Here is a 72,089-nt window from a genome sequence, read left to right on the forward strand (position 1 = left end):
AGACTCAACCGCCAAAGGTGCAAGTGGAACAGTCAACTAGCACAGCTTCCCCTTCATAAGGGCCTCAGACTTCATCTGATCGCCCTACACTCCCGAGATTAACAAAGAATGTTCAAGCAGAAATACTGCAAGACTTCAAGCGCTTGGCAGACGTTCTGGGTTAACAGCCTCAATGGGCTCATTTATTAAAAATCCCATTTAACAAGGTTAATCAATTTTTCTCATTCAAAAATATCGCCCCCATATTATTATATTACAAGAGTCATGGTTAAAACCTGACTCCACATTTTCAGTCCAGGGTTATAATGTTGAACGATTCGATGATTGTGGATAAGGTGGGGTACTCACTTTAATTGCGTCGCAAATACCATATACTAACGTCTTGCTAACTTACACGATTCCTAACACATACTCCTTGGCTGTAAGAGTACAATATTTCCTTATCGTGAACCCTTACTGCCCACCTTCCATACAAGGCAACGCCTCTCAATGGCAACACTATTTTTCACAGTTTTCAGCCCAAGACAGTTTAATAATAGCAGGTGATCTCAACGGACATCACACTGACTGGGGATGTGTCGACACCACAACAAAAGGACGCCATATTCTTAATGCAGTCTTAAATAACCATTTGTTTACTTTAAATGACGGCGCTCCTACGCGGCTATCTCCACCCGGGCACCCTAATCGTGCAGTAGATCTATCAATTTGTTCCGAAAATATCGTCCATAAATCAATGTGGTACACGCACAAAGACACTCATCTAAGTGGGAAGGAGAAGGTGGTAGTGTTTCACGTTGGTACCAACCACGTATGGCAAGCTGATATAAGTACCAACATGGTTATAGATGTGTGGGATCTGGTAAATGCAGCACGGGTGAAGTTTAAGAAAGCGGAGATTGTTATTAGCGGAATACTGTGTAGGAGGGATACTGACTGGAGGGTGATTGGGGATTTAAATGAGACTATGGAGTGGGTATGAGGGAAACTAGGAGTGAAATTTCTAGATCCTAATGGGTGGGTAGGAGATAGCGATCTGCGCTCAGATGGCCTTCATTTAAACCGCAGTGGTACGTATAAGTTAGGAAATTTGTTTGGAAGGGTAATAGGAAGGTACATTCAGGGAAACAGGATGTCCTAGGGAGCGGTGATAAGGGAACAGGGAACTGGAAATCAAGTAGGGATGACATAAAATTGTTAGTGTTGAACTGTAAAAGTATTGTAAAGAAAGGAGTAGAATTGAGTAATTTAATAGATATATATTTACCAGATGTTGTAATAGGAGTTGAATCATGGCTGAGAAATGATATAATGGATGCAGAAATTTTCTCATGGCACTGGAGTGTGTATCGTAGAGGTAGGATAGGAATGGTGGGAGGGGGAGTGTTCATTCTTGTGAAAGAAGAATTTGTAAGCTACGAAAAAGTTAAAGATGAGACACAAGAAATTCTAGGTGTAAGGCTCGTTTGTAAGGCAACTTGGTATATTTGGAGTGTAGAGACCGGGAAAGGGTAGCACTGACGCGGATTCGGAATTATTGGATAGGATAGTCAGCTATGTGGGAAACGACATGGAGAGAAATGTGATTGTAGCGGGAGATCTGATTTTGCCAGATGTCAATTGGGAAGGAAATGCGAACGACAGGAAGCATGACCCACAAATGGCAAATAAGTTAATATGGGAAGGACAGCTGATTCAGAATGTGATGGAACCAACCAGAGGGAAAAATATCCTGGATGTGGTGCTGATAAAACCGATGAGCTCTATAGGGAAACTGAAGTAATAGATGGTATTAGTGATCATGAAGCTGTTTTTGTGGTAGTTAAAAATAAATGTTATAGAAAGGAAGGTCTTAAAAGTAGGACTGTTAGGCAGTACCATATGGCTGATAAAGCAGGCATGAGGCAGTTTCTAAAAAGTAGCTATGATCGGTGGAAAACGGTAAATAAAAATGTAAACAGACTCTGGGATGGGTTTAAAGGAATTGTTGAGGAATGCGAAAACAGGTTTGTACCTTTAAAGGTGGTAAGGAATGCTAAAGACCCACCTTATTATAATAGAGAAATAAAGAGACTAAGAAGGAGGTGCAGACAGGAAAGAAATAGAGTCAGAAATGGCTGTGGAAGTAAGGAGAAATTGAAGGAACGTACTAGAAAAATGAATCTAGCAATGAAGGCAACTAAGGATAACATGATGGCAAGGATAATTGGCAGTCATACAAAGTTTAGTGAAAAATGGAAGGGTATGCATAGGTATGTTAAGGCAGAAACAGGTTCCAAGAAGGACATTCCAGGAATAATTAATGAACAAGGGGAGTGTGTTTATGAGGATCTTCAAAAGGCAGAAGTATTCAGTCAGCAGTATGTAAAGATTGTTGGTTACAAGGATAATGTCGAGATAGAGGAGGAGACTAAGGCCAAAGAGGTAATATTATTTACATATGATAAAAATGACATTTACAATAAGATACAAAAGTTGAAAACTAGAAAAGCGGCTGGAACTGATCAGATTTCTGGAGATATACTAAAGACAATGGGTTGGGATATAGTACCATATCTGAAGTACTTATTTGATTATTGTTTGGTCGGAGAAGCTATACCAGATGAATGGAGAGTTGCTACTGTAGCCTCTGTGTATAAAGGAAAGGGTGATAGACATAAAGCTGAAAATTACAGGCCAGTAAGTTTGACATGCATTGTATGTAAGCTTTGGGAAGGCATTCTTTCTGATTATATTAGACATGTTTGTAAAATTAATAACTGGTTCGATAAAAAGCAATTCGGTTTTAGGAAAGGTTATTCCACTGAAGCTCAACTTGTAGGATTTCAGCAAGATATAGCAGATACCTTGGATTCTGGAGGTCAAATGGACTGTATCGCGATTGACCTGTCTAAAGCATTTGATAGGGTGAATCATGGGAGACTACTGGCAAAAATGAGTGCAATTGGACTAGACAAAAGAGTGACTGAATGGGTTGCTATATTTCTAGAAAATAGATCTCAAAGAATTAGAGTAGACGAAGCTTTATCTGACCCTGTAATAATTAAGAGGGGAATTCCTCAAGGCAGTATTATCGGACCTTTATATTTTCTTATATATATAAATGATATGAGTAAAGGAGTGGAATCGGAGGTAAGGCTTTTTGCGGATGATGTTATTCTGTATAGAGTTATAAATAAGTTACAAGATTGTGAGCAACTGCAACGTGACCTAAAAATGTTGTGAGATGGACAGCAGGCAATAGTATGTTGATAAACGGGGTTAAAAGTCAGGTTGTGAGTTTCACAAATAGGAAAAGTCCTCTCAGTTTTAATTACTGCGTTGATGGGGTGAAAGTTCCTTTTGGGTATCATTGTAAGTATCTAGGTGTTAATATAAGGAAAGATCTTCATTGGGGTAATCACATAAATGGGATTGTAAATAAAGGGTACAGATCGCTGCACTTGGTTATGAGGGTGTTTAAGGGTTGTAGTAAGGATGTAAAGGAGAGGGCATATAAGTCTGTGGTAAGACCCCAACTAGAGTATGGTTCCAGTGTATGGGACCCTCACCAGGATTTCCTGATTCAAGAACTGGAAAAAATCCAAAGAAAAGCAGCTCGATTTGTTCTGGGTGATTTCCGACAAAAGAGTAGTGTTTAAAAATGTTGCAAAGTTTGGGTTGGGAAGAATTGAGAGAAAGAAGAAAAGCTGCTCGGCTAAGTGGTATGTTTCGAGCTGTCAGCGGAGAGATGGCCTGGAATGTCATTAGTACACGAATAAGTTTGGGTGGCGTTTATAAAAGTAGGAAAGATCACAATATGAAGATAAAGTTGGAATACAAGAGGACAAACTGGGGCAAATATTCATTTATTGGAAGGGGAGTTAGGGATTGGGATAACTTACCAAGGGGGACGTTCAATAAATTTCCAATTTCTTTGAAATCATTTAGGAAAAGCCTAGGAAAACAACAGATAGGGAATCTGCCACCTGGGCGACTGCCCTAAATGCAGATCAATATTGATTGATTGAAGTGATCACTTTCCTATAATTATTGACATTATAACACAACTTCATCCGCAGAACATAGTTTAAAATCTTCAGCGTAGAACACGGAATCTGCAAGATTTTGATTTTGGCCTCTTGATGATTATATTTCAAATCGCATTAAATTTGCCTCACAAACATCTACTGCCTTTACTTCCTTATATCAGCATATTCAAAACTACCTAGATATATATCACCCTTTTCATTATCGCAAATATAGCAATACTACTAGATGACTTAACATTCACTGGTGGAATAAGCAATGCGCTGCTATGGTTAAACGAAAACGCAGCCTGCTCAGAAGTTTAAATCAAATATCACACCTGCTAATTATTTGCAATATAAAAAGTACACTGCCCACATGAAAAAAGTATTCAACGAAAGACGAATAGAATCTTGGAAATGTTTTATGAACTCCCTCAATAGAATCACCTGTATTAAGGATATTTGGGCTGCTATAAAGAAAACTAGCTCCTATGGGATGCAATAAACTCGACTAACCACACTTCGAAAGCATCTCCCAATTTTACGACATATCAACTCCGGATTTTGTTGTTCACGAATTTCAGCAGTATACTACAGTGCCTCTTCCAGATAAGTTTCTCACACTCTCCCAACATATATCATACCCAGAATTTTTTAACATACTCCAAAGGAAACCTACTTCTGCTCCTGGACCGGACTATATTACCTATAAAACGCTCTCCCATCTTCCTTACCATGCACATGCAATCATCATATCGTATTATAATCAAATACTAAACTCAGATGTTCCTCCTTCTGCATGGAATACATTTACGCTTGTGCCCATACCGAAACCAAAACTCTCGGCTTCCAATCTCATCGAATATAGAGGAATGTGTTTAGGGTCATGTTTACGGAAGGTCTTCCTCAGTATTCTATTGGAAAGATTTTATGGTGTCTCGCTTATCACAATTTGCTACCCGTCTATCCATATGCCTTTATAAAAGGGAGAAGCACAGTGGATCCCATTAATATATTATTAACGGATTTGCTGCTAGCAAAACAACGCAAACATGGAACAATTGCTGCTTTCCTTGATATCAAAGCTGCCTATGACAACGTGCCCATACAGATGTTACTGTCGAAACTTCATAACTTACACTTCCCTGCTAGTTTTATTAAAATGCTCCAACATCTTTTATATTTTCGGCGAATAGAACTCGCATGCCCAAACTTTCTCTTTATTTATCATGGCATGTATATTACTGTTTTATCCTTTGTTACTGTAAATATGATTATTGACGTGTCCCATATCACTGTATGATCAGTTGGACGAAATACAATACAATACAATACAATACAATACAATACAATACAATACAATACAATACAATACAATACAATACAATACAATACAATACAATACAATACAATACAATACAATACAATACAATACAATACAATACAATACAGTACAATACAATACAATACAATACCTCTACGTCTAATGTACGATACGCGTCTAATGGGTTGCCTCAGGGCGACATTTTAAGTGGCCTTTTATTTGCTCTATACTTAAAGAATTTAGAAGGTATCGTAATACGCGATGCAAGAATATTACTTTATGCGGATGATATAGTCATTTAATCCTCACATGAAAGTCTGGAAATCTGCAGAACTAATATCACTCCAGCATTAACTACTGCTAAAGCATGGTTAAACGAGCATGGTTTGGAACTTTCCTCTACTAAAAATGTGGCCATGATTTTCACGCATAAACGCAAGTATAATACAGACTCTTTCAGAATTGCAAATATTACAATTCCGATCGTCCGGTGCACAAGTATCTTTGTATATATTTAGATAATAAACTGTCCTGGAAACACCATTTCGAATACCTTTCAATGAAGACTCAAAAATTTACCAATATATTGAAATTAACAATTCGACGAAACTGGGGTGCTGATCCCGTAACGGCTTCATTACTTTATCGGCATACAATACGCTCGCATTTAGATTATGGATCCTTTTATTTTGATATTGCTTCCTCGACTCTTATTCACAAGCTCAACGTAATTCAACATCTAGCACTCCGATTATGTATAGGCGCTTTACTCTCTTCCCCAACGAACGCGTTCCTTGTTGAAACATGTGACAGGCCACTCCACTATCGCCGTTTGTATTTAGCTTCTAAATTTTTATTACCCCGAATGGCGCTAGCTAGACATCCTATCCTACCCAAACTACAATTACTGGAGAAATATCGGCAACGTTCTCAACAGCACTCACGAACTCCTGCTTTGTTAGACGCTTTCAACTTGACGCGACAATATCATACTAGCATTCAACAAAATATTTCGCTTCCATACAACACAAAGCCATACAATATTATGCACTACAAACCTAATATTGTAGTGTCTCAACACATTTCCTTTAATAACAGCACAATGCAATTTTCTGAAATACCTACACTAACACTTAAAATGGCAATAAATGATCTCAATCCTACTCTCATAATATATACAGATGGATCCAAACAAGATGTAGGCAAAGGGGCCGCATATTACATTCCGCAGTTACACGTTTGCGAGCAATACACACTTCCAAACTATGCCTCAATATTTACTGCTGAGGCTTTCGCTATACGACAAGCGTTGATGTACCTAAAAATAACTACGTCTCCAAAGCGATCATTTTTACAGATTCCTTAAGTGTGCTTCAAAGTTTAATGTCACATAAGTCCTATTCAAATTCGTACATCTGCAATATTCGACGCCTTTTATTTGAACTCGAAGAAAATGGTGCTGATATAACTTTAACATGGATAAAAGGTCATTCGAACAACCCAGGTAATGATAAGGCTGATAAAATGGCAAAACAAGCTGCATCCGGAACCGGAATCAATGCTTCCATAGCCCTTCCCTACACAGATTTCACGCCGAATATTAAACTTGCTATTCAACAAAAATGGCAGCACAATTGGACACAATCAGCGAAACTCAAAGGAAAATATTAGTATCAGCTGCAACCAAGTCTTTCTAGTCACCCATGGTTTTCAACACCAAAATATTCACGCAGACATATTACAACAATTATCAGATTACGCTTTAACCATGCTCTAACTCCGGCTTATAAATTCAAATTAATGTTAGCTGATGCACCCATGTGTTCGTGTAATAATAGTATGGCCAACATTACTCACATATTCTTTCAATGTTCCCATTTCGCCCTACATAGAAAACGTTTTTTTCACACTTTGCACTCGCAAAAAATACAAGTACCCACAACGGTCGCTCGCCTCGTTCAACAGCCTACACCTTCACTTGTTCTTGCTATTCAAGAATTTTTGGATAATTGTAATATTAAACTATAAATTGTTTTGACTAGTGAGTCTTTTGAGCTTCTTAACTCGCATCCTCCTCTACATAACTGTAACCCAATCACTTTGCTGTAACCTATGCTGACGTCACGTTCTCGACCGGTAATCCTAATGTTTCTACAAGTGTTGAACAACTCTATCCATCACAAGTAAAACTCAGTGTGTTTCTCGAAGATTTTTGACAATAAGTGTTGTGACTGGGTAATGGCTTTTCAGCAACGCCCAAGAAATTCCTAAGAAGAAGAAAAAGTGTAGCTATGTCCTGGCCTTGTATATTTCGTAGCCAACGTATTGAGCAAGTAAAGGTCAGTCTACGCTGTGCTTCGAATCAGTTCGGTTGTACAGTGTGCACGGTATTTACTTGGTGGTCGCGAGGAGTTTGTTCGTGCTTTGTGTTTTGTGAAGTTAACGTGTGATGGCTGCCGCCTGTGATGGGAGGTCTCTTCTGGATATCTCCAAGTTACCAGTTGAAAAGGAGATTGAGGTGGAAATGGACGATATTTCTCTAAATAGTCAATCTAATAATCAAAGTTCTCAAGATCCAATACCTAACAAACAAACCACTCAGAATACTCAAAAGTCAACATCTCCGATTAGTTCGGACGAATATACTCGAGAATATTCTGGTTCTTACATTGTTCTAGTAGAATCTGTAACGGACAAAAATGTTGGAGAGCTGCATCCTATGACCTTAGGTCGTTTATTTTATGATCGAAATTTACCAGTAAAATCCATCATACGTAAGTGAAGAAATCGTCTTCAGGTGCAATTTGAGCATGCTACCCAAGCAAATAAATTTTTGAGTCACCCGTTATTAGAATCTATTTGTGCACGGGCATATATTCCAAGCACAAGCATATTCCGTGTTGGTATCATAAGAGGGGTTGATAAAAATTTGACTGAGGAATCTATACTCCAACATCTCAAATCTGACTACATTGTTAAATCTGTCCAGCGATTAAAACGTAAAGCGGTTGTTAATGAGGCTATCGAATACCTTCCTACTGGATCAGTAAAAGTAGTTTTTCGATCCCAGCAGTTGCCACGATATGTATCTCTATATAGTGTCTTTCTGGAGGTGGAACCGTTTATCTTTAATCCCATAATTTGTAAAAAATGCCAGCGATACGGCCATACAGTCCGACAGTGCCGTTCGCAAACGTTCCGATGCGGCAAATGCACCTTGTCGCATGCTACGGATAAGTGTATGGAGCAGTATACCAAATATGCTCATTGTAATGGGGACCATCCCACAGGACATGACTCATGCCCTGAGCACAAACAACAACAGCTTATTAAGAAAATAATGAGCACCGAGCATGTATCTTTTCTTGAGGCCAAGTCCAAGATTTCACCACCTAGCTACTGCCCAGCGCAACACCCACAACAATTTACCCCCCCCTTGTTGCTGAACATTACCCTCCTCCTTTTTTAAATCCGAGAAAACGAAAGTTTACTCAGATTATTACTCAATCACCCAGACCGCAACCCGCTCAGGGGTATGATCGAGCTGCACACATGGCTATCCTTCGGGATACCCCTAATTCACTTAATGTGCCTATGAACATTAATGCTCCCCCCACCCCTTTCACAGCAGCAATTCCCGGCTCCTTTAGCAAATGCAATTTCCCACCTTCCATCTTCTGACCAGCCACAACGTCCCGTTTATCGCCAAAAAGACGACCTACAGCAGGACATCCATAAAATTCTTATACTACTACTGCAAGCGGTAGGCGGTCACCCTTCTCTACAGCATGTTATTTACCAATTACGTGACCGGCTAAGTGATATTGTTTCTTTATATGACCAATATCGTCCAATGGAATGCTAGGAGTGTCCTTCATAAGAAGAGTGATATTCAGTTAATTATTAATGAAACTCATGCACATGTTATTGCTTTACTGGAAACATGGTTTTCCGAACAAACAAATTTTCTACTTCCAGGATGCGATCTTGTACGGCATGATGGCCCGGGGTATGGAGGGGCGGCATTTCTTATTCATTCTACGATCTCATCTCAATCATTACCTATACAGTGTCCGACTCGTTGGCTGAATGGTCAACGTACTGGCCTTCGGTTCAGAGGGTCCCGGGTTCGATTCCAGGCCTGGTCGGGGATTTTAACCTTAATTGGTTAATTCCAATGGATAGGGGGCTGGGTGTTTGTGATGTCCTCAACATCCCTGCAACTCACACACCACACAACACTATCCTCCAACACAATAACACGCAGTTACCTACACATGGCAGATGCCGCCCACCCTCATCGGAGGGTCTGCCTTACAAGGGATGCACTCGGCTAGAAATAGCCACACGAAATTTAAAAACCTATACAGTATTACATTCCACATACTTTTATTGTCGCCATTTTTTATCGGCAACTACATCTTATTAACCTTTATTGCCCCTCTGATATTTATATTTCAAGTTCGAGTTGGTCTCGCTTTTTCCAACTATTTCATCATTTATCATATATTATCATCTCCAGGGACTTCAATCTGCACCATACAGCATGGGGTGGCATTAGTGATACCCCACGAGGCTCATATCTCCTCACAGCGGCACAGCAGCATGACCTAACTCTTCTTAGTGATGGCTCCCCCACTCGCCTCACTGTACCTGGATCCACACCTAGTGCGGTTGATTTAACATTCTGTCGCTCAATCTTGACCCCTATAATTACGTGGTCAAGACTCTCAGATACCTACACCAGCGATCATTATCCTATATGGATTACGTATGGGGTTGGTAGACCCCTACAAGCCCAGCCCACTTCATTGTCATCCAGCAACGTACGTTCCATACGATCATTTGATGAACAGACATATATATCTTATCTGCAATATCATCTACGTCATAGCTCTGAGCGCATCAACACGTACTCTTCCCTTTTGTCACTTCTTCATCAGTATATTGATATCTATCATCCTCCCAAACCATTCGTCTCTTCTACCCCTCGTCCGTTCCAATATATCCATTGGTGGGATAAGGAATGTCACCAATTAATATTAACCCGCAAGGATTTATTCCGCACATATCGTCGTTCTCTAACGCGAGATAATTATTTACGTTTGAAGAATCATATTGCCAAAACAAAACTTATCTTTAATCAGAAAAGACGTGCTGCGTGGAAGTCCGTCATCTCCTCTCGCAATTCCCATATGTCAGCTCTGCATTTATGGAACGCTATTCGTATGTTGTCGCGTGCCTCTCAACATGAAGTACATCGAATCATCCCTCGTGATATCATCAATAAATTTCTGCATTCTCTGACCCCTGACTATGTGATACCTTATTTTGAACTTCCCTCATATAATGTTCACGCACAGTACTCCACTCTTCTACAACCCATTCAATTAAGTGAAATATCAGCTGTCCTTCATTACGCCTCTAAATCCACCCCAGGTCCGGACTATATTTCATACACTATGCTCCGGCTCTTACCCTTGCGAGCACAAAATGCACTTCTAAATTCTTATAATGATATTTTATTGAATACGCATATTCCACCGCATTGGACTGAATATTTTCTGATACCGATCCTCAAACCACAAAAATCCCCAACGGATCCAAACAGTTATCGTGGTATTGTACTTGGATCTTGTATTCGTAGACATTCTTAAAAGTACTGTTACAAAGGCTATTATGGACTATTGAGTATTATCAGTTAATACCTAAATATCAATATGCCTTCCTTAAAGGAAAAAGCACCCAAGATCCTATTAATATTTTTACTATTGACCTGCTCCTAGCCAAACATCGAAAGCAAAGTACTCCTTCTATATTTTTAGATATCAAAAGTGCATATGACTCGGTTTTACACCACCGTCTTTGGGAAAAATTAGCTGCGAAAGGCATACCTCCCGCCTTTATTGTTATCCTGCAAAAATTATATACATATCGCTCATTAAATGTTAAATCATCGTATTATCATGTACCTAGCCGCTCTGCTTGTAATGGTTTGCCTCAGGGTGATATATTAAGCGGAATTTTATTTTCCCTTTATATCAGTGAATTGGAACATCTCATTTCACAATATGCCCGAGTACCTACTTATTTATGCAGATGATATAGTTCTTTACACATCGCAAGACAACATTGATATTGCACGACAGCTGATGAGCCAGGTCATGAGTCACGTGCATATATGGTTTCAAGATAATGGCCTTCAACTGTCCATAAAAAATGTGCGGCAAAGATATTTACTCATAAACGTTCATATGATCACTCTCCCTTTACTTTGAGGGATGTAGTATCCCTCTTACTACTCATCACAAATACCTCGGCATAATCTTTGATCACAAACTCACCTGGCAACGACATATTACATTGATACGTCAAAAAGTTGATGGATTTATCAAAATTCTTAAAACTGTAGTTCGTCGTAACTGGGGCGCCGACCCCAATACTGCTCTTTCCTTATACACTGACTGACAGAGCAAATGCAACACCAAGAAGGAGTGGTCAGAACTTTATGACAATTGCAGGGTAGACTGACGTCACTGAGGTATGCTCATGATGTGAAATGCGCCGCTGTGCTGCGCACGTAGCGAACGATAAATGGGACACGGCGTTGGCGAATGGCCCACTTCGTACCGTGATTTCTCAGCCGACAGTCATTGTAGAACGTGTTGTCGTGTGCCACAGGACACGTGTATAGCTAAGAATGCCAGGCCGCCGTCAACGGAGGCATTTCCAGCAGACAGACGACTTTACGAGGGGTATGGTGATCGGGCTGAGAAGGGCAGGTTGGTCGCTTCGTCAAATCGCAGCCGATACCCATAGGGATGTGTCCACGGTGCAGCGCCTGTGGCGAAGATGGTTGGCGCAGGGACATGTGGCACGTGCGAGGGGTCCAGGCGCAGCCCGAGTGACGTCAGCACGCGAGGATCGGCGCATCCGCCGCCAAGCGGTGGCAGCCCCGCACGCCACGTCAACCGCCATTCTTCAGCATGTGCAAGACACCCTGGCTGTTCCAATATCGACCAGAACAATTTCCCGTCGATTGGTTGAAGGACGCCTGCACTCCCGGCGTCCGTTCAGAAGACTACCATTGACTCCACAGCATAGACGTGCACGCCTGGCATGGTGCCGGGCTAGAGCGACTTGGATGAGGGAATGGCGGAACGTCGTGTTCTCCGATGAGTCACGCTTCTGTTCTGTCAGTGATAGTCACCGCAGACGAGTGTGGCGTCGGCGTGGAGAAAGGTCAAATCCGGCAGTAACTGTGGAGCGCCCTACCGCTAGACAACGCGGCATCATGGTTTGGGGCGCTATTGCGTATGATTCCACGTCACTTCTAGTGCGTATTCAAGGCACGTTAAATGCCCACCGCTACGTGCAGCATGTGCTGCGGCCGGTGGCACTCCCGTACCTTCAGGGGCTGCCCAATGCTCTGTTTCAGCAGGATAATGCCCGCCCACACACTGCTCGCATCTCCCAACAGGCTCTACGAGGTGTACAGATGCTTCCGTGGCCAGCGTACTCTCCGGATCTCTCACCAATCGAACACGTGTGGGATCTCATTGGACGCCGTTTGCAAACTCTGCCCCAGCCTCGTACGGACGACCAACTGTGGCAAATGGTTGACAGAGAATGGAGAACCATCCCTCAGGACACCATCCGCACTCTTATTGACTCTGTACCTCGACGTGTTTCTGCGTGCATCGCCGCTCGCGGTGGTCCTACATCCTACTGAGTCGATGCCGTGCGCATTGTGTAACCTGCATATCGGTTTGAAATAAACATCAATTATTCGTCCGTGCCGTCTCTGTTTTTTCCCCATCTTTCATCCCTTTCGAACCACTCCTCCTTGGTGTTGCATTGTCACTGTCAGTCAGTGTACAAAGCATCTATACGCACCATTTTTGATTATTCAGCTCATATAATAGACATCGCTTCAGTTACCTCACTTATTCCACTCAATACCCTTCAATTTCAAGCTTTACGCGTTTGTATTGGAGCACTTAAGACTATTCCAACCAATGCATTATTAGTGGAAACGAGTGAAGTCCCACTTGTGATAAGGCGTTTACTACTCGCACAAAAATATCTGATTAAAAAGCTTGCTTTTTCATCTTCCCCTTTAATTCCAAAGTTAGAGCTATTACATGACTAAATCAACAATGTCCCCCTAGATCGGGACGCGTGCCTGATATATATTGCATACACCATTATAAACAGATTCTGCACTTCGATCCTCAGAACTCCTTCTATACCCATGTATTCTACTCCATTTACAAGCTTACACTACACACCCACAATAATTTTCTCTCATACATCTTTATTAACAGGATCGTCAGCTATCGCTGATTGCTCCCTCCCCGTGTCAAAAAAGGCGCATATCTCCCTCTGTTATCGGTGTAGACTTTTACACAGATGGGGCAAAACGCCCTCAAGGAGTCGGTGCTACTTTTGTTATTAGAGACTCCAGCACAATTGAACGTTTTCATCTCCCGACTACTTTCTCCATATTTTCTGCAGAGCTATTTGCCATTCAACAGGCATTAATTTACATACAACAACATTCCTTGCCAAAAGCTACTATTTATACCGACGCTAAAAGTGTATTGCAGGCATTATTATCTGTTACTCCATCCTTAAATTTATGAATTCATACTGTCAAATCCCTACTTTATCATCTTGAACAAAATGACATATATAATACACTCGTATGGATACCGGGACATTCCAATATTCTTGGTAATGATCTAGTGGACACTGCTGCTAAAGAAGCTAGTCGACTCCTAACGCCCCCTCTCACAGTAGCTATATTCCCTCTTGATTTCTATCCCAGTCTTAAGGACACTGCCTACAGCTCCTGGCAAGATGACTGGAATCAATCTGCGCGTTATAGAGGCATGTATTATTATCAACTCCAACCACAAATTACCACAAAACCCTGGTTTGCCAGGGGTACATACACACGTCGACATATCACTAACATAATTAGATTACGTTTCAATCATTCTCTTACGCCGCAATACAAGTTTCGTTTTCATTTAGTTAATCAGCCTTACTGTGTATGTGGTGAATTAGAAGGGGATAGAAACCATCTATTTTTCAATGTCCTGTCTATTCTGTACCCCGGCGTAAGCTACTCGCTAGCCTGACCCGAATGAAAATTCCTTTTCCTACAAGTCTTACTTGTCTATTAGTTGATCTCTCATCTGATATCATTGCAGTTCTTAATCAATTTATTGACGGTGCTCATTTGATCCTATAATCAATCCACGCTTATGGTCATTTAATTACTTATTTCACTGGTATATACATTTATTCATTCCTTTTCATTTGATCTTAGTTCTCTTTTGGCTCCCGTTATACTTCACTTTATTTGCTACTGTTTGTCTCGCTACTTTCCACAGCTACAGTCTTTTGTTACTCCCGTTCCTCGAGCTTCAAACATTATTATACGTAATTCCGGTACATTCGTCTTTCACCAACTAAATCAGAGCTTTGCGCATTACTATTTTTAGGTTAGTACTCTCATTTCTGCACTAAATTCTCTGGTATATACCTCAACTCCTCCATATTCCTTCAATTAATACTCCTATTAGCTTTAATTTTTTTCCTTTCTCCCTACTACATTTTTCCTAAGTGTTTGTCCATCCCAATTGTAGGCCCGGTGTTGTGTTGAGTGCCAGACAAGTCGCCAAGACGGGCCACTTCGGCGTGAAGTTTAGTACCTTTGTGTCCCTGTGCTTTTTTTCTGTGTCACACTTCCTTATTTCCCCCCTTATCACCTGCATCAAATTATTATGTTCCATACGTGTATTTACATGACATTTCCGCAGCTCGATCATATTTACTGGTGCTCAATATCGTTTGCTTTCTCCATAAGTTTATACCTATCATTAGACGTTCTGTTCTGGCTTCCATCTTTGAATCTAGTGCAAGTTTTGGTTGTCTGTGAACCCTTAGACTGCTTTCTACGACATTAATTTTCCAACCCTCTATAATATGTGCAAAATGCACTTATCCTATGATTTTTAGACTCTATCTGGCGTGTGATCTCCTTTTTTTATACGCATAGTGGCTGGACGACAGTAAAAAAGTCCATAAGTATCAAGAAGGGAAGAAGAGGAGCACGTAAAGGATTGTAGAATGGGTGAAATTACCTCGGTAAAAGCCCAAAACTCATCACCACTAGTGATGGGTCGAACTAGCTCTTTCGAGGGAGCTAGCTCATTCACTCCCGCTCCCAACTGAGAGTCGTTGGTAAGAGTCGACTCTTGGAAACGGGAAGGTTGGAGCGAGCCGAGGAAGTTGGCGCAAGGCCTTGAAATGCACTCGTGGAAACGGGTTCCTTCCTAGTTCAGCATTCAGCCGCTAGGATCGCGGTCTTGCCCCCTTGTATTCGCATGGCCATATATGTCAATAAGTAAAGTATATCCAAAATAAAAAGAACTGAATATTTTTGCGAGTATTTACAGTACTTTATTTATAGAGCGGTGCTGCATTGGCTTGGATATGTCATTGAAGTTTCAAAACTTTCCTTCTGAGGGGCTTCTTATCAAGTTTCAAAACTTTCTCTCTTGTACTTGAGTGGCTCAAAGCAATGTTGTCTAACAGAGGCCTCAGAAATTTTCATAGTAGAAAAAGAGGTGGTTTGTCGCCTTTGCACTTTCCACACTTAATTCCACTGTTGAACATGTCTTTCGAAAAAATAAACGTACAACTTTTAGTAACTCTCTTCGGGACAAGTACTGCTTAGCGGAAGTGACAAATTCCGTCGTTCACTGCAAAAGTGCCACAGACGATGATTTTCGGTATCTGAGGGGTCTTCGATCTTGAAAACGAATAAGACACAATGTTGGACTTTGAGTAGCTGGAGAACAGATATGTTCTAAACAGCCTTTACAGTCTGTTTTTTCTTTTGCCACACGAACCATAATGCCATTGTATTCCGCTTGGCGTCTTAGGTAGCTCGTTAGGTTCCTCGTCAATGCATAATGCAAATATATACTTATGAGGTATTTTACGCAGGTCACAGTGGACTGGGTAGTCAAGATCTATGCCTGATACATTTCTCTCATGATTCTTTTTATTTTCTCTGAATGCATTTTGGTTTCTTAATATATGACAGGAAATCATTAATTAACGAACTGAGGAGTTCATCTTCAGTACTAAAAGATGCTTTTTTTTGCTAGAGACTTTACATCGCACCGACACAGATAGGTATTATGGCGACGATGGGATAGGAAAGGCCTAGGAGTTGGAAGGAAGCGGCCGTGGCCTTAATTAAGGTACAGCTCCACCATTTGCCTGGTGTCAAAATGGGAAACCACGGAAAACCATCTTCAGGGCTGCCGACAGTGGGATTCGAACCCACTATCTCCCGGATGCAAGCTCACAGCCGCGCGCCCCTAACCGTACGACCAACTCGCCCGGTTAAAAGATGCTCGTTTGTTCTCGTTCCTGAATGTGTCCCATGTGAGGTGTTGCAAACGTTTTGCGCATTGAACAATTTAATAAAATGCTCCATAAAACAAATGGCTTATTTTAAACTGTATTTTATGCTCTCGGGACAAACCACCTCCATACTTTTCAAACCAGAGATTGTTTCAGGGAAAAATACAATATTTTTAGCTCGTGCTACATTCATTTTCGTGAAATTTGTTGGACAAATTATTTTCCTCGTTGGTTTCCTAATTTAAGATTTCTGTGTTTGAAGATGCCTCCCAAATGATTGCCGGTCACGGTAGCATAGTTTAAAAAAGTCCAGTGACAAATGTTGGGATCGCCCGATTCTTATGACGTAACTCGGATCAAACGTTTGGAACAGAGGCCTACTTCGATCAGCTTGAAGCCGTATCTCATGCGTAATACTTCCTCTGTATAATGTTTCGAACATTGAACATTCACTGGAAACTTGTGAAACGAAATTCCACTAGGTACCTTTAATTTCTTGTGAATAAACCATGACTGGAACTGCGAATGCTTAACATCAGACAAATACATAATACATTCACAACCAACTCAGTTAATGAACACGTTTAAAGGCGCGAGCCTGGTAGTCAGGGGGCAGAAAAGCGATCCTAGCGGCCCGGCATTGAACTTCAGTGTAACCACTTCCATAGCGTTTTACGGGCTCTATTTCCAGGCCTTGTATTATAACGTAGGCAATGGTTCGTTCATTCTTTCTTCCGGTTTAGGGCAGACGGCTCTGTATGACTTCCGGCCGCTCTTTATGACTTCCGGGAACGAACGAGATAGCGCAAATAGTTTTCATTTCCCACAACAGATAGCAACACAATGTCCAATTTGACACGCTACTTTTGGAATAAAACAAATGAACAACTAAAATATGCACTGCTGGCAACATTGACAATTAATCCAATGGTAAAGCTTTATATATATATATAGTAACGAAGAAATATATCACAAGTATAAAGTATTAATGGATGACATTCGTGTTTGATGACATCTAATATTACTTTGCTTAAGTTCCATTCTTATTAAATGATATCTTTCAAGGCTGAATGCGCCGTACGAGATGTATATTCGAGACATTGGCACTACTTACACGTTAATAAATTATTATTTAAATGTAATGCCATGTAAGTTACTATGATATATAGTAAGGCATGAGTTATTTATTAATTAGAGCCCAAAATAGTGTTATTTTACATTTTATAGACTACTCATGACTCCAGTTTTGATTTGAAGGAACGAAGTAGCGTGAGATAGTTCATGTTTCTCACAACAGATGGCAACACAATATCCAGTTTGGCACACTACTCTTGGAATAAAACAAATGAATAGTTAATATAAACATTATTGACAACATTGGCTATATGTTTGACATACAGTATTGACATTCCTTACACGATTACACTACTTCTTCTTCTACCGTTTTCCCCACACCTGTGGGGTCGTGGGTGTGAACTGCTTCGCACATGTGAAGTTGGCCCTATTTTACGGCCGGATGACCTTCCTGACGCTAATCCTATGTGGAGGGATGTAATCACTATTGCGTGTTTCTGTGGTGATTGGCAGTGTGGTGTGTTGCCTGAATATGAAGAGGAGAGTGTTGGGAAAAACATAAACACCCCGTTCCCGAGCCAGAAGGACAATCAGAAGAGATTAAAATCTCCGACATTGTCGGGAATCGAATCCGGGACCCTCTGCACTGAAGGCCTCAACGCTGACCATCCAGCTAAGAGGTCGGACTCCTTACACGACTACACGTTACTAAATAATTAATTCAAAATATTCTGCGGTATATAGTTTGGTATGAGTTATTTAACCTATATTTTAAAGTCAAAACTAACGTTATTTTATATTTTCCTTAATTCGATTTAAAACTACGGTATATCATTTTATCCACTGCACCGTAAAACCAAATGTTGTTGGCAATATGTTGATTCATAGCTATGGCCGCATTTAAGAATATTTCTTAATTATTTAGACAGAATAAAACTACGCCCTTTCTACTTGCCGGATGGTATATTCAGTATTCTGGATAGTGACTGTTGTTCGTGCTTAGTTCAAGGTAGTTAACTCGAACGTGGTGTCGTTTATTTGCTCTTAACCGACTGGATCTACAGTACATCCTTCATAGATTATGAGTAACTGGTAAGTATTGCTCAATGACATGTTTACTTCATTTTCTTATTTCGTTAGGTAGCAGGCTGCCAGAACTATGGCACAAATAACATACATAGCCGACAGACCACAACCACTGGCGCACTGAGTGCGGGAAGAGGCTAGTCTGGGTAGTCTATAAAAAAGAAAGCGGCATCTGTATGTCACGTGATTATCTGAAGCATGGTATTGGCTAGAAATGAACGAGAGTCGATGTGACGAGCTAGCTCTTTCTTGGAGTTGCAGATGATAAAAGAGTCGGCTCGTGCCGGTACCGTTGCCTACGCTATAATAGAAGGCCTGGACAAGCCGACACTTTTCTGGGCGAACAAAGTAGTTCAGGCAATAGCCGCTTGGATCGCGTTTATGTTCTTTTGTTCTCATGTTCTGTCTATATCCATACATTGAAGATTCATACAGTAACGTAAAAAAATACATTTTATTATCATTATGCCCGGCGTGAATCAGATATAAATATATAAAACAACTTAGAACACACTACATATATTTCTTTCATTTTGCACTTGGTTATCATACAAGAATAAAGAATAGGGAAATAGGCCTAAATAGAAAAACTCACACGATTTTTCCCTATTTCTATAATTTCAACACTTTTATGCTCAGAGGCTCTCTCTTGAATTTGTTTAATAAATCACAGTCTTTAGTCACTTTCTTTGCATTAGTATCAAGAACAGGCCTGAAATTTTTTGTAAGTATAACGTATGTGATGTGTGCTTGATCACAGTCGCGGCACTGAAACGTCTCTTTAAATTTTGGAGCGGTACGGAATTACAGCTTTCGGACAAGGTTACATTTTCCGAGATATTCTAACGCCTGCGTTGTAAATTTTAATACATTTTTAAGAAGAATACGAATTTGCGCCGGCACTTTGTCGGGAAGCAGAATTCCCCTCACTGTATTTACACTGTAATCTGATTCGACAAAGTGCAAGCTACATATTCTGGAGTTATCATTAGAAGCCCAAAGAAATACTTTTCTGCTGCCCTGTCGAGAAATAGCAAGCCTCCATTTGTCCCCTAAACTCGGATCTTTAGGAAAAAGGTGAAAATTTATATTTGTGTATATTTCTTTGCTGTGTCAGAAGTGCAGTTAGGCACGCAACAATAAACCACCTTAACCTACAGAATGGAAAGAGAAACTTGACGGCAATTGGACCCAGGGGCTCCGAAATTTGGAGAGAGGGTTGGCGACCACGGGGCACTTAGCTGAGTCCTGGCATTTCTCCACTTACTTCTGCCAGGCTCCTTTCATGTATCCTATCCGACCTTCCTTGGTCAACTCTGGTTCTTTGCCGACCCCGACGCTATTAGGTTTCCGAAGGGTAGGGAGTCTTTCATTTTCACGCTCTTTGTGGCCCTTGTCTTCCTTTGGCCGATACTTTCATTTTTCGAAGTGTCTGGTCCCTTCCAGTTTCTCTCTCTGATTAGTGTTATATAGAGGATGGTTGCCTAGTTGTACTTCCTCTTAAATCACCACCACCACCTTGACGGTAATTTGGAAGCACATAACTAAACAAATGTTAAGTGCATCTCAGCAACCATCCTTATATAGCAAATCGTGAGACCAAATAAATTAAAAAGGGACAAAACTCTTCATATTTCATCTTAGATAAGGCCTTGCCTTATAAAACGAAGTTTAATATGTTATTTCTTCTCATAAAACACGTTGCAGTAACACACGTAATCATAGAATTCGCGTCAAACAACAGAACATAAACGCGAACCTAGTGGTGGGAAAGAGAAAAACTATTACCCCGCTTTTAATGCAAGAAATTGGCTCTCTGTCGAGGCCTTCTAGAATCTAGTAGGCTTTGACCGGTACTAGACCTCAAGGAGCAAGGAGGAAGCTAGCTCTTACAAGAGTCAACTCTCAATCACTGAACTCTAAAGAGCTCTCCAACAACCATTTGAAAACTTACTGTAGCATAAAACCTAAGAGTTGTTAGGAACATACACATGGGTGACAGGGGATAATTTATTTGACTAGGTTTTTGTAGTGTGTCCCTTAACTTTAGTTCCAGTCGTTCCACAAAATCTTTCGATAAACGAAATTTTATTTTGAACATTTCACACAATTCAATAATCGGATTCCGTCTGTGCCGAAAGACGCGAGGAGCTCGTTGTAAAATCAACTCTTCTTCATCAGACGTAAAGTCGGAATAATCTGACATCCCTGCTAAAGAAAATATATATGCTTTGTTTTGTAAACTTGAAACATAATAGAAAACTAAGTAACAACATGTTGGTATAGCAGTAGGCTATTGTTTATATTATATTCACATAACCTCACTTCTGAAAAAAATAGAGCGATCTTTAGCAATATTATTTAACTACTAGCATTCAATATATTTATAACACACCTCGATATTATTAAGGTACGGTATTCTTACGCAGATACGATACAAGGGAACACTTCTCAAGTCTTCGGGTCTACTTCAATGTTTAATATGAATGATAATGATCTAAGTTCAAGGAGATTAACCGACGAATATTCGGCAGTCAAATCTGAACTTACATCAAGACAAGATGATCTTAGATTAGCGTTTATACAACGGAAAATCCAAGTTCAACTTGACTGGCAGCCATTTTTCCTCTTTAAACTCAGATCAAAAGTTTTATACAACCGGGCCTTAAATATATATTGAGATCACTGCTCTCAATGAGAGAGCTAGCTCTCTCCAATGAGTCGTTCAAAAGAGTCAGTTCGTTCATGAACGACCCATCACTATCAACAACGGGAAGCAGAAGAAGAAGAAGAGTCCCGTCTACTGTCTGTAAGTGCGTATATTTACATGTTTCTCTAGATATTTCGCTAGTAAGGACGGTATTTCTTCATTTGCCGCAGATTTTTCACTTCAGTTGTGCAAAAGCAATTATTATGTTGCATGTGAGACAAATATTACAGTGCCATTTCATAGATGTGTTTGCGCTACATAACCCTCCATTGGATTTCGCGTAGGGCTGGGTCCAGTCACTATTTTTTAAATCATTATTAATGGTGACAATCGGCCCGAAATAAAGAGAAACATATAAAATTTAAAAACAAAGCAGTGTTCGCGTCTGGATCTTATAAACGACGGCATATAAGAACCATAATAAGAATACGACTAATTCAGGCGTGTATCCTATACCTGGGCACCTGTTTGGAGTAAGTTTAGTAGACAAGAACTTATTTCTATGTAGAGAGGAAGTAGGTACGATTAAACAAATCTTGTTTTCTAATGCAAGAACTGTAAGGAACAGCAAACTAAATAATTCGCTCTAATTTCAATCTTTCTTGTTTGATACCGGTATATAACTACACCTCATTTAATGGAATTAATAACAACATTTGTATACGTCCAGGATCCGCCGGCGCGGGCTGAGCGGCTGCTGTTCGTGCGTCGCACCGACAGGTCTTACGGCGACGAGTAATCTGGTCTTGTACGTTAATAGAAAGACACTGTGGTAGATCACACTAGCATACATATGATTTAGGCCTACCTTGTGTCCGTGTGCTATAAAAATGTAACTGACGCCAATATATTTTGCAAACTATTCCTGTCATGTGTACCTAACACTTACCATTATTAAAATAAAACCATATGCTACAACGGTACTTGCGTGTATCAGTTAATCTAATACTGAGTTTACATGGGGACAGTAGAGTGGACAGTACAACAGGGCAAGACATTTTCTTCGTGTGCATGAATGGCTAAGTTACTGTCTTATGTGGTAGCTTCAGTTCCTATCCATACAGGACAGTGTCTTCCCCCACCATCTCTCTTACCGTCCAGTCTTCGTGTGAATGTGCTCAGGACAAAGCAGTAAGGAAATAAATGTGGGATCAGACACGCAAGTGTTCATCAAAATGCCACCAAAGTAGGATTCCAACTTTAATTCGAAGTTCATTAGCCTAGTGTTTGTAGAGAGCACGAATGAATGTGGAGATTTGACTGTAGCTTTACTAGAGTTGCGATTGTACTAAAGATAGGAATAAACAACGTTGCAACAACACAATAGGAAAAATTATAGAATTCATGGCTATTAGATATAGATTTAAAGGACCGAGCTCGATAGGTGCAGTCGCTTAAGTGCGGCCAGTATCCAGTAATCGGGAGATAGTGGGTTCGAGCCCCACTGTCGGCAGCCCTGAAGATGGTTTTCCGCTGTTTCCCATTTTCACACCAGGCAAATGCCGGGGCTGTACCTTAATTAAGGCCACGGTTGCTTCCTTCCAAATCCTAGGCCTTTCCTATCCCATCGTCGCCATAAGACCTATCTGTGTCGGTGCGACGTAAAGCAAATAGCAAAAAAAAATAGATTTAAAGGAAGTGGAGGAGCCTCAGATGGATGTACTGGACAGAAGTAAAAACTAATACAGGATTCTTATACGGTCAGGCACTGGTGTAGACAACATGTAGCCTATAATATTAAAAAATACAATAGTTTAAAAGTTTTCAAAATTTTTTGTTCACATCCTTATTTACATTTTGTATCATCTTGTAATTCCTTTATTAATAATAAAACAACCTAATAAAGAGCATGCCAACCATTTCTGTATCAACAGTTTTATTTTTGGTTAATTTCTCTCCTATATCTAACACTTCTTTGTATTAAGGTTACATTGGAATAACACAGGGACATCTTAGTGCCAGGGTACAAGTTTGATCGAGTTTATTTTGCTTTACGTCGCACCGAGAGAGATAGGTCTTGTGGCAACATTGATCGAGTTTTAATTTTGTGATTGTAGTATATGCCATCTGGTATATGTTCCATGGGAGTTTTGGAATTTTATATAGGATTTTATTAAGTTGTTCTCCCCCCCCCTTTAAAAAAATTGGGTCTACATTTGCTGTTATGTATTCCACTGTTCACAAATATTCTTATGAATTTGTTCCCACACATTGGAATATGGGACAGCAATATGAAATTGTAGACCTTTCCCATTTGCCGCTTCGTTAGGTAAATGATCATCTCCAGTGTTACCCGAAATTCCAACATGACCCGGTTTCCATGTGAATATTAAATTATATTAAAAAAATAGATATATCATAAGAGTTTTCTAAAATTTTCAATAAATCAATAAATTGTTCATCAAATTGTCACCAATGTAGGATTCCAACTTAAATTCAAAGTTCATTCTGTACTAAATATAAGAATAAACAATGTTGCAATGACACGATCGGAAAAATTATAGAAGGCATGGCTATTAGATTTAAATTCAAAGGAAGTAAAGAAGGTGGAGATTGTATACCCATTATAGGTATGTAACATTAATCTACACCTGTATTAATACATGTTCAGTAACATAACTTCCGTCTAACTATTCATCTTCAATAAAATTGTCCAGTTCCATGGTTAAATGCTTAGCGTGCTGGCCTTTGATCACAGGGTTTCTGGGTTTGATTCCTGGCAGGGTAATTCTGCTGGTATGGGGGCTGGGTGTATGTGACGTCTTCATCATCATTTCATCCTCATAATGATGCGCAGGTCACCTGTGGACGTCAGTTCAAAAGACCTGCACCTGGCAAGCCGAACTTGTCCTCGGACACTCCCGGCACTAAAAGCCATATGTTATTTCATCAATAAAAATAGCTTCGTTGCTATTAGAGCGGCCTTATTAGCATATATGTCAAATGCAACAGAATAACAAAAATCATTAATATATGTAGGCCTATGGATTCCCTTAGTGCTATTAAGGGAACACAGGACAGTAAAACATATAGACGCTGCGTCTAGAAAAACTGCTGTGTGATAATATTTCAGCTTAGAATTCTGACCAGAAACGTTCCGTCATCTAAGGCTCGTTATTGCATGAACTATATCACCAAATTTGTGTTCAGAGTGAAACATGTGCAGCAGGTCAGCATTTCTTCTCTCAACATTGTCATATAGGCCTAGTGGTATTTCATCCACTTCGGTAGTGTAACAGTTACTGCTATTAGCTGTCGTACTCAAAGGCATGGGTTCGATTCCAGATACTGCCAGAAATTTAAAAAATTAAAAATTTAAAGATTGGCAGGAGGGCTGGTATGTGGTTAAAATGGTACACGCAACTCACCTCCATTGGGAGTATGCCTGAAAAGAGCTGCACCACCTCGGAATGGGGACACAAGTTTACTTAGTGGTATTGCGGGGCACAATGACAATATGTAATCATTTTCTTAAGTTTCCTTGGATCTCTTTTGACGATGTACGTCATGCATATTCTCTCCATGTAAACTCTGCTGTAGTCACTCTGTATTTGATCAGTCATATCTTATTTCAATGCAACAAGCATAAGGAACAGCAAAGAGAATAAATAAATAAATAAAATACTTTCCCTCAGATTTCAGTTACCGTTACATTTTTTGTTTGATATAGCCTATAACCCTGCAGTTCATATGGTGGAATTAATAACCAAATACAAAAAAACAAAATATAATCCCCAAAAGTACTAATTTTAACTAACTTTATCTTTTATTTGTGATCTGGTCTTGATGTTTGTAGAAAGACACTGTGGTAGATCACACTGATGCTCAGGTCTAAGGAAGCACCCGGCCGTAAGATCTCCGATCAGTGAGATGACGTTTCAGTTTATTGATTTATGTTTAGGGATGTATCTACGAGAGCACCCAATGACGAGATGTACCTCAGAGAACCAGAGGCCACTGCTGAGACAAAGTGTTTTTATTCATCTACATGTGAGGTACATCTCGATATTTATGATACAAGATGGATCTCAGGTTTATTCATATCCATTGTCATCGCAAGGCACGCATTGTCTAGTCATGTAGTGTACCATCTCCCTTTTTAAGGATCTCTGTGTAGTTCGGTTTGTCAGCTGGTTTCCCATGGTAGGGGGCATTGTCCATTACGACAACACAACGAGGCTGGGAATTAACCTCTCCTTGAACAACTTCTGAAAATTTTCCGTATTCATCTGGCCATAATAGTCTGATTTATAAATTAGCTCACAGCCTTCTGTGAAACCAGGCAAAGCTCTAGTGTGTACAGTTATAAGTCTGTTGGAAGCTGTTATATTTGTTAACACCTCTACAACATCAGTATGCTGCCAGCATTTCCTGAATTTCGAATTTGCATCTGCCCAACTTTCATCTAGATATAATATTGGCATACCTTTATGTCTGAATTCTGTAATTTTCTGTAGGTGTGAACACCTCCAGTTTACAATATTTTATCTCTATCAATAGTTTTTGCCATGCTGCACATCGTTTTCATCTAAGCTCCGTCTTCTTCAATATCCGTTTTGGATGGCTTTGCTGATGACACTGTCATTGTTGGGAAGAACAAAGAAACAGCCTTAGATCATACTCGGCTAGCCTGCATGAGATTTGAAGAGATTGGACTCGGAAGGGTACAGGGATATGTGTAATTCAAGGTGAGTTAAAGCAAGGGTTGCTGTCCATAGAGGAAGACTGTAGGATTGACTTAATTGCAGACGGCGAACAAATTTGTTATCTTGGAAGTACCTTTTGGGACATGTTAGTGTTCGACGAGACTGCCATAATGAAAGATCTTCACAAGAAGCTCAAACTTCTAACATCATCCCCACTGTGTAAGGAAGACCAAAAGCTCAGTCATGAATTCCTCAGTCTGTCCCACCCCTAATATATCCTTTCCTGACATGCAGTTTCAAGGAAATCACACAGAAATGTTTATCTGATTGCGATAAAATGATTAAAAGTGCAACAAAGGACATATTGCAGTTTTCAACAGATGCTCCAGATAGCAGGATGTATTCTGAAAAGACTCGCTCTTTTTAAAACCTTATGAGAAGTCTACCTACAATGCATTAATGTACGCAACATCTTGCTTAAGACTGAAAATCCAATTAAATTGAAAACAAGAAATTAACTGAAAATCCACTTGCTGCTTCTTCGAGGGATTCCCATGCCGAGAGTTGGAAATGCATAGAATATCTCAAATTAACAAACGTTGATAATCGTAAAATAACCACCAAGAACAGCCTGTCCGATATTAAGAATATCCGCCAAGAGCTACGAGAACATGAATTTACCTCCGGGTGTTCACTACCACAAGAAAGGACTCTGAGTGCAACTTTACAAGGAGTACTCACCAGAAAACTCTTGGGTGCCAGATCACAGTGGACTGACTTGTGACGTATGGAGAGAAGCTATAAAGATGACTGCGGCACGCTTAGTGCCAGGCAGATCCCTGGACACAACCTGTGTTGGAGAGAGAGAAGCTCTTGTTCACGTCCTGGGATTGTGCAGATGCAGAGAGCTCCTGAGCAACATGCAGCATCACCAGATCAGAACCTTCATCGCTGAAGAGCTGAGAAAGAAGGGATTCAGTGTACATGAGAGGGTACACGGACTGGACATAAATGGCAGTTTGCAGAGAATTGATATCATAGCCTTTAAAGACAACAGTTTTCAGGGATTCGTTGTAGATCCGACTGTCAGGTTTGACCCCCTGTGGGTGGGGGACGCAGACGAAGAATACTCCCACGGTATCTCCTGCCTGTCGTCAGAGGCGACTAAAAGGGGAGACCAAGAGATGATTGAATTATAACCGTGAAAGTAGGCCTACTTTTGATTAGTACCATCATGCGGGGAACACCATGGGTTGCCTGTACTTGCGAGTAGTACCACTATATTAGGTACGAAATAAGTTTGTGATTAGTAGCAGCAGAGAGTGTGTCATTGTGGGTTTCCAGTACCCGTGAGTCGTACCCTTGTGAGCAACACCACGGGTCTGGGCATTGCCTGTGATTAGTACCACTATTATGAGCGGCACTCTGAGTCTGCGTTGCCTGCGCTTAGTACCCACTATGTGAAGAACACCACGGGATTACCCTCGCCCGTGATTAGTACACTTAGGTGAGGAACACCATCGGTTTGCGTTGCCTATGTGTGGCGTCATTATGTGAGAAACACCATAGGTCTGTGTTACCTGTACGACGTCCAGTACTTGCGAGTAGTACCATTATGCGTGGAACACCGTGAGTCTTCGCTCCTTTTGATTATTACCCCAACATGACACATACCATGGTCTTACTTTACTAGCGATATGTACCATTCTGAGGGGCCTTTGACCTGGATTTTGGACCCCTGTAGTCATCAAGCGTCCTTGATACAGGATTGTGCTTTAGAAGTGGTCCCTTGGTCAGTAATACTATTATTTATGATAGTTTTTTGAGTCAGATCCACTGATTGTTTTAAATTCATGTCCATCCATTCATTCTTCATGACTTTTTTATTTTGGTCAGTGGATGATTTTGAACTTTTACTTTGTCATTTCATTTTGTACCATTAGGGGCCGATGACCTCGATGTTAGGCCCCTTTAAACAACAAGCATCATCATCATCACTGTCAGGTTTGAGCAACACAATGGTTAGTCAGAGGAGTTCAATGTAGAAAAGATGAAAAAATATGATACTGCACTAGTTATACTATAATACCATATCTTCATTAAATTTTAGAGATTTCCTAATTAATGGAACTTATAAGATATACAATTACTTTGTTTTAATGGCAGCCTGTAAATTCAGGAGGTTGCTTCCTCAAATGGAAATATGTATACACTCACTTATGGCTTTTTTCAGCTCAAAAACAGAACTTAAATGTGCATTTCCTACTTGTGATTAGTGTGACCTGCGAGCTGGTCAATGAAAGTGCGATTTCATAATCATATTGAGCCCGCCAACCAACCAAAGTGAGATTTCATTATTGGCAATAATCGAGCCTACCAACAGTTATGCAAGACTACAAGCTTGTTTGCTTATTCTAATGTATTGAGGACCCAAATAATAATAATAATAATAATAATAATAATAATAATAATAATAATAATAATAATAATAATAATAATAATAATAATAATAATAATAATAATATGTCTATCCCTTACGAGGGAGTTAGCGCAAGTTTCAATTGCAGTTCAGTTGGGATTTGTCTGAGCATGTTTGAGATGCTGATTACAAACTAAGTGCCATTGCAAATTACACTGTAGGCCACAAAGTTATCGAAAACTTTTTTCTCTAGCTAATATAGTTATTTGCATTGTATGCTCTGGTCAACACGCCGCGCCGTACCGAAGGTCACCTGACGAAGTGTCTGATGTGACATCTAGGGGAATCAGAAGACAGGATGCATAAGAGTAAGGAAAGCAGTATAATTGTTACCCCTGTCTGTGTTTCATCAACCTCAGCAGTTAATCCGTCCATTTGTGGTATTACCAACTTACCGGGCAAGTTGGCTGTGCGGTTAGGGGCGCGTAGCTGTGAGCTTGCATCCGGGAGATAGTGGGTTCGAATCCCACTATCGGCAGCCCTGAAGATGGTTTTCCGTGGTTTACAATTTTCACACCAGGTAAATGCTGGGACTGTACCTCAGTTAAGGCCATGGCCGCTTCCTTGTAACTCCTAGGCCTTTCTTATCCCATCGTCACCATAAGACCGATCTGTGTCGGTGCGATGTAAAGCAACTATTTAAAAAAAAAAAATCAATAGTATTACCAATTTCATAGCAAGTCACGTTTCTCTCACTGTCAACACAGTCGTGTGATAATGAATCCTGCAAATATAGTGAGCATGATTGTTAGCACCAGGCTGAGTGGCTCAGATGTTTGAGGCGCTGGCCTTCTGACCCCAACTTGGCAGGTTCGATCCTGGCTCAGTCTGGTTGTATTTGAAGGTGCTCAAATACATCAGCCTCGTGTCAGTAGATTTACTGGCACGTAAAAGAACTGCTGCGGGGCAAATTCTGGCACCTCGGTGTCTCTGAAAACCGTAGAAGTAGTTAGTGGGACATAAAGCAAATAACATTTATTATTATTATTATTATTATTATTATTATTATTATTATTATTATTATTATTATTATTATTATTATTATTATTATTATTATTATTATTATTATTGATTGTGAGCCATTACAAACACAAAAGAGGATCCACAGAAATTACAGTAAGGGAGAGACATGCAACTGATAGATGAAACAGTGGCAACCGATGGTAATGCACATCACAAAAATACAATCGATCATATTGAAGATTATGAATATGCAGAAGAAGACTTGGTGGATTGTGAAAGAATTTTGGATGATCTAGAACCTGACAGTGAACAAGAGTTGTTAAGAAGTGATGGAAGTCAGTCATCTGCTTATCTGGCAAACCTACCGAAAAGGAAGAAGTGGGGTGATATATCTTTTGAAAAGGCAAAGGAGATAATTTCATTCCAGGATTCTGGGGCCTGTTTCATAAAACTATCTAATAATATTACCTAATAATATTAGAACTCATAAAACAAATTATTAGTTAATCAAATTCTGTTTCATAAAGATGTATGCATGACTAATAAAATGGCTTCACTAATAATATTAGTTCATTAGTCAGCTGATACAGTTTTAGGTTAGAATCGATTTGTTGGATGTTCTTAGTTTGTTTTTGTTCCTAGCAGTAGGCTAGTGCTTGACCCGCTCATACTGTGTGCTTTTTGAGCTTGACTACAACTGGCTATTCAGTCGTATATACTCAATTGAACTCAATTGAAATTTTGAAATTTTATATATTTTCATTGTTTCGTTTTTGTTGTTCGTTTCTATACAATGGGGAAAATAAATGAGAAGAATGTCAGGAAAGAAAGTTTCCTACGAAAAGTGCTGGAGTTGAAGGGGCAGTTGTTTTGAGTCTTTTCACTAACCGTGATGAAGGAATCGAAAAGGCAAGCGTGGATGGAGCTTCGGGATTATGCTGTGGCTATTGGGCTGGTCACAGCCGACAAGGATTATACGTATGTGCGGGATGCTACTTGGTCTAACATGAGCAGAACAGTGGTAAGTTTTAGTCGTTGATTTTCTCGTAGTTGGAGGTTATATTAGTGTTTGTTCACTAAATCCAAGCCACCCTTTTCTCAACTGGATGTTGATATTGCAGTAGATTAAACAAATTTTTTAAAGGGGAGAGGGGGGGAACAAGGAGACTATTAGCTCCGCAGTATACTACCCATAGTCATTTAACATCATACAGCCATCCTTTTGTGTTTTGATGATTGTGACTGAGCAGAACATAACCTGGAATGAACTCCAGTGATATTTATAAATCTTTGTTGTTGTAGGCGTAAAAGCATACAAAAATAATTGTATACAATAGATGTAGGTAGTGCTTTAGTACATTCAATTATAACAGGATATCCTTCTTCTAGACTTACATGGTTTCTTTTATTTACAAGCAAAAGTTGATAATGCATGTCAAACTGGAAGTGGGGAAGGAAGTACCAAGAAATTAGATGTTATAGACCACCTGATTCTGAACATAATTGGAAGGGAATCTCCTGTTTTACAGGGATTTGGTATAAAAGATTCTCTAGGAGAAATTGTTCTTCCTGCAATGGAACCAACTGCAGCTTCGACCAGTAACGATATAATGCCGTTGGAAGAATGCATATCTACCACTGAAATTGAGGGAAGCTGGCAAAATTTAGAGCTCCAGCACCAGCAGGAGACACCTAAGGCTAGAGGTAAGCTGGAAATGATTTAACTTAAGACTGTATTCTGGTGTCTAATTCCACCTCTTGACTGCGACTTCTTTGTGTGACTTTAAACTTGCCGGCTCAGGGTGCCTGCTAGTAACCAAAATCTGTTTTCTCTGCATTAAATTTAATGGAACACGGTCCATAAAAGTGATGCTTGAGCATGTTTATCACACTCTGGTATAGTCATCTTGAAACATATTTTGCATGAACACTAATGGCATAAAGAACTTGAAATAAATGTATCATATGTCAAAGAAGCTACACTTCATCATAAAATGTCAATCTGTGAAGTGGATCAACAGTAATCCCATTGTACACAGCCACAACAACCAACAAAAATTGACTACATTGCTCACAGCAAGCTATCGATCACTCTTCTAATGCCTGTGCTCATCAGGGACCCTTTCTTGAACTTGGTATGAGTGAGCATGCCAGTTTTAAACACGCTCATAACAGAAACTTATGGATTAGTGTTCAGAAACTTGGGTACGTTCCCAGTTCCTGTCGCAAATGGAAGTGCCGTTAAATATGTAAGCTGGTCAACTAGTGTGTACAGAAATAAGCACCACTGACACAGTCCTTTATTTGTAGAATTCTTTTCTGTGATAACTTCCCTTTTCTATAATATTTCTCCTTAATAGCGAGAGAAAATCTGTAATAATTATGGGCAATCCATAATACTTTGAGCACCTCTACGGTATGCAAAATTATATGGGCATCTTTTAAAACATTGGATGTTTGAAAAAAAAAAAGCATTGAGAAGATAAGAGTTATTGTCTTTTTAATTTATAATATTATAATTTAAATTTTGGTTCAATTATTACAAGGCAATTAGGCCTACAAATTTATATTATTATTCCTAGCATTTACCCGTTGCTGCAAGGTGCACCATTTTGCACGATCTTGGGCATCGTGTGGTCTTAACTTGAGAGTCTTCGTATCATTTACTGTGTTATGCCAGCTTTGCTCTGGATGTTCGTGTGGACGTTGCCCATTATTTTCAAAGGAGTGAGTTAAACTGGCAGCTGTTCCAGGACTGGGCGAGTTGGCCGTGTGGTTGGGGGCGCGCAGCTGTGAGCTTGCATCCGGGAGATAGTGGGTTTGAATCCCACTGTCGGCAGCGCTGAGGATGGTTTTCTGTGGGTTCCCATTTTCACACCAGGCAAATGCTGGAGCTGTACCTTAATTAAAGCCACGGTTGCTTCCTTCCAACTCTTAGCCCTTTCTTATCCCATCGTCGCCGTAAGACCTATCTGTGTCCGTGCAACGTAAAGCTGCTAGCAAAAAAAATAAGAATAAAAATAAAACCTGTTCCAGGTGCGGCACACAGAACATGACCATACCATTGGAGATGCTGTCCGACTCGTTGGCTGAATGGTCAGCGTTCTGGCCTTCGGTTCAGAGGGTCCCGGGTTCAATTCCCGGCCGGGTTGGGAATTTTAACCTTAATTGGCTAATTCCAATGGCCCGGGGGCTGGGTGTTTGTGCTGTCCCCAACATCCTTGCAACTCACACACCACACACAACACTATCCTCCACCACAATAACACGCAGTTATCTACAAATGGCAGATGCCGCCCATCCTCATCGGAGGGTCTGCCTTACAAGGGCGCTGCACCCGGCTAGAAATAGCCACATGAAATTATTATTATTGGAGATGCTTTTCCCGTGCCTTCTCATTGATGGCTGCTATGCTCATTTGCTAGTGAACGGTGTTGTTTTTGACATGATACAAGAGTGTGATGCCTATCAACAGCAAAGCACATATATTGCCATATTATACAATTTATTAACTTCATTATATATACCCGTATTGACTTTTACTCACCTGTAATGGAGTGTGTTTCACCTTTCAATACCTGTTTTATTGAAGCCCTTTATATGTTTAGGACTAACACATTACACACGGTATTGATAATAATTTGGACAAATAATAGCTGAAGATGTCTCTTTTAGAGATGAAAACATATTAGCTGAACATGTCTCCATTACAGACAATTTATATAAGCTGATGTTCAACAATTTATTCCTGTCATTAGTCTCAGAGTACTGGTACCCCTTTTCTGGAAAAATAAGGAAGGTATGGAGAACACAGGGAAATGACTTGTCACATCAAAATTAGTATTTCAGTGTAATACTATACCCGAACGGAATGATCGAGTGAGACTGATATTAGGCGCGACACCAGTCGAACGCAATGAGTAGTATTTTGAGAGAGAGATAGAGACAGGTAGTGAGCATGTGTGGTAATGAAGGAGAGTGAATGAAAAAGAGAGGCATACTTGCACGAACCGCTCAAAGGTTCCATCAGCCGCACTGTTCCAAATACAGTTTGTCCCACTCCCAGCATGGCCGGGAGACTACATGCATGTTCCGAGCGGTATATTAATAACTTCCCGCGTATTCTGTGTCTGATATTATTACATTTATTGCTTACTTATGCACCCAATAGCCTTCACCATGAGTACTAACCTCTTTAAATTCAATATTTTAGTAGCCCTAAGTACGGAGGATTTTGAGATACCGACTTCTTGTGCGACACATCGTACAGATGTAGTGGGAGATCATACGAATGATATGTTAATGTCGATATTTTTTCCTAATAGAACCCTTCATTTTGTTTTACGAATCACAACATTAAGTGATCCTGTTAACCCCTATGCACCCGTAAGCGGACTGGTACGCGCTCGAACGGCTTGGCCAGGACTCCACAAGCGGACTGGTACGCTGGGATGCAAGGTCGCATATTGGAGATATTTGTGACATCTGTTGGCTTTTTCCAGAAACATTTCTAATTGAAATCTGTTCTTGGTGTCTCAAGTGTCACCAGAGTGCTCTGGTATGCTTCTTTGGCAAAGAGAATTGATTAAAATATCGATCGAGAAATCTGTATTTTGTTGTTGACAAGATGGCTGAGAAGGAAGTTGCTTGCTCACGCGAAATGCTCAGTAATAGCGAAATTCAAAGCATATTTGATGTTTTAGGCTCTGATTTCAGCAGTGTTAATGAGGAAGAAGTTATTGGTGATCCTGTGCATGAATGAACATGAATTATATCACCAGAGAGCTTTCGCGTAGTAATATCGTACGACATGGAATGCCGAATGAACTTCCTCCCGCCCCTCAAGATCCGATTGCGACTGCTGGATTTGAACCTACGATCTTGGTACCTGGATGTGAACACTTTATCACTGATTCTCACACTGAATCTTAATACCAATAATAATAATAATAATAATACACCGAGTGAGACATACGGCTGTAAGTTCATGTTTGGGATATAGGTTCGAATCTCATCATTCGCTTACTCGTGATTTGTTTCCCATTAGTTCCTTATTTCCAAATCAGGCAAATGTTAGGCTCATGTCGTATTGGTTTCCTATTATTTTCTTATTTCAAAATCAGGCAAATGTTAGGCTTGTGTCAAAAGGCCATAACACACACTAAAGAACTTCTGAGGTGAGATAAGTTAATGAAAAATTTATTTCAAAGGGATTTTTTTATGTGTTAAATATCTGTATTGTTCTGTTTTTTGTGTCATGAGCTATAGTGTGGAATTTCTCAATAATATAAAACAGGTCCCGTGATAATACACACAGTCGATCACCCACTATACTGTTTTAACCAAAAGCTTGCAACACCCAGGTTAATACTAAAAAGTTGGCGGATTCCTAGCAATGTCAGAGCAAAGGCGGGTGGATGCGTATGGGTTAATTTATTCACAAGACATCTGTTTCTCTACCTGGAACTGGAACCCCGGGAATACTCTTCTGAAATCGTCTACTCACCTCTCTACATGAGTCGGTTTTTACATATGTGTCATACATAAGAACTCTTTGTTCAAGCATGAATATCAGTGGCATTTCAACATTTTAATAATGTAATTAATTTAATTGATTCTACTGTAGTTGCCGGGCTGAGTGGCTCAGACGGTTAAGGCGCTGGCCTTCTAACCCCAACTTGGCAGGTTCGATCCTGGCTCAATCCGGTGGTATTTGAAGGTGCTCAGATACGACAGCCCCGTGTCGGTAGATTTACTGGTACGTAAAAGAACTCCTGCGGGACTAAATTCTGGCACCTCGGCGTCTTCGAATGCCTTAAAAAGTTGTTAGTGGGACATTAAGCAAATAACATTATTATTATTATTATTATTATTATTATTATTATTATTATTATTCTACTGTAATTCAGCCCCACACGCTCTTGTAACAAATGTATCTCTTCACGACTTCCCACGACACACAAACTTGTGTAACTGACCTCCTCGTGGCAATGCAGTGAGTCAGCATGAGGTTATGAATACACCGCTCGGAGCGTGCATGTCGACTACCAGCTCCGCTGGGAGCGGGGCACATTTTACCAGCTTCTCCACCGTGGCTACTGTTGTGGACTTCACTCATAACCCTGGCTGGGGCCCTCCATATTTATCTGGGGATACACCCTCTAGGGGTTGGCGGGCTCCCCTGAGGCAATCCCAGATCAATGGGGGAAAGTTATTATCTGTGAACATTTAATTTTACTATCAAGACCTGGAATTACGTTTCATTAAGAGTGAATTTTAAGCTATACCACGTGTAATACTGGATACATCACACGTCTCGTGCACTGCCTCCTTTGAGCGGTTAGCACAAGTACCGGTATGTCTCTTTTTCTTTAAATGTCTTTTACTACCACATGTGCGCACTCTATCTGTCTTCATCCCTCTTTCAGAGTACACGGTGTGTATGATTCACGTCGGGTCTAATATGTTTCTCTCGAATGTTCTGTCTGGGGTACAGTCTTAGATTGAAAGCTTAATTTTGTCCATAAAATGGGTACCCTGAGATCAATAGTGGGAATAAATTGTTAAACATTACCAGAATAAATTAGTTTAACTGTAAGTCTTAACTTTCACCTTATTTTCTCTTTTTTTTATAGGTACTGTCAAAAAGAGGGTACTCATCCAGGATCCCCAGGAAAGTAAAGAAATTGGGTCCCTTAAAAAACGAAAGCTTCAACTTGAAGTCCGGAAGCTGGAGCTGGAGGTGTGGGAGAAGGAAAATGCATTAAATATTGAACATTCACCCCTCACAAGTGGCGTTCAGGAACATGGAGAAACAGAAAAGGAAAAGTAACCTTCTGTACCAAATAATGAATATTTTATTGTAAACGATGATGGTAAATTTGTTGTGGTTCAGCCTCAGATGTAAAAAATGCAAATAAAAATCATAAAAAGCACAAAATTACTGTGCTAGGTGTTCATATGATTTGTCTTTTAATCATCACAATGTCTGTTCACACTAAGTGGTCGTAAAGGAATTGCATGCAGTTTTTCTTGAGCCTGGACTGGAACCTCCTCACCCTCCTGAATATCCTCTTCCTCCAAATGATTCTCTTCCATTTCAGGAGCTATGTAGTTATCTAGACGTCTTGACAGGTTACAAAGTACTACACAAGCATTGATAACTTTACAAGCAAAGGTGGGATTTAATTGCATACCAATGTTAAGGACAGGATTTTTTTTAAGGTGTCCTATTGCACACTCTATAACCCTCCTTGTTTTTTTTATGTGCTTTAAAAAATCTTTGTTGAGACAGACTAGCAAAATCTTGGATTACTGGTGGTATGAGCCAAGATTTTAAAGGCTAGATGGAGTCTCCAAGCAGAAGTGCACCAGGCAAAGGTCTCCAGCCATTAGCCATCCTATTGTTCAAGCCACTTCATCTTAAAACCCTAGCATTGCTGACACTGCCAGGCCAATTTGCACAAACATAGTAGAATTCTAAATTTGGCCCGCATACTAGTATAACATTCAAGGAATGTTTCCTAAGTCGATCAACAAATGCCGGTTCATATGCACTTGGTGCATCAAATTTGATCAGTGTTCCATCAAGTACTCCACAAACTAAAGGAATATCACCAAGTTCAGTGAATCTGGCAACTACTTCCCCACAGTCAGCTGGTCAACGTACAACATCCTGAAGAAGAGTGTCATCTATTGCAGTCACAACTCTGTAGAAACACCGTGCATATCAGAAATACAATGATACTGTGCAGTGCAATCTGAAGCTGCTGTTTTGAGGTTAGTGCTTCATTCCTTGCAGTGGGAGATTCTAAGATATTACCAATCCTATCAAGCACATATTCAAATGTTCTGTAATCTAACCTAAATCTCTCATTGTAATCATATGATTGTTCCATACCAGTATAGGCTGTTCTTGGGCTAAAAGTTCTTGGACGGCGAATATAAACTCTCTCCTCATCCTATGTGTATCAGAATTACCCATTTCACTGATTTTCACAATTTTATGCCAATATATCAAAATAGCACACACTTTGGTTTCACTAATAGTATGAAATATGAATCAAAATACACTAACATGAGTAAATTTTATTAGTTATGTTGTCTATGAAACAATTTACTAATATTATTAGGAGAATCTACTAATCATTTTGACTCAAACTAATAACTAATATTATTAGCTAATAATTTTATGAAACATAATACTAATATTATTAGTTAATAATATTGGTTTTTACTAATAATATTAGTGAAATATGTTTTATGAAACAGGGCCCTGGACTGTAGCTGGATATGATGACTTCAGACCAGAGAGGTTTCATTAATTTCTAAAATATCGAATCACTTTTTGAGTAGGAAAATGTAAAGTTTAAAATAAAACTCAACAATTTGTTTTTATGATAGATAAAACTTGACATTTTATTAATTTTATGATATGTATAAATTTATTGATGTCTTTCAGTTTTTAATTGTGTGCTTAATTGAACCCTTATGTGGAGGCTAAATTCATTCGACATTTCTCAATAGTTTTAGGAATTCCTGTCTATTTTGATGAAAAGTCATGAAAATAATTATAGTAAATGTTAATTCTAATGCCCTTTCTCTTCACAGTAAAGTACTTACTTAGGTTATTAACAGTTTATGTAAGGTGTAATAAAGCGACAAATTTATTGCTGCAGGCCGTGTAAAAGTATAAAAGTTTCTGTAGACGAAAAGTGCGTGGCTCAATTTGAATAAAACTTAGTATGCAAAGCCAATACTGCACACTCTTTCAAACCGAGCTTGATAGCTGCAGTCGCTTAAGTGCGGCCAATATCCAGTATTCGGGAGATAGTAGGTTCGAACCCCACTGTCGGCAGCCCTGAAAATGGTTTTCCGTGGTTTTCCATTTTCACACCAGGCAAATGCTGGGGCTGTACCTTAATTAAGGCCACGGCTGCTTCCTTCCCACTCCTAGCCCTATCCTGTCCATCGTCGCCGTAAGACTTATCTGTGTCGGTGCGACGTAAAACAACTAGCAAAAAAAAAAAAAAACCACTCTTTTAAGCTGCTATATCATTAATTTAAAATTTCAAATGGATTCATACGAAACTGATAGTAAAATATGTCGTGTGTTTATGGCGTTCTTGCAAGCAGGCGACCGGGAAGTTCCCCACTGCCGACGGGATTCAGTTTCTGCGTCACACTCACTTGTAAAGGACGTATTTTTGAATAGCAATCAGTGTTCACACTGAGGTGATATTTATTAATGCCACTTACTCGCAAGGAACATTGTAAACGGTATTGCGAGAAGAAAGGTGACAGCTGCCCAGTTACAATGAAATAAGGTCGCTTGAATGAAGCTAATTGCTAGCTCCTGAAGATTAGCGCAACACACTCAATGTCCAGCACTGTGCTTTCAAATGCCTACTGAACTTGGTGAATAGCTTGTTGAACCAGTCTGTAATTGCTTTGGTTACGAAAATGTGTTCCTGTTTACGTACTTAAATTATATTAAATTGTATTATTTATATATGTTGTATTGTTTATATATATATTATATGTATTATATGTATTATATGTATATACACACACACATTTTCACAACCGAAGCAATTACAGACTGCTTCATCAAGCTATTCACCAAGTTCAGTCGGCATTTGAAAGCACAGTGCCGGACATTGAGTGTGTTGCGCTGGTCTTCAGGAGCTAGCAATTCGCTTCGACTTCTAAACAATTTTGGGACTTCATATTAATTAATTATAGTGTGACTTCGTGCCTCATTCGCTGGCTCATTTAACTTTTCACCTCTTCTTGTAAACATTATGAGACAGTGCTGAAATTTGCGTGTGTTGTGCTACTATTCAGAAGATCGCACCTTACTTCTTATAAGTGACTGACTTTCTACTTCTTCTAGATTTTACGATTTAAAAGTGCACAGTGCCAATCCTTATTAACATATTTTGCCTCTTCAAATGTTTTTGTGAAAGACTCACTCTTTAATTTCTTATTTACCTATGCATTGTTTTTTGCATTTTATTCGGCCGATGATGACCCAGATTAGGGTCGAAACCGGTACCGCTTCTGCTTTTAATTAAATAGGAATGTAATACTACATTTCATATTTATTTGTATTGAATAGGTTGAACTACCTTATTTATTACTTCAATTTCATTGTGATACATTTCAATACGGAACATTATGAAATTTTTATCTTTAACCTGCCCAGTTACGCGTACGCCGCCAACAGGTACGAGAATCGATTAAGAAACACAGAGCTCAGAAAAAACTTCAAGGCTTATCAACAATTACTTTCTGTTGTAAAAGTCCAACAACACAACCATCAACATTGATTGCAGAGCCGAGTACGCCAACGTCTGGTTATAAATGCAAACAAACATTGGAGAAAGCTGTAAAGCATTCGGAGCACGCTTTCCCAGTGAGGCCGTGGAAGAAACGGCAAGTTGTTTCTGCGCTGAGTGTAAAATTTAGTATAAGTTCGTCTACCCCTGGCAAGCGCAGGAAATCTTCACTTCCAAATCAAGTTCATATATAGGGTTTTTTTTATGGGCTCCTCCGTGTGTCAGAAGAACACGCACGGAAGGCGATAGCGCGGCTGGGTGACACATTTGCCAAGAGATATATTGCTTCATGACTGGCTAAGATGATCTAATGCAGTACGGTAGCGATAACCATTGCTTCACACACAGCAATAGTTCAGTTCATCTGCGGCATTGGTAGCGTGTTCATTGTGTTCACTTTAAAATACCGTAGTTTCTGTAGGAATACTAATCATGTGTTTAACGAGTGATGTATACAGTAGAACAGCGTGTATTCATTGTGTTGTGCTATGCAAAGCATTCTTCTTATACAGAATGCTGCTTTCGATTCATTCGCGAATTTCCTGGATTCCTCCCTCCCCATAGGAATACGGTACATAGATTAGTAAAGAAGTTCCGCACCACCGGGTCCATTCTTAACAAGAAATCACGCAGGAGACGATCTGTTTTAACAGAGGAAAAGCTTGATGAAATAGGAGCTCTCTTGGAAAGAACTCCAACAAAATCCCTGTTGCATCTTGTCGTACAAGCTAATGTGTCATTATCTTCTGCCCACAAAGCAACAAAACTGTTAAAAGCAAAACCGTACAAACCTACCCCTGCCCAGTATTTAAGAGGACCTGACAGTTTCGCTAGGGTTCGGTATTGTAACTGGTTGCTTCAGTCAGTTCATGATGGGTAGGTTAACCCAGAACTTTTATTTTATAGTGATGAAGCATGGCTACACTTAAGTGGCTATGTAAATAGTCAAAACAATCGCTACTGGTGTGCAGAAAATCCCCACCAGCTGCATGTCCGTCCACTTCATGATGTAAACATAGGAGTTTGGTGCGCAATAAGTGCTTGCAGAATTATAGGGGCTATATTTTTCCGCGAAACAATAAATGGTGATCGATATATAGACCTCATTCTCAGACCATTATTTCAAGAGCTAACGGAAGAAGAAAAGAGTAATGGTTACTTTATGGAAGATAATGCGACGGCACACAGTGCTAATCAGTCTATGGAGGTAATACAGGAAGTTTTCGAAGATCGTGTGGTTAATTATCCCCCTAGATCTCCTGATTTAAATCCCTGTGATTATTACCTGTGGGGGATGCTGAAGGAAAAAGTGTATGTGAACAATCCTCACACAAGAGACGAACTACAAGAGAACATTACACAAGTTATTTTGAACATCACACAAGCTGAAATTCGTCGAGTGTCTGCAAACCTATTTACGAGGTGTCAGGCGTGTTTGACAGCTGAGGGACAACCTTTTGAACATCAAATGTAATGCCAGATAGGTTTAAGACTAATATTTTCACTAGAAATGTATTTCTATAAGTGTGAATTACCGTGAGTAGTGGGGAGGCTAGCGACCGAGTGTCATTGTGCCAGCCGTGTCATGCTCTGAGTGGTGCTGCCGAGCATGCTAAAGAAAAGACCCTGTATTTGTCAATCCGGATGATATCAGTTGGCCATCTCCTCGAGCAAGAGATTTTATCTCCATAAAGGACAGTTCTGGAGATAAATTTAAAAAAAAATGATTCACGTGCGTCTCAATGCAAGACACATATGAAGTTCATAGGCTATAAACTTCATGGTTCCGATCCGTATTGAATTGTAAGTACAATATAATTATTAAATTAATGTAGTAATGGTCCACCTTTCAATACTATAATATGTAATATTCTAAATTACATTAATTAGGGACTAGTTTCGGCTGGGGCTGGCCATCTTCAGCCTTAATGTAAAACATCTAATAACTAAACAAATGTACATGCTCACAAATGTCATAAAACAAATGAAACAAATATATACAAATTGACATTAAAAAACTGGGATGAAATTATGATTAAATTTGAAAATAAACTAGGTTATAACATCTTGAGTATGCTCATCATTGAGACTATTTCAAGTATTAATTTATATACACAGAACATCTAATCATTAATAATTCAATAGTAAAAGGGAACTGGTGAAAGTTGATCCCGTAGTTCATCACCAAATCTATTTGAGTGCTGTTAGTCATATGCAAGCCATTGGACACCGCTGTAAATAACCATTAGCTGACGGAGAACTGTTCGATGTTGTTTCATCATCAGTCAAGGTAATAAAATGAGATGCTCTCGTGGTGCTTGTTAAATCATGCTGAAATGTTGTTGGACATTGTCAGGACGGCACATGAAGATGTGGTTAACACAGATACATTGTGTCTGGTATAAAATTTGCAATTCATTGCAGTGCCTATGAAGTTAACCTGAATAAATTAGATAAAATTAAATTAATGAATTGAATGAGAGAATGTGTTAGTTAGATGGCATAGGTTATATGAGACTTACCTCTCAATACAGCTTGAGGTGTGTGGCCTATTGTTGTGTGTGCTTCAGACTAACTGTTGTGAGATTCAAATGAAAAGGAAGGAGAGGGGAGGGGGAAGGTCCTGAAGGAGAAGGGGGAGGGGAAGAGGATGGGGTGGGGGAAGGGGGAATTAAGACGGGGCTGAAGGATGTGGGAAAAAGGATGGCTGTTGAGGAAAGGTGCTGTGAATATTATGAAAAACTGAATTATGACTTGTTGGTTTGACATTACTGAAAATGGGAATTAGAAGGTCAAAAAGGATATTTCGCTTTTCTGAAATTTCTTTAAGATTATAATTTGGGTTGAAATATTGATCTAAATATATGAACCCATGTTTACCCACCGCCAAAGCCCTCCCCAAAATACACAAAACCGGCGTCCCCATTCGCCCGATCATTAACTATAGACCGAGTCCCTTAAACAAAGCATCGCAATTCATTCAAAGATTTTTAAGAAGAAACTATTCTTGCCAAACAAATCCATCAAAAACACTAAAGAATAGATTGATAAATTAAAAACTTTTAAATTCAATCCAATCATTCTCTCCACTCATTCGATATTGTAAACATGTATCCTAGCATACAAACCACCAAAATATACCTCATCCTTCAAAACAATTTAAGGAAATACAGTGGCTTAAGTATACTAGAAATACAGGATTTCATGTTTATACTTAAGTTAGTTATAAGGAACAACTATTTCACTTTCGATAATGTTATTTATCAACAAAAGAGGAATTGGCTATGTGATCACCAGCCTCGGGTATCTTAGCTGAGATTTACTTGGAATTTTTGGAAGACACCAAAATTGATAATAATAATAATAACTTTAACAACATCCTTTTCTGGGCAAGATTTGTAGATGACACCATAGTAATACAAACGCAGCTACCACTCTCATTAATCTAAATAACATTGGCCCACATATAAAATTCACACTTGAATCCAAAACTGAACAGAAAATAAATTTTTTAGACCTAACTATTAAGTTATCAGACACCCAAGCTACTTAAGATATAAGATTTTCAGAAAACCCCCCAAAGAGTCACCACAATCTGTCAAGATTCTTCACACTCCCAAATTCACAAACGAGCAGCATACAACAGCATGGTATACTGAGCCTTCAATGTTCCAATGTCTACAAGAGACCTCAAAAATGAGTTGAACACTATTCGTAAAATGAATTGCAAATTTTGTACCAGACACAATGTATCTGTGTTAACCACATCTTCATGTGCCGTCCTGACAATGTCCAACAACATTTCAGCATGATTTAACAAGCACCACGAGAGCATCTCATTTTATTACCTTGACTGATGATGAAACAACATCGAACAGTTCTCCGTCAGCTAATGGTTATTTACAGCGGTGTCCAATGGCTTGCATATGACTAACAGCACTCAAATAGATTTGGTGATGAACTATGGAATCAACTTTCACCAGTTTCCATTTACTATTGAATTATTAATGATTAGATGTTCTGTGTATATAAATTAATAATTGAAATATTCTCAATGATGAGCATACTCAAGAAGTTAGAACCTAGTTTATTTTCAAATTAAATCATAATTTCATCCCAGTTTTTTAATGTCAGTTTGTATATATTTGTTTCATTTGTTTTATGTCAATTGTGTGCATATACATTTGTTTAGTTATTAGATGTTTTACATTAAGGCTGAAGATGGCCAGGCTGGGCCGAAACTAGTCCCTAATTAATTAATGTAATTTAGAATATTACATATTATAGTATTGAAAGGTGGACCATTACTACATTAATTTAATAATTATATTGTACATACGAAGTTTACAAACAAGAATACCCACATCACGCAATCGGTCGGTCTTCTTTTTGTGGATTTTGACGAAAGGACATTTCTGTGCACTACCAGGAACACATGATATTCATTATGTGGAGCCATTCAAAAATATATAGTTCAAGCCAGAAAATTTTATCCTGAAACTACTGTCACGGACTCTCTACATCAAAGCAGATGACAAAAATCCACCCCGTGAATGCCTTTTGAAGTGGGCGACTTCATACTTGGAAAATACAGTGGAAATAAACAGCCACAATATTATGTTTGTATCATAACTGAAACTAATGGTGATATTTATTTTGTAACCAACTTTTGCAAGTGCAACGATGAAGCTGAACTGTTTTGTGAACCACCGACGAAAGATGAGTGCTTTTTAAATGTAAGTGAAATCAAAAGAAAATTACTGGTGACTCGTTTTACCAGAAGCAGAATGAACAAAAAATGTTTTTAATTTTATTATATTTCTTTCTGACCAAGCTTTCATTCAAACTGTGGGCTACTTATGCATTGAATGTTCAGTTATTTTTAAATATTTTAGTTCATTTTACATTCACTGTTATTAGTGTTAAATAAATTTGTGACAATTAATAAAAACACTTTACTTTATTAAGTAGGCTACATGTCGTCCCGCCCCGCAGTATAGGGTGCAACGCGTCCGACTGTCACCTGGCGGCCCCGGGATCGATTCCCGGCCGGGTCAGGGTTTTATAATTGTAATTAATATCCCCGGCCTGGGGACTGGGTGTTTGTGCCGTTCCTTGCCTCACATTCAACACTCTACACTTCCGCAATTCCACTTACACGCAGGTTTCTCTCAAATGGTGAAAGTAGTGGCAAAAGATCTTCATAGGTCGATGCCATGAACAATTATCATTTTAAAATAAAAGGCCACATGTCAGTACCAGTATCTGTGGTTATATACATTATTATTAGGAGGAATGAAGCTTGTAGTTTAATGTGACTGATGATCTCAGTATCATAGGCTACGGGACCTCAGTTTTTTTAACGCAAAATCTGAACCACCGGACACAACTTTCACCTCAAAAATCACACATGCATTAATTAGGACTCGAACCCAGTCCGTCTTGATGATTCCAAACAACTTGACTGCTGCGCCATCACGCCCCTTCTTTATTATTACATACTGCAATATTAAATATACATTTTATCATTCAGTGATCGTATTTGATGCGGAGTTTAAGATTTATTAGCCCCTCATGCCATGTTGCCATAGCACTGATTCGCGTGTGTAATTCCGCGGCACTGTCAAGTAAACACGCGGCGATCGTTTTAACTATATTACACAGTCATTATGCAACTTACATATTTTTTTCCCTGTAAAATTTACCTTTGTCCTTCTTGTAAACAATATCTTGACATTACCACCAAAAGTTGCCACAATTTGCAGAATTTAGAAAAAATGTAAAGGTATGTAAAGTCAAAAGTCCGTTCCATGTAAACATCAATCCCTACGTGTAAAATTTTATAAAATTGCATACATCAGGTTTACAACAATGAAATTTTTGGAGGTTGTTAAGTATCATCTAAATGTTATTATGCATAAATCTCAATTTGTTTAGATAGTAAGTTTCATATATATGTTAGAAAGAAATGTACGAATGTAAACACGTGACGCCTGGAATTGCCTACAATCAACTTGGCAACTATTTTGAAACTTACAATCGCCTATCTGACAGGCAGGGTTTTCGACAAGGTAAATGTACTACTACTACTACTACTACTACTACTACTACTACTACTACTATTACTACTACTACTGTTCATGAAATTGTTAATCAGATATTAACAGCTTTTGAAAAGAAGCAGGCCATCTCTTTGGTGTTATGTGATCTAAGCAAAGCTTGAGACGTGTGGTGTCGAGTATCCCTCACCAATGATGTAAAATACCCAGGTATTTATAAATCGGGGTAAATGCCCAGGGTATATACTTGGGTAAATACCCAGGTATTTTAGATTTTTCATTTAAAATCCTGTGTCGTGGTAAGTTGAACATTAAAAAAAGGTACCAGTATACAAACTATTCTACATTAACTGTTTAGAAATGTGACAACATTAGATAGTTAATAAAATTTAATTTAATTAGAATTGGAACTTAAAACCAGAGTTAGAATTGGGAATTAGATTAGGGATAAAATTCAGCAATTACAACCTGAAAAACTCAGAACTGAACTAGGCCTTTTTCAAACATTGAGATAAAAGTTAGGGGAAATTCAAAAAATCTCTTTATTTGCAAATGAGGTGTCTACCTCGGTGGTAAATGGTACACTAAAATACATTATTGTCAAGCACTAAATTTTAAATTAACAAGAGACAAAGAAAATTTTCATAGAATACAATATTATGCAATTTACGCTAATAATTTGTTCTATTAAACACATACATCATCCTTAATAAATTTATAATGTTTACAAAATTCTACTTATAATATCTGACAAACATAGTCAACTCATATACAGTATGTGAAATTACTTCTAATAATAATATACAACTGGTATAAGATTAAAATTAACATTGAATTTATTTATTTATATTTTACCCATTTTGGAACATAAGTAGCATAACGACCTGCTGCGTCTTAACCAGAGCCCCTTTTGTTACCACTTTTCAGAGTTCCTGAAGGGCCTTCACAGCTACCGTAGCGGTCCCAGGGCCGTCGAAGTCCCCACTGTACTTCACCCCTACAGGCAGTCCCCTACATGGGCTGTCCAAACTCCATAGACCAGGGAATGGAATTAATTTAATCACACACATTTTTTATTTACAATATCCTGCACTGGTCGAATGCCCTCTAACATTTCATTTATTTTCTCTGTTGTTGTTGTTGTTTATTCTCTTCTTGAATATCTGTACAAATTTTGGAAAATGATCAAACACTACCCCTGGTAAACTGTTCCACTCCTTCACGCCCTTCCCAATGAATGAAAATTTACCCCAATCGCTTCTGCTAAAATTCCTTCTAATTTTGTACTTGTGGTCAGTTCTACCAATATAATTATTTTCCAACTGAAGCCTCTCACGGATATCTCTCCATGCTTCTTCTCCTGTATAGGCTCTATATAATCCTATAAGTCTAGTTTTCTCCCTTCTCTTACTTAAAGGTTCCCAACCAAGTTCCTTTAACATTTCTGATACACTACTCTTTCTCCTGAAATCCCCTGTTACAAACCTTGCTGCTTTCCTCTGCACACCATCTAGTTCTTTTATTAGGTATTCTTGGTGAGGATCCCAAACACTGTTTGCATATTCCAATAATGGACGAACCATACTTAAGTAACTTTTCTCTTTTAATTCTTTGTTGCATCCTTTAAGTAGCCTCATTATGACATGTAACGATCTGTATGCTTTCCCAACAATGTCATCAACATGACCCTTCCAGTGCAAATTACTTTCAAATCTCACACCTAAGTATTTGCACTTGCCATCTTTAGGGATAACTACCTCATCCAAAGTATATTCAAATTCAGTTTTAAAGCTCCTGTTTGTAAATGTTGTAACAGTTGATTTGCCTCCATTAACCTTCATATTATTTTCTTCAACCCATTCTTGGATACTCTCAATGTCCCTTTGTAATTCTGAGTAATCCTCAATGTTATTTATTTCTCTATAAACAATTATGTCATCTGCATACAATCTTATTTTCGATGTTATATTGTTCCCTAAATCATTTGCGTATATTAAGAAAAGTAACGGACCGATTATGCTACCCTGTGCAATTCCCTTCCAAACTTTCTCTTCCTGTGATATATAATTTCCTACTTTGACTTTCTGAACCCTTGAATTTAGAAATGTTCTTATCCAACGTATAACCCTTACGTCCAGTCCTATTCCCTCCAATTTCTTTAATAATATTCCATGTTCCACTCTATCAAAGGCTTTGGAAAGATCTATGGCTATGCAATCTAACTGGCCTCCTGAATCCAACTGATCTGATATGTCCTGCTGAAATCCCACCAGTTGTGCCTCACAAGAAAATTTCTTTCTAAATCCATACTGGCTCCTCATGAACCAATTTTTATCATCACATATCCCTCTGATGTACTTTGCTATTAAAATCTCCAGTATTTTACAAACTATACTGGTCAGGCTGATTGGTCTGTAGTTCTCTGGTTTCCTTTTATCACCCTTTCCTTTATAAATTGGTATTATTATAGATTCCTTCCATTCCTTTGGTATTACACTATTATTTATGACATAGTCAAAGAGAAATTTTAAATAAGGCACTATATACCACCCCATCGTCTTTAATACCTCCCCAGTAATTTGATCACTTCCTGCTGCTTTTCCTTGCTGAAGCAGTTGGATTTCTCTGAAAATATCTTCATTTGTGAATGAGAAGCTTCTTGTTTCCCTATGTGTCTCTCCCTCTCTATCTTCTGTTATGGTTTCCAAGTCCTGACAATCTTCTACTGAATCTCTGAATTCCCTACTGAAGAGGTTTGCTTTCTCAGTATCTGTTAAATAGTGTTCACCCCCTTCTCCCACCATTGTAGGAATTTGGATTCCTTTTCCTTTTTGATTCCTAATGTATGAATACAGCTTTTTCCATTTCCCTTTGTGGTCATTACCCTCTTGAAGAATGCCATTCATATAATTCTCTTTTGCTTCCTTTTTCACTCTTTTCAGTTCCCTCATTAGCTGTTTTCTAGTTTCTCTCTCCCTACCCTCTTTGATTTTCCTGTTTACTATTCTACATTTTCTTTTTAATTTTCTTATTTCCCTTGTATAATAAACAGGGTCTGAGGTCATTTTACCTTTCTTAACAGGTACAAATCTCTTCTCTCCTTCCCAAATGATTCCTTTAAATTTAGCCCAAAGTGTATCCACATTACTCCCTTCACTTATCCAACAACTGAATTGTGATTTAAGGTAAGTCCCAAATTCATCAACTTTAGTTTTTCTGTATAATTTCTTGTGTGACCCTCTTATTAAGCCTTTTTGGTACCAGTCCTACATCCATTATTACAGCCTTATGGTCACCTATTCCTTCAATTACCTCAGTTTTATCAACAATTTCCCATGGTTTAACCAAGAATACATCTAGTAAGTTACTGAGACGAGTCGGTTCTTGTACTACTTGTGTAAATCCTCCCTCCCAAATTAACTTATTTGCCAGTTTCTGTTCATGGGCTTCACTTGCAGCTCCATTCCATTCAACTTCAGGCAAGTTTAGATCTCCCCCAATTATTACCATATCATTATTATTGTTTTTATGAGTATAATCTATTATTTTCTCAAATATTTCCATGTCTCTTTCCTCTCTTCCAGGCCTGTATGTTCCTATAATTCCCACCTCCTTCATATTATGACAAACTAATTTTATCCCTAATATTTCATCCCTTTCATCGGTAAACCATTCATGTGAACAATAAGTTGACTGTTGCAATTGGGTAACGTTTGACTCATGAGTTGAGAACGTCCCTGGAACCCAGATCCTTGTACATAGATCTTGATTTAAGGGTCTGGGTTTTCTGGCAAGTTTCCCTGTATGTGCCAGTTTAGTGGTATGGGTTTTCTTAAGTACAGATTAGTTTGCAAATCTCTGTTGATAATTGTAGCAATTTGTCTACAGAGATTTGCTTTTCCATTACCATTCAGATGTAACCCATGCCTAGTAAACATTTGCCTGCCAAGACCTAAAGTATCTACTACATAGACATTTCTAAAACTCTTACATAATCTCTTGATTTTTATATTTACATCATGTACAGCTTTGTTCACACATGAGTCCTCTAAAAGGTCATACCTAGGTGGCACATTAACTACAATTACTTTTGAATCAGGTAGTTTGGAAATCTTACCTCTGAGAGTCATAATTAGTTCCTCACCTCCATTTGCAGCAATGTCATTTGTACCACTCACAATTACCACATAATTGTCCTTCTCTAACACTGGATCACAACTTGAAAGGACGTCTTCAGTTTTGGCACCTGGTTTTATTAGTCCTAAAACCTCAGTTTCTGGATTCTGCAGCTCATCCTTGATGCCTTCTGCCATACCCCGCCCTTGACTGTCTGCGTAGAGATGAATCTTTGGCGATCTTGACTTTCGGTTGGTTTTCTTCTTCTGTAGGTTACCTCCACTGGATTTAAAATTATTTGGAAAACTTGGTATGTCTTCTTCTGGAACTTGCTGAAGTAACTGAAATCTATTTTGGCACTGCAAAGAGTTTTTTCCCGGTTTTAAGTTGTACGTAGTTTCTCCCATATGTTTAACATTAGGCCTAAAATGGCTACGCGTCACTTCCGTCCACGGCGATCTTTCTTCTCCAATGTCTTCTTTATCTTCCAGTTTCTTTATTCTGTCCTTTAAGCTTTCATTTTCATGTTTCAGAGCGCATAAATCTTCTTGTAGCACTCCTAAAATCTTAATTATATTTTCATATGTCTCTCTTTCTTGTTGTTCTGCCTCACTATCGGTTTGTTTACACTCGGGACACAGCCACTCACTTTCTTCAATATCAGTCCTATTTACAATATTTGCACAAAGAAAATGGTACCATTCATCACACTTACGACATAGAATTCCATTTTTAACTACTCTTCTGCATTTGCCACAGTTTTCACTGCATCTTACACCATTATCTACTACGGATATCACAGACTCACACACAGTAGTCGCCATCTTTCAGCCATTCAGAGCATTGGCCAAGTTCTACATAAGGTGTAATATACAGTTTTCAACACACTGTATATGTTTTTCAGAACAATTTGTAATATCATTCATATATAAAATAAATAATCATGTAACCAAAAAGACTAGTAAATAGAAAATTAACAGTAAAAGTTCTAAAAAAATAGAGGCCTTACTTAATTTAGGTTTAATGAAGCTTAACAAATGTATTAGGCTATTCATAATTATACATAATGAATCTCTTTAGGCTTAGGCCTATATTCCAATTTACAATGAAAAATATCAGTTGAGTAGTACAACTAATCTGAGTTTTCATCACGCTCAGAGATGTATTCTTCATCTGAGAGCGAAATGTGGCCTTTCATCGCTGTCCTTGCTACTGTTGCTACAGGAAAATTGCATTTGATCATTATTGGTGTTTTCAACTTCTTTTTTGCTGCACCCACCTTATTTCCTTGGTCTCTTTTCTTTTCTTGGTTTTGGAGTTTTGTTTAGCAGATTTCAGTTGTGTGACAAGTAAGCTAACTGTCCAGCCCTTTCAGTTGTAAGTTAGTTTCTTTTCTTACAGTGGATCCAGCTGAATGTGCTAAACGTTCTTTCAATAGCAGCAGATGTTACTGGAGCGCCTAAAATTCTCACAGCAACATCAACTAGCACACATGTTCCCTTCAAGCCCCTCCACCATAACATAGGGCTAATTGCTTTCTCTTTTTCAGTATCTTTTAATCCTTCCCAAAGAAAGGGCCACTGCCACAGCTCCTCTTTGTCTCTGTAGTTTTGCCCAAGTTCAACTACTTTTGTTCCCATGCTACTGTCGACTTCACAGACAAACTCAATAGCATCAAGCAGTTCAACAGGTTTCAAATTGCAACCTTGAGATGAAGGGTTCAATAAGTTGGCAGCAGATGAATTTGGACGACACCATATTTCACACGTTTCTCCAGTTTGAAGAGGGGATTCTGGAATTTCTTGCTTGAGTGTTGTGTAGTTTGTGAAACTTTATGAAAACTTTGTGGATTATGGGGGTGATGGACTACGAGGCAGTAATAAGTTCAATGATTGGATCAAAAATGTTAAACAGCTTTTGAACTCAAACCCAAAACACTCCATTATCAAGTAGCTGCCTTTTCATTTCTGGTGTGAATTCAGATTCCTCACTAACAGCAAGCTTTTGAAGCACAGATTTATTTGCTAGTAAACTTTGTAAACAAAACAAGTTGCTCCCCTACCTGGTCTGCCCAGGAAGTTTCAAAGATATCCTGTCTTCAAACATTTTGTCCAATTGAAGTCGGTCAAATAATGCTTTCAGGATGTGGCTATTCTTGATACTTTTCACTATGCTAATAACAGTTGCCATGAAAGATTTCACGGTGTTACATTTTAAAATATCTTTGCATAAAAGATGCAAGAGGTGAGCAAGGCAACCAAGTGGTGTGATTGATGGATATTTCTCCTTAACCAAGGCCAAAGCAGCTCTCATGTTGGAAGCGTTATCTCCAATTACTACCAGAAACTTCTCAGAACCATATCTTTCAATTACATTGATCATCAACTCAGCTAAGTAAGGTGCATTGTGTCTGTTTTCCTTTGCTGCTATGAACTCCACAAAAAGCAGTTCTGGTTTTGAGATGACAAAGTTTACTGTTGACTCATTTCTGATATTACTCCAACCATCACACTGTACATGTAAGTGTTTCGAGTCATTTAGCTGGCTTGCGACTTCATTGTGCATTTCTGCATACTGAGCTTTGAGGTATGAAGAAATTAGATGATACCTGTATGGTGGTTTGTAAGATGGACAAAGTTTTTTCAAGAATTCTAACCGCAGTGAATGTTCAGCCATAGATAACGGAGCTCTGCTTATGAAGACTGCTTTTGCCAAACTTTGGTTGAGGCTCCCCCCCCCCCCCCCCCCCAAAAAAAAAAATTAGGCATGCCATATTGTTATTATAGCCCACAACAAAACAGGTGTTCTTGAGTAAACAATCCCTTTACAAGACTAGTTACTATTTATATACCATTGATATAAAAAGAGAAGCAAAAACAGCAAAATTAGGTGTCCCAAATGTGTATCATCATGTCCGGAAGTCCGTTTAGGAAGTTATTGTCCACGAGCCTTTATCGCTGAACTGTCCAGTGCTAAACCGCTACAACATTGTGTAGCGCTCGCAGAAGCAACTGCCTCCACAGGCAGTTAGCATCGTTTGCGACACCTAATTTTGCTGTTTTTGCTTATATTTTCATTACAGAAAGTAAATATAAAAGTATGAAAAAATTGAAGGTGATACAGTAATTGTAAACAATTACCCAAATTTGTTACTTAAGCAAATTGATTATGTTTAAGGAGATACTGCAGTTAAATGAGTACTGGTCACCGAACCTAATGTTTATACTGTAACAGAACGGCAGTATATAGTATAAACAAAAAAAAAATTTACTTACATTTAATTGACTGTCCATGTGGTCCAAAAAGGTCAATAGAATAAGTCTTCTCCGCTGGCACTTGATGATGGTCGAGGTTGACTTAAGGTGGAATGGTCACTCTTTCTAGATAGGCTACTCACATTGCCCGGGGATGTTAAATTAAAACTTTGGCTGCTACTTGAACTCGGCAATAGATTTGATTCTTCTGGTTCAAAAGACACATCTGCATCCAATTTCTCTTGCTGTTGAAGATATTCAGGTGTTTTCTTTGTGCTGGATTCATGAATGGAATGGCCTACTTTTGTATTTACAGTGTTTGGCTGAACAAGAATTTTCTTAATTTTTTCAGGACATTTAAAGCATTTTCTGATATGATTGGTCATTTTATTAACATTAGCATGTTTGTATACAACATTACAATACTTTCAGACAACACTGCCTTTGTTATTGTCTTTAAATAACTGCCAAGCTGGACCTTTTTTCCCCCCATTTTTCTCACACTAATAGTTCACAAAAATGATGTTATCAAGCGTTTTGACATAAAACATCAACTTAAGCTAAAGATCTCTTCATACAAGTTCAGATAAAAGACTGAAATGAAAATCTGTTGTCTCTATAAACTAACAACTCCACTACACTGAAAAAGGTTAAGAACAGTAGGCATCAAACAAAGAATAGAAAATGAGAGGGAAGTACAGTGTCAGTTTGAATTCTGGGTAGGATGAGCTGAGCAGTGTTGCCAACCCACATGCTTGCTGGCATACATCTCCACCCATTATAGAACCCACATACTACAAAAAATTCCTGACATGCATTTATATTATTTTGAGTATGATTTAAAAAATTAATTTTTTAATATTTAAAATTGAATGAAAAATAAAGCACTTTTACTACATACATACATACATACATACATACATACATACATACATTATCATTATAGACTGTTATGCCTTTCAGCGTTCAGTCTGCAAGCCTCTGAGAATTTACTAAACGTCGCCACAATCCTCGATTTGCAACTAGTGTTGTGGCCTCATTTAGTTCTATACCTCTTATCTTTAAATCGTTAGAAACAGAGTCTAACCATCGTCGTCTTGGTCTCCCTCTACTTCTCTTACCCTCCATAACAGAGTCCATTATTCTCCTAGGTAACCTATCTTCCTCCATTCGCCTCACATGACCCCACCACCGAAGCCGGTTTATGCGTACAGCTTCATCCATCGAGTTCATTCCTGAATTAGCCTTTATCTCATAATTCCGAGTTCCCTCCTGCCATTGTTCCCACCTGTTTGTACCAGCAATCATTCTTGCTACTTTCATGTCTGTTACTTCTAACTTATGAATAAGATATCCTGAGTCCACCCAGCTTTCGCTCCCATAAAGCAAAGTTGGTCTGAAAACAGACCGATGTAAGGATAGTTTTGTCTGGGAGCTGACTTCCTTCTTACAGAATACTGCTGATCGCAACTGCGAGCTCACTGCATTAGCTTTACTACACCTTGATTCAATCTCACTTACTATATTACCATCCTGGGAAAACACACAACCTAAATACTTGAAATTATCGACCTGTTCTAGCTTTGTATCACCAATCTGACATTCAATTCTGTTGGATTTCTTACCTACTGACATCAATTTAGTCTTCGAGAGGCTACTTTTCATACCATACTCATTGCACCTATTTTCAAGTTCCAAGATGTTAGACTGCAGGCTTTCGGCACAGTCTGCCATTAAGACCAAGTCGTCAGCATAGGCCAGGCTGCTTACTACATTTCCACCTAACTGAATCCCTCCCTGCCATTTTATACCTTTCAGCATATGATCCATGTAAACTACAAACAGCAAAGGTGAAAGATTACAGCCTTGTCTAACTCCTGTAAGTACCCTGAACCAAGAACTCATTCTACCATCAATTCTCACTGAAGCCCAATTGTCAACATAAATGCCTTTGATTGATTTTAATAATTTACCTTTAATTCCATATTCCCCCAGTATAGCGAACATCTTTTCCATCGGTACCCTGTCATATGCTTTCTCTAGATCTACGAAACATAAACACAACTGCCTATTCCTCTCGTAGCATTTTTCAATTACCTGGCGCATACTGAAAATCTGATCCTGACAGCCTCTCTGTGGTCTGAAACCACACTGGTTTTCATCCAACTTCCTCTCAACGACTGATCGCACCCTCCCTTCCAAGATGCCAGTGAATACTTTGCCTGGTATACTAATCAATGAGATACCTCGATAGTTGTTGCAATCCTTCCTGTTCCCTTGCTTATAGATAGGTGCAATTACTGCTTTTGTCCAATCTGAAGGTACCTTACCAACACTCCACGCTAATTTGACTACTCTATGAAGCCATTTCATCCCTGCCTTCCCACTATACTTCACCATTTCAGGTCTAATTTCATCTATTCCTGCTGCCTTATGACAATGGAGTTTATTTACTATCCTTTCCACTTCCTCAAGCATAATTTCACCAACATCATTTTCCTCCTCCCCATGAGCTTGACTGTTTGCAACACCACCATGATGATTTCCTTTTACATTGAGAAGATGTTCAAAATATTCCCTCCACCTCTCCAGTGATTCCCTGGAATCTGTTATGAGTTCACCTGAATTACTCAAAACACTGTTCATTTCCTTTTTCCCTCCCTTCCTAAGTTTATATATTACTGTCCAGAAAGGTTTCCCTGCTGCTTGACCTAGCCTTTCCAGGTTATTACCAAAATCTTCCCATGACTTCTTTTTGGATTCAACAACTATTTGTTTTGCTCTGTTTCTTTCATCTATGTACAAATCCCTGTCTGCCTCGGCCCTTGTTTGGAGCCATTTCTGATAAGCCTTCTTTTTACGTTTACAGGCTGCTCTCACTTCATCATTCCACCAAGATGTTCGCCTTTTCCCATCTTTACACACAGTTGTTCCTAGGCATTCCCTTGCTGTTTCTACTACAGCATCCCTGTATGCCACCCATTCACTTTCTATATCCTGAACCTGCTTACTGTTTACTGTTCGAAACTTCTCACTAATCATATCCATGTACTTCTGTCTAATTTCCTCGTCTTGGAGATTTTCTACCCTTATTCGTTTGCAGACAGATTTCACTTTCTCTACCCTAGGCCTAGAGATACTTAGTTCACTACAGATCAGATAATGGTCTGTATCATCGAAAAATCCCCGAAAAACTCGTACATTCCTAAAAGATTTCCTGAATTCAAAGTCTGTTAAGATATAGTCTATTATGGATCTGGTACCCCTAGCCTCCCATGTGTAGCGGTGAATAGCCTTATGCTTGAAGAATGTATTTGTAACAGCTAAACCCATACTAGCACAGAAGTCCAGCAAACGCTTCCCATTCCCATTAGCTTCCATATCTTCCCCACATTTACCAATCACCCTTTCGTATCCTTCAGTTCTATTCCCAACTCTCGCATTGAAATCGCCCATTAGCACTATTCTATACTTGCTGTTGACCCTGACCACGATGTCACTCAATGCTTCATATAACTTGTCAACTTCATCCTCATCTGCACCCTCACATGGTGAATACACGGACACAATTCTTGTCCTAATTCCTCCCACTGACAAATCTACCCACATCATTTGCTCACTTACGTGCCTAACAGAAACTATGTTGCGTGCAATGGTATTCCTGATAAAGAGCCTACTAAGCTTTTTTAAAATATTTTTTTATAAATGTCCTTTCTATAGAATATATTTTGTTACCTTTTGAGTTTTGGCATACACATATTTCAATTAATATGCATATAGCCTAGTCTTACTACAAAAGTAGCTTTTCCTGCCCACATCTTTGTTGCTCATTTCCAATACCATAATAAAACTTGACCTCAATATCTTGGTATTTATAAAAAAATTTATAAGTACCAACATAGTTGGAGATGTGTGGGATCTGGTAAATGCAGCACGGGTGAAGTTTAAGAAAGCGGAGATTGTTATTAGTGGAATACTGTGTAGAAGGGATACTGACTGGAGGGTGATTGGGGATTTAAATGAGACTATGGAGTGGGTATGTGGGAAACTGGGAGTGAAATTTCTAGATTCTAATGGGTGGGTAGGAGATAGCGATCTGCGCTCAGATGGCCTTCATTTAAACCGCAGTGGTACGTATAGGTTAGGAAATTTGTTTGGAAGGGTAATAGGGAGGTACATTCAGGGAAACGGGATGGCCTAGGGAGCGGTGATATGGGAACAGGGAACTGGAAATCAAGTAGGGATGACATAAAATTGTTAGTGTTGAACTGTAGAAGTATTGTAAGGAAAGGAATAGAATTAAGTAATTTAATAGATATATATTTACCAGATATTATGTCCGCCTCCATAGCGTAACGGTTAGTGTTATTAGCTGCCGTCCTCGGGGGCCCGGGTTCGATTCCCAGTACTGCCAGAAATTTAAGAATGGCAGGAGGGCTGGTATATGGTTGAAATGGTACATGCAGCTCACCTCCAATGGGGGTGTGCCTGAAAAGAGCTGCACCACCTCAGGATGAGGACACGAGTTTACTTTACCAGATATTGTAATAGGAGTTGAATCACGGCTGAGAAATGATATAATGGATGCAGAAATTTTCTCATGGCACTGGAGTGTGTATCGTAGAGACAGGATAGGAAGGGTGGGAGGGGGAGTGTTCAATTTGGTGAAAGAAGAATTTGTAAGCTACGAAAAAGTTAAAGATGAGACACATGAAATTCTAAGTGTAAGGCTCATTTCTAAAGATAATAGGAAACTTGATATATTTGGAGTGTACGGATCGGGAAAGGGTAGCACTGACGCGGATTCGGAATTATTTGATAGGATATTCAGCTATGTGGGAAACGACATGGAATGAAATGTGATTGTAGCGGGAGATCTAAATTTACCAGATGTAAATTGGGAAGGAAATGCGAACGACAGGAAGCATGAACAACAAATGGCAAATAAGTTAATATGGGAAGGACAGCTGATTCAGAAAGTGATGGAACCAACCAGAGGGAAAAATATCCTGGATGTGGTGTTGATAAAACCAGATGAGCTCTATAGGGAAACTGAAGTAATAGATGGTATTAGTGATCATGAAGCTGTTTTTGTGGTAGTTAAATGTGATAGAAAGGAAGGTCTTAAATGTAGGACTGTTAGGCAGTACCATATGGCTGATAAAGCAGGCATGAGGCAGTTTCTAAAAAGTAAATATGATTGGTGGAAAACTGTAAATAAAAATGTAAACAGACTCTGGGATGGGTTTAAAGAAATTGTTGAGAAATGCGAAAACAGGTTTGTACCATTAAGGGTGGTAAGGAATGGTAAAGACCCACCTTATTATAATAGAGAAATAAAGAGACTAAGAAGGAGGTGCAGACTGGAAAGAAATAGAGTTAGAAATGGCTGTGGAAGTAAGGAGAAATTGAAGGAACTTACTAGAAAATTGAATCTAGCAAAGAAGGCAGCTAAGGATAACATGATGGCAAGCATAATTGGCAGTCATACAAATTTTAGTGAAAAATGGAAGGGTATGTATAGGTATTTTTAGGCAGAAACAGGTTCCAAGAAGGACATTCCAGGAATAATTAATGAACAAGGGGAGTGCGTATGTGAGGATCTTCAAAAGGCAGAAGTATTCAGTCAGCAGTATGTAAAGATTGTTGGTTACAAGGATGATGTTGAGATAGAGGAGGAGACTAAGGCCAAAGAAGTAATAAAATTTACATGTGATAACAATGACATTTACAATAAGATACAAAAGTTGAAAACTAGAAAAGCGGCTGGAATTGATCAGATTTCTGGGGATATACTAAAGACAATGGGTTGGGATATAGTACCATATCTGAAGTACTTATTTGATTATTGTTTGGTCGGAGGAGCTATACCAGATGAATGGAGAGTTCCTATAGTAACCCTTGTGTATAAAGGAAAGGGTGATAGACATAAAGCTGAAAATTACAGGCCAGTAAGTTTGACATGCATTGTATGTAAGCTTTGGGAAGGCATTCTTTCTGATTATATTAGACATGTTTGTGAAATTAATAACTGGTTTGATAGAAGGCAATTCGGTTTTAGGAAACGTTATTCCACTGAAGCTCAACTTGTAGGATTCCAGCAAGATATAGCAGATATCTTGGATTCTGGAGGTCAAATGGACTGTATCGCGATTGACCTGTCTAAAGCATTTGATAGGGTGGATCATGGGAGACTGCTGGCAAAAATGAGTGCAATTGGACTAGATAAAAGAGTGACTGAATGGGTTGCTATACAGTGAAACTCTGTTAAGAAGTTTTTCAAGGGACTGCAAAAAAAAACTTCTTAAGCAGGAAACTTCTTAAAAGGGGTAATGCCCAAAAACTTATTCTGTACTGTGAAACACACAGCCAACAGATTTCCTTGTTTGTGAACAATACCGAAATAGGCCGATATATAAGAGCTGCTTACAGAAAGCCACAATATAAAAATTTGATTATCATGACAATATTTTTAGAGATAAAGTAAAATAATTGAACATACCATATTATAAATATATTTGATAAGAGAAGGGAACATATTAAGTTATATAAAAACGTTGCAAGGTTTGATTATTTTAGCAGGCAGAACCATGTCCTTCCACACTTCCCTTCCCTCCGAACTTACACTCTCTGCTTCGCAACAAATTGTTTTGTAAGCGAAAACCAAAAACCCCATGGCACTACAGCCCTTGAAGGGCCTTGGCCTACCAAGCGACCGCTGCTCAGCCCGAAGGCCTGCAGATTACGAGATGTCATGTGGTCAGCACGACGAATCCTCTCGGCCGTTATTCTTGGCTTTCTAGACCGGGGCCGCTATCTCACCGTCAGATAGTTTCTCAATTCTAATCACGTAGGCTGAGTGGACCTCGAACCAGGTCCAGGTAAAAATCCCAGACCTGGCCGGGAATCGAACCCGGGGCCTCCGTGTAAGAGGCAGGCACGCTACCCCTACACCACGGGGCCGGCATTGTAAACGATGCCGGCTCGATTTTTAAAGCGTTCCAGCCACCCGCTCGACGCGGTAAAAGGTACCCTTAATTTGCATGAGGCTTTCTCCTGCACAATAGTCCCACTGAAAGGTATGTTTAAACTTCGCTGTTGTTTAAACCATATTAGCAGAACTTGTTCTATTTCATCGTACTTTTCAGATTTAACTTCCTTACAATTTGCTGAAGTATTCCCTGCAGAAGCAGATATCTCTTCTTTCTTCGCTATAATATCGTTCAAAGTAGACGGCGGCATCCCCAGCTCCTTTGGCAAAGCAACACGAGAAAGTGTAGATGACGCCACTTTCCTTATAATCTCCACTTGGTCTTTTATTGTTAGTGCCTTTCGCTTGATCTCTTTCCTCTGAGTTGCGCTCATTTTCACTTTAAAAAAAAAAGCTTGTACGTTGACATTACAAGTACAACTAACTTCACCTACTCCTATTCATACTAATTACAACGCAACACTATGCTTGGCAATCCGTAGCTTAGGCTTACAAGACGTGTACTAGTTTGTTAGCATGTGCTTTCTATCTTCCTCACACCCCTGACACCTGCTTCAAGGATAACGGCAGCAAATGGGAAATCTAGCAACTTACTCTTAAGAGATTCTTAGAACCTAGGCCTAAATCGCCCCTGCATTCCTACTGGTTGTCACGGCAACGGGCGTAGTTTCTGGCTGTTTCACAAGTACCGCATGGCCAAGCCATTATTGAGTTTATTTTCCCGCTTCAATCCTCTTCATGCTATAGGTAATGAAGAAAAGAAACACAGGTTCGAAGTTGGTAGAAATTAGTGCATGGAAATGTATCCGGGGTATTACGTGGGAGAGATAAAGGTGCAGTAGCAACGCTAGCACATCTAAACGTAAACAGTTTCTTTCCCCGCGTAATAATTACGAGTAACACGATAATACAATGTTTAGCTCGTATAAAGGTAAAATTAAAAATAACTTTCAATTTTATGCCAACACGTGGTATTGCAATGCCTATGTGTGCCTCCCTCAACACCCAGTTGTCTGTCAACATTCGTTCAACTTCGTACACGATCGGGATCTTTCGGTCGGCTGTTTGGCGGCATGTGTATCAGCTGGCTGCTGGCAAATCGGCTGTTTCCTGCATAGAGTCGCGAAGTTGTTTTTATTCATCTCACTAAAGTAGGGCCCACGAGAGTTGAAGTCTGACGTTTAGCGCCACCGGCGAGAAAAAGTTGACTAACGCTGCTCGAAAATGGCTTGTTGCTATGGCAACGATAACAGAGTTGCAACGTTTTAGGACGCTATCACCACGTGGGTTGGCTTGCTCTCAGTCGCTTTTGTCATTCATATTCTGACTGATTTCTTTTCTCGATGAAGTATCGTCTTCCTATTATATATTATTTTTGAATTGTACAGGTACCGTTAACAATCGGAGTTAAATAATAAAAATCTATCAACGTGGGTAGTGTTGTTCTATTCTGTGATTAACATGTGCATTTGTTGAGGTTACTGTCAGAAACTGATGATTTTGTTAGTGATTATGAAATCTTTTATATATATCGATAATGTCGTGTTCTGTCTTAAATGCTGGAATTATTAACACGAGCTTAGGAACCGGTCAAGGTAAATGAATTGTCTTAGGCCTAGGCGTACATGTTTTATTAAACACTCAGCCTGTCTGAAAGGGTGGTAGGCTGCAAATATAGGTAACTATGACAACGCAGCGTACTTCGTAGTTACAGCTTTCGCCGCTCACCTGTCAGACTTCAACTCTCGTGGGCCCTACTATAATAATAGACACGGAAAATCTTATCAGTTTAGTTCAAAAACGTAATTTCCTCTACGGCAAGGCCCACAAGTATTATTGCAACAACGTAAGACAGAATGCCTGGAAGGAAATAAGCAAGGGAATGAAAAATCAGACAGGTTAGAATATTCAGTTTTGTGGTAGGTTAACAGTAATGTTGTGGGCAAATGCACTTTACGGTTTTTAATTAATGTTTAGGCCACCTCGATTAATGACTTCACCCTGTCGCGGCCCGCAAATTACTGCATTAAAGTTTTATCAAATCATTCATTGCGTACTTTATGTTTCTTACGTAGAATCCCGTTCGATTTTATTCCGCTAGATGGAACGGTGGAGTGGAAATTTTGACTGATGGGTTCGATTCGATTCCACAAGTCGAGAGTGAGCATCTGCTGTCCGTGTTGTCATAGCGCGACGTCATATGGCCGTGGCAGGCCAGCACATGTTCCGTGACACCAGACACACACCGCGAGCGCGCGCACGGTCTAACACAGGGTGCAACTTGCGCGGAGACTGGAGGGTTCTAACCACGGGCTGCCTTGAGCGGATGTTTTCTATCTCAAGGGGCTCTAAAATCTGAACTGTTTAAGCGGGAAATATATTTACAACAGAACACTTTAAACGGGAAAAATATACATATGTCTTAATGCAACTGATCAAGGGACCAAGAATATCACACTTCTTAGGCGGGAAAACTTCTTATGCGGGAACTTCTTAACCGAGTTTCACTGTATTTCTAGAAAATAGATCTCAGAGAATTAGAGTAGGAGAAGCTTTATCTGACCCTGTAATAATTAAGAGGGGAATTCCTCAAGGCAGTATTATCGGACCTTTATGTTTTCTTATATATATAAATGATATGAGTAAAGGAGTGGAATCGGAGGTAAGGCTTTTTGCGGATGATGTTATTCTCTATAGAGTGATAAATAAGTTACAAGATTGTGAGCAACTGCAACGTGACCTTGAAAATGTTGTGAGATGGACAGCAGGCAATGGTATGTTGATAAACGGGGTTAAAAGTCAGGTTGTTTCACAAATAGGAAAAGTCCTCTCAGTTTTAATTACTGCATTGATTGGGTGAAAGTTCCTTTTGGGGATCATTGTAAGTATCTAGGTGTTAATATAAGGAAAGATCTTCATTGGGGTAATCACATAAATGGGATTGTAAATAAAGGGTACAGATCTCTGCACATGGTTATGAGGGTGTTTAGGGGTTGTAGTAAGGATGTAAAGGAGAGGGCATATAAGTCTGTGGTAAGACCCCAACTAGAGTATGGTTCCAGTGTATGGGACCCTCACCAGGATTACCTGATTCAAGAACTGGAAAAAATCCAAAGAAAAGCAGCTCGATTTGTTCTGGGTGATTTCCGACAAAAGAGTAGCGTTACAAAAATGTTGCAATGTTTGGGTTGGGAAGAATTGAGAGAAAGAAGAAGAGCTGCTCGACTCAGTGGTATGTTCTGAGCTGTCAGCGGAGAGATGGCGTGGAATGACATTAGTAGACGAATAAGTTTGAATGGCGTTTATAAAAGTAGGAAAGATCACAATATGAAGATAAAGTTGGAATTCAAGAGGACAAACTGGGGCAGATATTCATTTATAGGAAGGGGAGTTAGGTACTGGAATAACTTACCAAGGGAGATGTTCAATAAATTTCCAATTTCTTTGAAATCATTTAGGAAAAGGCTAGGAAAGCAACAGATAGGAATCTGCCACCTGGGCGACTGCCCTAAATGCAGATCAGTATTGATTGTATTGTATTGATTGTAACGAAACAATCAAAGGATTTATCCAATATTTTACTTTAATTTAAGGAAAAAACTCATTTTAAGAACTAAGAAAGACAAGGTTACGGTGCCAAAACATAAAAATACCCAAAAGTACCCAGACGTCCATTTTCCTTTTTTTTTTTTGTTTTGTTTTGAAGGATCAATATTGTTTCTGATTTCAATTTAAGTCCTTCAGTCCTTGTTTGTCTAACACTTCATCAACACTTCAAAAAGTGTTGTACAAAGCTTAAAAACAGAAAATACCCTCATTTTGGGTATTTAAATGACCACTGGGTGAGTATATACCCATGTAAATAGCCAACTTATATTTAGCTTCCCACTGGGTATCTACGTGGCCCACATCACTATCCCTCACAGCACATAATTAAGTTGTACTTAAATAACACTTACTGGTACCCGTTTGTCTTGATTAAAAATAGGTAATGTAGGGTGCTAAAAGGTTTGTTTTGTCACCTATTCAATACATACAAATTTTACAATTTAGGAATTTATTATTGATTCCACTTGAGACATGATTCGCCCTTCATTGAGGGCATCATCAGTCAAATTATCTTCTCAAGGCAATAATCAGGTACCTGGTTAGTAGTTGACATGCACAAATTAATACATATTATTAATACACATTACAAAAATTAAGTATGAGAAACAGTTGTACAATAGTGATGGTTGAACATATAGGTTTATAGAATAAGAAGTCAGCACCAATACCATATATGGTATCACTTGCAAATAAAAATAGGTATTCCACCTTGAAGAAAGTTACGAATGGTGTGCCACAGGGCTCTGTCCTTGGTTCATTTTTATTCATTCTGACATTCAATGATTTACCGCAGTACTAGAAGAAACATTCACCTTCATGATATTTAGGGCAAAGCAGACATTGACATCCCAATTCACAGGCTGTCAAAAACTGCTCACTCACATAAAATCACTTGTTTAAGATTATTTAATAAATTACCACATTCTGCATGGTCCATTCCTTTAAGTAATTTTAAAAGGAAAACGTATGATTGGTTAATTGAAAATCCATTTTATAATACCTCTGAATTCATAGAAATGCATAATGTTAGTATTAAGTTTTAATAAAAGGTGTTTGTTCATTTAACCTTATTAATATTAAGTACTAAATTATTATCAGTTTACGAAGCCTATTTCATTGTATATGGTCAATGGCAAATAAAGATTGTTGATTCTTTGAAACACAGCCCGAACATATTTTTGATGTTCAAAAGCAGTGCGACTCGGAAGACAGGAGTTCATGAAGTGCTCCTACTGAGATAAACAACTCTGTTTCCTGCACTTTATAGTCTGTGGACATGTTCATCCTTGTAATTTTTTGCCAAGAGCTACCAACAACACATTTTTTGAACTCTTTGACTGAACATGCGCACGAATGTAAAGTGCAGTGTAAATGTCAATGGCAAATATTGTATGCATACATGTAAAATTCTTACATGCAAAACAAAATCATTTTTACAGTTGCAATCTCAACTTGCGCTAACTGCCTTGTTAGTCCCGTTTCTGATAGAGGGTCGGGGATGAGGTGAGGTGAAATTATATATGGTATCTTTTTACGGCTGGTTGCCCTTCCTGATGCTAACTTCAGTTGAGAAGCTAATGAAGATGAATGTTGCTGAATGAAATTGGGTGAGGAGGAGGGAGGAATCAGGTGTGGCCTGTGAATAGGAACTGTCCCGGCATTTGCCTGGTTTGTGAAAATGATTAGCTACAGAAAACCATTTTCAGCACAGGCAACAGTGGGGTTCAAATCCACTCATCTCCCGAATGCAGAGCTTGTCTCCATAGCTGTAGCACTTTAACACACTTGGCCATTCCACTTGGTACTACTACTGCTACTACTACTAATTTTTTTCTGCTTCATGTTTCAGTGGAAGTAATTTACAACCCCAGCACCTTTTAATTACTTCATATACTTTGTGAAATGGACCTGAAAATGGATATCAAAGAGGAGCCAATCTGGCTGGAAGGAACAGCAAATTCTTCACTTGTAAGTATTATTCCAGATAACGTTATAGCGATTTAATTTAATTAGGAGTCAAGTACGTTTGGCTGGTTACTGTCAGTACAGCAAACACCCCAATGAAGACCAACTTTCAGTGAATGGTTTTGCAGAAGATGTGAGTTTATCATCATCTTTCTGTTTGTTACTAAACTCAGCTCCGAGTGTGTGACTTGCAGTTGAGTGGCTCCTAGTCTTGACAGGAGAAATGTCAGTTTGAGTAACTCAAGTGATAGATCTCATGTTCGTTTGATTCTGGTTTTATCCGGTGATATTTGAAGATGCTGAAATATGCCAGCATGTGTTGGTAGTTTTAATGACATGTAAATTAACTCCTGCATGACGAAATTCTGCAACCTTAAGAGTCTTCGGAAACTTTAAAAGTTGGTATTGAGATGTTAAATGATGAGAAAAATATTTTCCAAACAGTATGAATTGATACTTTGTAGTGGTGATATATCCCAGGAGCTGATAAAGGCTCAAATTGTGTCATTAATAAATGCTATTCTTGCAATAAATGTATGCCGGGAGCACTACAATGGATAGCAACGCCTAAACAAACCCGATATATACTGCTGTTCAACAGCACTATGAAAGAAACAATTTGTTCAGAAGGAAGCCATACTTTTCAGTGTTGACTCAGTCAATGTAATGTAATAATGTCATCAGTGGCGTATCCTGGAATCTCCACTGAGGCATGCAACTAGTGACCATGCAGTTAACACAATGTATTAAGTAAATTTCAATTCTACTCACCCTAATTACATGTAGGTGAACTCGAGCCAAACAGTTTTACTGTAAGTTTCTGGATTGAACGTGCGTACACAATTCTTGTTTTCTGTTTTTAAATTTACGAGGGTCCGCCTCTGTGGTGTAGTGGTTAGTGTGATTAGCTGCCACCCCCGGAGGCCCGGGTTCGATTCCCAGCTCTGCTGGAACGGGGTCCACTCAGCCTCGGGAGGTCAACTGAGTAGAGGTGGGTTCGATTCCCACCTCAGCCATTCTGGAAGTGGTTTTCCGTGGTTTCCCACTTCTTCTCCAGGCAAATGCCGGGAAGGTACATAACTTCAGGCCACGGCCGCTTCCTTCCCTCTTCCTTGTCTATCCCTTCCAATCTTCCCATCCCCCGCAAGGCCCCTGTTCAGCATAGCAGGTGAGGCAGCCTGGGCGAGGTACTGGTCATCCTCCCCAGTTGTATCCCCAGACCCAGAGTCTGAAGCTCCAGTACACTGCCCTTGAGGCGGTAGAGGTGGGATCCCTCGCTGAGTCCGAGGGAAAAGCCAACCCTGGAGGGTAAACAGATTAAGAAGAAGAAGAAGAAGAAGAAATTTACGAGGGAAGGTAGAGGTCTCCCGGCTTTAACTATTTGGATCTTTTCATCAAACGAACTGCCAGTAAATGGCTTTTCAAACTGATTTACAATTATATCCGTTTTAGACTCATCCATCGTTAATACCACATGTGCGCAAAATATAGTCTAACAAAACACCGAAAACACAATGAATTAACTCACTAGTTAGCCACAACTCAAGCACTGGAGGTAAGTCACCCCAGTGGCATTGGTCAGTTTCGTCACATTGGGTTCTCGCCGGGGGGTAAAGATGCCGACTTTCTCCAAGTTGCTAACAGATGGCAGACGGTAGTATGGGTGTGGGGTGACAAATTCTGACCAAGTTTCAATTGCGGCGACATCGTTCGGAGGGTTTCAGAACTACGTCTGCCACTGAATGCAATTTTAAGATTGAATGCCTTTCATCCTTAACTCCTGCATTCGCTGTCTCCTCCTTCCTAGAGTGGAGTAGACGGCGAGACTACACCAGCACCACACGTAGTTAAGCAACGGAACCAATACAGTTGCGCGGACCTTTTGAACTTCTGAGAGATGAAATCGTTAATATTTGTCTTGAAACAACCTAAAATCGTACATCAGACAGTTCTTTGTGTTATCATAACGCATGCAATGAATGCCTTGCATTCAAGGAGAATACGCCCCTGAATGTCATCATCGATGGCTATTCGATGTTGGTGATGCCATCCTGTAGCTGCATCAAACCCATCTATGAACTGATGACTCAAACAACATCACACTATGTCCTTTGATCTATTCTAATTTTAGTATATGACTCCTCCCGATACTTACGTTGTCTAGAATTACTCATACTCTTCGTAATTGGGAATGTGTCATCACAGAAATATCACTAAGCATCCTTATTGATATGAGTGAATATGTAGGTTATCATATCCCCTTCCTTTTTTATTTCACTTGTGCTGGTTATTTATGATAGTGAATTGGTTAATCATTATGAGAGTATTTGACAAGCTAAACTTCTCTTCTCGTAATAATATCTGCCAAACTGTCAAATCAGCTACCACTACAAATGGTAGCAGAGTTCGTACTCAAGTATTAAAAATCTATCACATTCTGTACCATTTCCTGATGTCACAGTGATATTGGTTTTATATGATTGCTCCACAGTACAAAATTGTCCCCTTGCATTGTAACAAGACACTATAAGACTTCATGCTGATGTATTTTTTAAGGTTCCTCTCCTCTACAAGTGGTAATTTTACCTAAATCATTAATGAAGTTTTGAAACTGACTCAAATACCAGGAAGTTATGAATTATCATCCTCATTTGTTAGTGACTAGATTGGCGGATGTGTATTAAGAGTATACCTATATATATATATTTTTTTTTTTTTTTCTTCAGGAAAATTTTGAATTTGTGTCAGGAATGATACCTTGGAAACAAGAAACCAAACCAGAGTTAACAGAGCCAGGACCAACACAAGAAGATGCATTTGAGGTAACTATTCGTTAATATATAGATACTGCTTGGCCCTTAAGCAAATTGCCGTAACACACAGCATACCAGTCATTTGCGGTCGACTGAGCAGGTGGCTGCGCGGTTTGAGTCACGCACCTGTAAGCTTGCATTTGGGAGATAGTGGGTTTGAACTCCACTGTTGGCCACCCTTGAAGATGGTTTTCTGTGGTTTCCCATTTATATACCAGGCACATGCCGGGGCTGTACCTTAATTAAGGCCACGGCTGCTTCCTTCCCACTCCTAACATTTTCCTATCCCATCGTTGCCATAAGACCTATCTGTATTGGTGTGACGTAAAATAAATTGAAAAAAAAATTCCAGTTGAGAAAATATAGTGCTTTAAAAAAATGCTTTTCTGTAGACGGTAACGATACGAGCTATGACAATACTGGTTCTACTTGACACTCCAGTTGGCGTCCTTGCACTTTCTCTCTTTGTTTGTGAATTCATTTTGTCTGATTCGACTTTGTTCACATGCAGCTATTATTGCATGCCATTTTTGGACTTGCTTTAATTGAAGCAAGACCAGCTACAATACATCAGATTATTGATTATTGAAAGTCATGTTGTTACCAAATATTTACAGAAATTGGAATATTATTAGACTATAGAGCTTCTGTCAGTGCCATAAGAAGCTGTTTGTTCTTGAAAAGCTTATTTATTTGAATAGTTCCAGTGGTGATTAGGTTATTGTTCTCGTGTTCTTATCTGTAAGTGTTTTCTTTACATTTTCAGTTATCTGATGGATCGTATGTTCTGTGTGCCTGGATGTAAGTCCAATTATAGAGATATTGCACAAGCTTCAGTGTTTTCCAAAAGACCAGCATTAAGGAAAATATTGGTTAGGTGCATTCGTATGGAAAGCTTTGAACCAAATGATAATAGTATTGTGTGCATTAATCATTTTTTATACCAAATTTATTGTTAGGGAAGATATTATACCTATAGAAGGCAGTGATCCAATTTGTATGCCACGCAGACTCATCATCATCATCATCATCATCATCATCGGTTTTCCCTTTCAGCGAGTCGGGTAGGGTGTTTGAAAACAAGTGTCTTCCAAAGTTGCCTATTCAAAAAGATTTTGTTGTCTATGTCAGATTCCCTCCACGTCTTCCCTCAGTTGGTCCATCCATTTTCTTGGTCTTTCAGCTAGTCTTCTACCTGTTATTCTCTTTTCCAAATAAGCACATGATAACCTTGTGCTATTCATTCGTTTAACATGCCCAAACCATTTAAGTCCAGATGACGTAAGTCTTTCCTCCAACGATTCATTTAGACCTACAGTAGGTTAGATCGGATCTCATAATTTTTCACATGATCAAGTCGTGTCTTTTCGATGGCAGTTCTAAGAAATTTCATTTCACAGGCTTGAATCCTACTACAATCCTTTGATGTTAGTGTGCAGGTTTCCAGAGAATATGTAAGGATGAGAATGAAATATGACTAGTACAGGATGATTTTTGTTCTTTGTGGGACCTTCTCATCCCATATCTAGCGATACTATAAAAGTTACGGGCCTTTGGTTACTCTCTTATTTCTATCTCAGCTCTATTATTACTAACAATTACGCTTCCCAAATATCTGAATTAGTGACTACTTCAACTTAGTGATCCTATATTTTTATGCTGCATTATGTATTGTGTCTGCTGATTTTCAAAGCTACTGTTTTTGATGGGTTCAGTTTCATTCGATAATCATCAAACTTCTTACACCATGCATTCAGATTATTTTGCACTTCCTCCTCTGTTTCATCCCATATTGCCACATCGTCTGCAAACACCAGAGCCTGAAAATCTTTATTACCTTTTCCTTTTAGTTCCTTTAGGCCCGGTTGTATAAAGACATCTGACTGGAGATCAATTAAGAACTTAGTTCTGAAAATGAACTGAGATTACGACTTCATCGCGTTGTATAAAACTGAACTCGGTTTACACATGTGTAGTTCAAATGTAATCGGAGTTCAAAAAGTTGGACATGGCAACACCGCAAAACAAATGAAATACGAAATAGCTCGGCCCATTGGATAATACTTAAATAGTGGGATTGACCTGGCCGTGACTGTCAACAAATGAAATACGAAATTGCCGTGACTGTCGGAGAAGGAGAAGAAGATAATATTGTAATCTCGCGAAGTAAACATGGAAGGAACTTCACACAGAAAGAAAAGGGTGATCTGGTGGATATTGTACTATCAAGGTACAAACATATAATAGAAAATAAAAGAACCTATATGGTGACATCATAGTTGAAAGAGAAAGCCGTTGACTTGTCAATGTTAAAGAGCTCTCCAACAACCATTTGAAAACTTACTGTAGCATAAAACCTAAGAGTTGTTAGGAACATACACATGGGTGACAGGGGATAATTTATTTGACTAGGTTTTTGTAGTGTGTCCCTTAACTTTAGTTCCAGTCGTTCCACAAAATCTTTCGATAAACGAAATTTTATTTTGAACATTTCACACAATTCAATAATCGGATTCCGTCTGTGCCGAAAGACGCGAGGAGCTCGTTGTAAAATCAACTCTTCTTCATCAGTCTTCAGGTCTACTTCAATGTTTAATATGAATGATAATGATCTAAGTTCAAGGAGATTAACCGACGAATATTCGGCAGTCAAATCTGAACTTAGATCAAGACAAGATGATCTTAGATTAGTGTTTATACAACGGAAAATCCAAGTTCAACTTGACTGGCAGCCATTTTTCCTCTTTAAACTCAGATCAAAAGTTTTATACAACCGGGCCTTAAAATGGTAATATATAAGTAATAATAATAATAACGTAAATGTTTCCACCTTTTCAATACAATATATTCACAAAATTACAAAATTATACGGCACTAGTTTCGACCCATCTAGGGGTCATCATCAGCCGTATTGGAGCAAAGATCATTTGTGGCGAAATCCTAAGACAATATTATTTTAAAGAATAACAAGTGAAATGAGATGTTATGGTAATAGTTAATAATACAAGGTATATACATACTAAGAGGTTTTTAACAAAGAATAAAGTATAAATGGGGTGTTGTAAAAATGATAATCATGGAAATCAGTAAGTTCTTGTATTGAAATGAAATATGGCTTAGGAAGAGGGCTTAAGGTGGGGCTGAAGGGTGCGGGAGAAAGTGTAATTGTCTTGGAAAAGTACCTTTGATTAAATTTAGGATT

The 72,089-nt window shown here is 39.0% G+C and overlaps 1 protein-coding gene across 1 annotated transcript; it reads left to right on the plus strand.

The window, feature by feature from the left end:
* Positions 1 to 21,727: 21,727 nt before the first annotated feature.
* On the plus strand, positions 21,728 to 36,692 carry LOC136875050 (uncharacterized). The gene is made up of 3 exons (XM_068227966.1): positions 21,728 to 21,751; positions 31,270 to 31,444; positions 36,376 to 36,692. The coding sequence occupies exons 2-3, from the start codon at positions 31,315 to 31,317 to the stop codon at positions 36,570 to 36,572; spliced, it is 327 nt and encodes a 108-aa protein (XP_068084067.1). The 5' UTR covers positions 21,728 to 21,751; positions 31,270 to 31,314; the 3' UTR covers positions 36,573 to 36,692.
* Positions 36,693 to 72,089: the final 35,397 nt, after the last annotated feature.

The sequence above is a fragment of the Anabrus simplex genome, chromosome 5, assembly GCF_040414725.1.
Source record: "Anabrus simplex isolate iqAnaSimp1 chromosome 5, ASM4041472v1, whole genome shotgun sequence".
Classification (NCBI taxonomy): domain Eukaryota; kingdom Metazoa; phylum Arthropoda; class Insecta; order Orthoptera; family Tettigoniidae; genus Anabrus; species Anabrus simplex.

Coding starts and splice junctions, on each gene's coding strand:
- LOC136875050 (XM_068227966.1), top strand. CDS start 31,315: ATGGAACCAACTGCAGCTTCGACCAGTAACGATATAATGCCGTTGGAA. Junction 31,445..36,375: donor GGAGACACCTAAGGCTAGAG/GTAAGCTGGAAA, acceptor TTTTTTTTATAG/GTACTGTCAAAAAGAGGGTA.